Raw genomic sequence first — 71459 nt, 5'->3', positions numbered from 1 at the left:
TTTGATGGGATATTTGTTGCTTCAAATTTGCATGTTATACTTTTGAGTGTAAAATGTGAACAATAATGATAGGTTTGATACCTTGGAGAATTCTACACTTGAAGTTTGAAGTTGGAATCCTTTTGTGTTAAATTTTTGTGTGTTGATTAGTATACATAACTTTGATCTAACTTTAATTAAGTCCAACAAGGATATTGAAATGTGAAACACATTAAAATCACTAACAGAAACATGACAAACAATTTAACAGAGCAGCTAAAATCTTGTATGTTCAAAATTCAATTTGTTTACCAAAGAAAAAAAAAACTTGTTTAACTTTCCTCCTTGAAATACTGGGAGATATAATGTGTGGTAAAATTCCCATGCAGATTCTCTAAAGAAATCACTTAAAAATTTCATCTTATGTAACATCAAGTTAGAATCAACACATAATTTTACAAATGAAGCATCTTCTGGATGGTATTTCCAACTCTTTCACTGGTTATTTTAAAATAAATGAAATAATTAGTTCTTTACACATTTAAAATTTCTTATGACGAAGTTTTTCATTTTTTTAGAGATGATTTCTACCCTCCTAGTCACTAAAATAACCATGCATTTAAGAGTTTGAAAACTAATTTTTATTTTGAAAATTATTTTATAATAATATGTTTTCTTTGTGTAAACACCTGGAAGGTTATTTTTAAAATTATGTAATATGAAATAATGCTTTTAAAATAGCATATAGAATTTGAATTTGATTTAGTTCAATCTTACAAAACTCACTTCCAAGGGAAAGACCCATAAAAGAAGAAAATTGGGAGCATACTACTATTGTATTTACGGTGCATGAATCGTGAGATTTAATATGGCACCTCAAGGTGCCACCTAATGTCATAACACTAAGATAACCATACATTTATTACATGTTTTAAATCGTGGTTTAAATATGGCTAACTTTGATTTTTTTGAATAAAAAGTTGCGTATTAATTTTTTTTTTCTTTTTAAAGTTGCGTATTAATTTTTTTATTTTTTTTTTGTCAAGTAGTCTGATGGTTAAAAATTCATTTTTTTGAGATGAATAAGTGAGATGTTCGCATCTCCCTGCATATATAATGCAATGTCATACCAAATTAAGTTCACGGAAACAATTGCGAACTAATCTATTGATTGTTTATTTTATTCTGTTATATGTTTATTTTCCATAATAATTGATCATTATTATTTATTATAACATCCACTATTATTGCAATGTTTGATTTGATTTGATTTACTCGAAAAATAAGTGTCACGTGTTTGCATAAACTATTGATGAGATGTGTCTAATATGGACCAAATAAAATTTTTAAGAAATTTTAACAAAATGTTATATCTGTTCTTCAGTAAAAAAAAAGTAAAGGTCCATATTTTAACAATATTTTAAAGGTCTTACAAAATTTATCAATAAAAATTTAGTTGCAGTCTTGTTTTATGTGACTAACATCCTTCAGCAGCTTAAATGTGGAGAAATCTGTTCCGGTGAGCTTAAATCAGTTGGTAAGAACAATGTATAATATATGCAAGGTTTGGGAGTCGAACCTCGAATACAACAAAAAAAAATGGCGGACAAATCCACGTACCTAAAGATTCATTTTGGACTATTGAATCTTCTTAAATTGTTTCTCTGTATAATCCAAAAAGAAATTAAATTAAATAGAAAGAGAAAATAGAGAGGAGTTATCTCGAGTATTAAATTTTGTAAATGAATCTATACTATTATTATGCCGTATTCATGTTTATGTATGGCTGAATTCCGTGATATATCAAATGCAATGCACTAAAAAAAATAGTTATGTTGTTATTTGAATATGTGACGATAAGTCACAAATGTATCGAAATTTTAAAATATGTTTTGATTGTGGATTATGTTGGTCAAAATAATCTTTTTTTAATAAAGTAGTAAAAATAATCCTTACGTTAAAATATTTGGTTAATATTGGCATATTAATCTCTCAATATACTTACTTATTGTAATATCAGTTTCTATAAGTAATTATTTAAATGTCATATGAGGTTTATATACGAAAAAAAGTTAACGTCAATATTGAAAAACTATTTTAACACGTTAGAGACTATTTTGACTAATAAAATACACAATTACAAACTATCTTAGAATTTTGATATATCGTGTGATTAATGTGGTTATTCGTTAAGTAAAATGACAAAAAAAATGCAATGATTTTTTTTCTTCTTTTTTTACAGAAAAACATGCGATGATTTTCGGTAGCATTAGTTCGGTGAGCTATGGAGTAATTCGGTGAGAGTCTTACGTGTGAGTAAATTTTTTAAATAAGTGAGTAAATGCATTAATTGGGCACATTTAAGGAAAACCGTGTTTTTAATTACTCACTCCCATTACGAGCTATATAAATAGAGTCAGGTTCATAATCTTCCATTACTCATTACTCAGTCACATAAACTCAAACCCCGTACCACTAGAAGATTTAGTGTCACATCTCAGCCATTCCAAACTCCTGATTATGACTTCAACAAGTAATCTTTTCACTGCTTTGATGTTGCAGTAGTTTTTTTTATTTTATATCTCCCTATTTTGAATTCTATGTCTGATTTTATTTTTGGATGATTGCTCAAAACAGAAATCATACATTTGGAACCAATCATTAGGTTACATCCTTTGTTTTTTGTTTTAATGTCATTATTATCAACTTTAGATGATCGTTCTATAGGTCCGTCAGATTGTTCAAACCTCTCATATAAGTCAATCCAAGGTGGCTTTGAACATGGGCGGGGAGGGACGGCCGTCCATGGCACCACTTTTATAGGGGCACCAAAATTATATATTTCTTTTTAACCCACATTGATTAATTCTTTTTTCAGAGAACCTTATTTTTGAATGAATCTTTTGCGATAAAAAATGTAAGAAGAAAGACATTTGAATAATTAAAAAGGAACAAGTTTATTTATTCGCCCCGGGCACCAAAAGTCTTTAGGGTCGGCCCGAGTCAATCAAAAGACATTCTGATCCAAAAAGTACAATGATCGAGCCATAACTCTCCATAGATTTTGTGCAATCGAAAGCTACTATCATATAAATCCAAAAAACTTTTGAACAACGCAGGGCAAATAAAGCAATTAAGTCAAGCTTACATTGAGCATCTGTTTTTTCTTTCTGGATTTTTGGATGTGGATCCTCTACTGCCGCAACAGTTGCTTTTTTTTTTTTTTTTTTGTGGTGGCCGGATTCGAACCTCAAACCTTGCATATTTTATGCATTGTCTATACCAACTGAGTTAAGCTCACGAGGACAGTTGTCTCTACAACAACGTTAATTTCGACTATTAGATTAGTCGGATGACTAATAAACAAATAGATAACAAAAAGAGAAAAACTCCAAACAATTGTATGTATTTTCTTGTGGATCCTCTCTCTTAATAAGAAGTCTTTTTTATTTATTTATTTAATTGTTTATCTGTCATCTGATTAATCTGATCAATATCCATTGTTTATGCTGTTATTTTAGATTTTGTATCATTGTTGCATTTGGTGAATATAGAAAGTTTATTTACTTATTCAAATAGAGAAATGTATTAAAATTTGATTTAGGTTTTGTTTCTCTATCTTATATATATGCTTTCAATTTTGCATGGAATGTAATAGAGCTTGAAAAGATACTAAGAAAAGCACAACGTTGCTGGCTTGGAACTGCTGAAATATGTGAGATACTTCGCAATCACCAGAAGTTCAAGTTATCACAGAGTCCACCTTATAGGCCTCCTGGTATTTCTTATTTTTTCCGACTTAACTTGTTCTATTGCTCATTCATGTATGAAGTGATGATAGACCCTGGCGGAGCCAGAAAAAAATGTTAGGGTGGGCCACTAAAATTAACTATTGAAAAATTGTTTAAAGTTTTACAAATTAGACCTATAATTGAATTATTTAAATTTTTCGGGTGGACCACTACACCAATTTGCGGGAATTGGATCAACCGAAACCTAAAAAAGACATAAAATTGTATAAAATATTGCAAAATAGACTTATAAACGTTGATTTTTTAATTTTTCCGGGTGGGCCGTGGCCCACCCCAGCCCATGAAGGGCTCCGCCACTGTCTAAAGTAGAAAATTTTTGTGTTAGCTACAATTCGTACACATGCTTGGTACGAAGATGGAGTAATAATTTTGACATGTTCATTTTTTTCAGCCGGGTCACTATTATTATTTGATCGAAACACAGTCAAATTCTTTCGAAACGATGGCTACTGTTGGAAGAAGAAAAAAAGTGGCAAGATAGGAGAAGGTCATATAAAGTTGAAGGTGTGTTGTTCATTTTATTAGTTGTAAATGCTATATGTATCAAGATTGCTAATGTTGAGATAAAATAAACATATTAAGAAGTGCTTCCCCATTGTTTTGCCTTCTTTTATGAAACTTACATTTTAACGGTTGTATCAAACGAACTTATCTGAAAGTGGTTCTCCAGAAAAGAACAGTGAGGTTCCAGTCTCCTGTTTTTAATATCTGTATGTTGTCTGGTGCCATTTTTCTCCCTTAATTTGCATTTTACTTTGGTCTCTTATTGGTTCTATTGTTCAATGTAGGATGGTAGTGTTGCAGTCTTGCATTGCTTCTATGCTCGTGGTGAGGACAATGCAAACTTTCGGAGGAGAGTTTATCGGATGCTTGATGAGTGAGTTTTTGTAATCCCGTGTTTAGGATCAAGGGTTTTATATCATTGAATTTTTACAAAGAATATTCAGCATGGTTCTTACGTTGTTAATTGCTATTTTATCCAGATGTTTTTCATTTTTTTTTTTTAAGTTTAGAGAAAGTAATAGACTGAGTCTTAATTCAAGCCTGAACCTTGCAAGGTTGCACCATGTGTTCATGCCCTTTTTACATGGTTATAGTGATAAATAAAATAAAAAATCAACTTAAACATATTCTTTTGAATTGCAGGCAGTTCAAGGACATTGTCCTCGTGCATTACGGAGAGGTATGCATTTGTTTTTCTTTGCAGCATTTTTGTTTTTATCATAATTTTATTTATGCAGATGACATGATGCTACATTGGAACCAGAATTCTGGTTAATCTTAGTAATATCAAGCACAATTGTGTTGATTTTCTGTGCTATCTTTCTTTTAAGCATGTTTCCTATGAGCTGCGCATTAAATGGATTGTGAGCAATCACGAGTACTTGTTTTGCATATTTTGTGGTTCCATCTATGGGTCAACCATAATAGATGGATCTCCCAACCATATTGTGGTTCTTCAAATATGCTTGTTTTGCATATTTTAAATGGTTTTATATAATGCTTCACACTTTACAGGGCCGCAAGTCTGGCATATTCTCACATTTGCATGTAGTTCCGGTAACCCTGGGTGGTAGCAGCTCTCATAGTGGTTCAGTGCCTTCCTCTTCCAAAACAAGCTCACCAATATCTGATGTTCAAGTATCTTTGACATCAAATGCAAATGAAATTGATAAGCACAGAGCTTCTGAGTATGAGAATGTAGAGTTACAGAATCCTTCTCAAGTCTATTCTCATGCTCAATCAACCAACAGTTCCATACATCATTGTGCACCTCAGCTTGCACATGAAGCTACCGGTTAGTTGTGGAAAAGAATAGGAAATTTTGCCTGCTATGTCTGTCTATAATGCCAATTTTGTTTGGATTTTTAAACATGGGAATTTTTTTTTATTTAGGATTTTCTCAGTTAATGAGGAACCCCATTATTTCATCATGGAGATCGGACAATTATCAGAATGTTAATCAGGTGTGGTAATTGCAATTATCAACTATATTTTTAAACTTTGACACTCTGCCTTGATTTCCTTTATGAATCCTTGTTAAAGTGTACATATATTCCAAATTTTGGGAGTCCTATGCATCTTGTTGAGGTATTTGAAATTATGTTATTATGATATATATTATGTGAATATTTTTGTTATAGAGGGCATTTTAAATGAGAGGGTGAGAGGAGTACATAATAGCTATTAGATTAAATTAATGGTTAGAATTAATTCTGTTTTAAAGTGTGCTGACCCCATCAAATTTCTCTCGCCACCCATCATGTCTGTTTCCTCGAATTCTCTTTCTGTTCAATATTTGTGAGAAGCATTACAGATCCAACCCCACCCAGATCATATGAGTTTATTGCTACTTTTTCTAGATATTTATGATATCAGTCATGTTTATTCATCCAAAGTTGTAATCTTTTCATTAGGGGGAATTGTTTTCATTAAGGAACAAGCCACCGTAGTTGATTGCAAAAAGGGAATTTACAACAAAGATGTGATTCAACATGATCCAGCCACCACAATTGGGATAGGAGCGGTTGTACGATTAATAGACATAAGGGGAAAAAGGGGAATATAAAGAACCCATTTTTTAACATAATATAATTTAGGAGAAGTTTGAGATTGAACTAATGATAATTCTTAGTCACAATCACAGACTTTCATTCAAATGGAGAAAGGACTAGGAGATAAAAAGAAATATTAATGGGTTCCCTTGCTTGAGAGACCACTGATGGTGAATTTTGGATGGTGAATCGTGATTTGCAGACAGAGAAGAAGCAGAAGAAACTGAAGAGTCGTAGCCTCCTAGGCGTGTGGAGAGTTCAGTGGGGACCAGCACACTTTAAAACAGAATTAATCATAACCATTAATTTGATCTAATGGTTATTACGTGCTCCTATCACCCTCTCATTTAAAAAGCTCTTCATTAGAAATGTCATATATATATATATATATATATATATTATGATTATGAGGTTAACATGCTCTCATGCTTAAGATGACTAACGGATATATTTTCCTAAGGAAATGATGTCCTGTTATTTATATAGTTTTTCTTTCTTGCAGCTTGATGGTTTTGGACAGTGGATGAATAAGGAGACTGATGGAGATTGGGATAATTCTTTGATGGCTTCAAATTCCGGCAATAATTCGAATACATTTGATGTGGATAATCTTGATATGGATTATTTAGAACAACTACTTGGTATCGATGATGACTTTACTCTCGATTGGACATTTGATTGATTCTACTCTTATTAAATTAATGTTATTTTAACACCTTTTATTGTGCACATAAAATAAAGGAAAAAAAAATGTTTCGCCAACTTTGAAAGTAATTGGAATATTTTGATTTAGGCATGTAGATTCCTAAACTATTTGCAAAGTTTTAAATAGGTTAAACTAAAAAAAATTGTGATTGGATCCCTAAACTGTTTTTTTTTTTCTTTTTAATTAGGTCCTTATATTTAGAGACCTTTTAGTCAACGGTTGGTCAACTATGTCTGGTGTATCACATGTCACAAATCATTTTCTAAATTACCTTTGAAAACTCATGGACAATTTATCCAAACCAATAAAAAATTTCCATGCGTACTCCATTAGAATAATAACATTTATTATTTTATTTTGCAAAAATTTAGCATGTATTTTATTATTTGCATATTCACCCCATCTTAAATTAATGATTTTTTACAATTTAAACCATCACAATAATTAAATTTCTCCTCTAATCCAATCACTCTCCTTTTTTTTTATCAAATTTGAAATTTAATGCCAAAGATCATGCATTCATTCAAATTTAGTTGAACGACTTGCCAAAAATCATTAAAAATTAAAATTATCAATCGTGGGAATCGAACTTGAATGCACCCACTTATTTGAAATGTTTACCCAAACTATTTGACCAATACATTTTTTATGAATTAAATTGGAATGTAAAAATATGTTATTAGTGAGCAATTTTTTTTTTTTTGCAGTGACTTATAATTTAGCTTTAGTAAAAATAATAATAATCATTTTATATGTGTATATTTATGAAATAGTAAATCTTTCTTAAAAAATAATAATAAATTCATTCAATTGATTTTTTATATTGTAAATATCATTATTTTATATAAATTCATACTTTTATATAGATTCGATGAACTACAACATTGTTTCATTTGTGATCAACCGAATTTTGACTTATTTTAGGTACTATCTTTCATTTGGATCAGATAATTGTTTAAAGGTATTAATTTTTTTTTGCAGAGTCTTATAAGTTATAACCTAGCTTTAGTAAAAAAAAAAATCATTTTATGTGTATATTTATGAAATAGTAAATCTTTCTTAAAAAAAAATATGAATCATTCATTTGATTTTTTATATTTTAAATATCTTTCTTTTATATAAATTCATACTTTTATATAGATTCGATGAACTACAACAATGTTTCATTTGTGATCAACCAAATTATGATTTATTTTAGATAATATCTTTCATTTGAATCAGATAAATTGTTTAAAGGTATTAATTTTTTTTTGCAATGTCTTATAAGTTATAACTTAGCTTTAGTAAAAAAAAAGCTTATTTAATTCTTTGGTTTTATTTTGGTTTCACAATTAATAAAACTCACGTTTTAGTCCTTCACTTTTCCCACAGTTTTGCCTATTATTTTTTTAAATATAAATCGTTTGATCTTTTTTAATAAAGAAGGATTGTTAGATCATGCATGTCCACTGTATCTTACTGTGAACCAACAACATCTAGCATTATATCCCATACTTCATCTTCTTCCTTCCCCTCATTCATCACCTTCATAAAAAAAAAATCCAGAGAAAATCCAGATAACCACCATCAAAACCTCTTTTTCGAAACCACCATCAACACCGTTGTCTATATATCCATCATCTCAATCCCTCTCTCTCTCAATCGAACTCACGCACCCCAAATTCGAATTCGAATTCGACAATAAAAAATTGAAGCTGAGATTGATTTTTTATTGAGAAGTCAAAAATGAAAGAGAAGGAGGAGAATGCAATGAAGATGATAGAAGGGGAAATGGTATCCGATGGAGAAGAGAGAGCATGAGAGGTAAGGAATAGTTTAGGAAAAAAGGGTTTAAGGGGATAGAGAGTAGATCGGGATTGAGAGAGATAGATTGGGAAAAAAATCAATTTTTTTTAAGCATTGTCATTGAAAACTATTGTGATTATATCTATGATTCTGGAATTCTTCTGCTTAACAGTCCTTCTTGGTTTAGCAAAAACGATGCAAATCTATAGGAAGATGAATTGAGTTAAAAATTGGAATAATAAGGAATGAATGAATATGAATCAGAATAAGCAAAGAGATATTCTTGACGTGGGAGAAAAGATTAATGAGAATTAGAATCTTGTCCAAATATTATGTAAGAACATAAGAATCTTAAAAAAATTCCTTTAAATTTATCTATTTATTTTTTAAAATGTTGGATCTTCTTGTTGTTGATTGATGATTATGGATTTTGTTTTAATGGTATAATTGGGATAATAAAAAGGCAAATATTAAATATACTCATATAGTTTGTTATACTTTTTAAATGATAAAGGAAAAAAATCAGACACACATATCGTGTTTGTTACATTTGTTTTAATATTTAAATTTATTCTTATTTATTTGTTACATGTGTTGTTTGTATTAAAAATTAAGGGTATTTTTGGAAAGAAAAATCCTGCCCAAAAGTGCTGAAAGATATAGTTTTCTTTATATATAGTATAGATACTATATATAACTAGCGAAAAAACGGCCCCCTATGTTTTGATTTTTTGACAGTTTTGGACCCCCAATCCATTGTTGATTCGGTCAATGCTGACGTGACACCCTAAGTGAGGTGCCACTTGTCAAATATTATTTTTTTTGCCTTGGGGGTCCAAAACTGCTAAAAAATCAAAACATAGGGAACTGCTTTATATTTAAATTAGTTAGGGGTCCATAACCACAACTTTTGGAAAGATAGGGGTTCAAAAGTGCAATTAAGCCAATAAAATATTTTAAATGAACAGTAAAACCAATAGTATATACATATAAAGTAATGTTTTTATGCCACATGTTACCTTTGTAATGCCCTAAATTCTGGTAGAACCGTGCACTTGCGGTTTTATCCCATCAGTAATCGAATCTATATAAAAGTATGAATTTATAATATTAAAATATAAAAAAATCAATTGAATGAATTCATTTTTTTTTAAGAAATATTTACTATTTCATAAATATAAACATATAAAATGATTTTTTTTTTTTTACTAAAGCTAGGTTATAACTTATAAGACACTGCAAAAAAAATAAAAATTAATACCTTTGAACAATTTATATGATCAAAATGAAATATAGTACCTAAAATAAATCATAATTCGTTTGATCACAAATGAAACAATGTTGTAGTTCATCGAATCTATATAAAAGTATAAATTTATATAAAAGAATGATATTTAAAATATAAAAAATCAATTGAATGAATTCATTTTTTTTAAGAAAGATTTACTATTTCATAAATATACACATATAAAATGATTTTTTTTTACTAAAGCTAGGTTATAACTTATAAGACCTTGCAAAAAAAAAAAAATATTACCTTTAAACAATTTATCTGATCCAAATGAAAGATAGTACCTAAAATAAATCATAATTCAGTGGATCACAAATGAAACATTGTTGTAGGTCATCGAATCTATATAAAAGTATGAATTTATAAAAAAGAATGATATTTAAAATATAAAAAATCAATTGAATGAATTCATTTATCTTAAGAAAAATTTACTACTTCATAATTATACACATATAAAATGATTTTTTTTTTTACTAAAGCTAGGTTATAAAGGCACGGCAAATAAAAATAAAATAATTTTCTCACTAATAACATAATTTTGAATTCCAAATTATTTCATAAAAAATGTATTGATCAAGTGGTTCCAGAGTACATTTTAAATAGGTGGAAGCACCCAGGTTCGATTCCCAGGGGTGATAATTTTAATAAATGTTATTATTCTAATGTTGTACACCTAACAAAAACAGTATATGTACACTGCTCACTGCACTAGAAGTGCCATGAATAGACAAAATGTATCAACGCCAATGAGATCAAAATTACAACAACCCAACCAATGAATGAAAGGCAAAACACCACACTAGATTTTACGTGATGAGACATAGTATTTGTTTAATAAATGTTATTATTCTAATGGAGTACACCTAAAAAAAACAGTATATGTACACTGCTCACTGCACTAGAAGTGCCATGAATAGACAAAATGTATCAACGCCAATGAGATCAAAATTACAACAACCCAACCAATGAATGAAAGGCAAAACACCACACTAGATTTTACGTGATGAGACATAGTATTTGTTTTTATATTTTTGAACTTGCCAAAGGTGTTACAATGATCAATCAATTATACAGATGGAGGATGTCTGTACATTTTACATTAAAAAATGTTGGCTCAGCTGCAAAAAAAGTGGTTGTTTAGCCGTGCAAACTATCACCAGAAGATTTGCGGTACTGAGTAAGCTCTTCGTTCACACGAGCAAGAAGTCTTTCAGACTGTGACAACCTCTTGGTAAATCTGACGTTACCCAAATTTTGAGCTCCCTTATCCTGTAATCCACAAAATAAAATGCTCATAACTGAAAAGGAATGTTTCATTTTAGAATGATAAAGTAGACCCTACTAAAGATAGAAAATGCAAGTAGACCTTAGTCTTTGATGATTGTGGGACATGTTGAGAATTTCGTGTCCCAACTAGTGTTTTAACCATGTCATCCAATTCTGCAATCTTCCTAATCAGATTGGTCTTGTCCATCTACAACAATTGACAGGAAAAAGATCATAAACAGATTGATTTTTTTTTTAATTCTTATGTGGTAAAAACCAGATCATAGTGATGTGTTGCTCCCTAGTAGTACCTTCAGCATTCCATTTTGTGCAGAAAGCAACTGATCTCGCTCTTGGAGTAGTTGAACTGCAATCTGAGTAGCAAGCATATCTGCCTCTTTAGTTCTCAGGTTTGATATGCAGCTGAGTCACATATTAAATACGGTTAGAATAGAAATGAAATTTGAGTTCAATTTCAGAGTATTAAGTCGTTCTAAATCTTGAAATAGCATGGACGCAGATTTCAGAGAACATTAAAGAACCGAAAATTTGGAATGTAACTTAACACATAAGACATCTCTAATATGTTGAAATGTATAGTTGGAATTGGAAGAATCTCTTATTTGATCAATAACTCATCACTCCATGCTCGTGCTTGATTTAGGGCTTATTAATATATTTTGCCATTTAAAAAAGCAAAAAAAAACTCATAACGCCATTCTTTATGGTAAAAAAAAGGTCTATATCTTTTAAGATCACTCAACCGGTTTAATATGAACTTGAGTCAAATATGAAATATCATATACGTTACTCCATGGGAGGAGTTTAAACATGTTAAAGAACTTGTAAATCATGAGCTATTCCAAATTAAGAAAATTTATTAGAAAGCATAATCAAGCATGGATAACGGAGCAGTCAGACATGGTTTACAAGCATACTAACCTCTCTCTTTCTTCAATGAGATCATTAATATGTTGTCTAAGGTCAAGATTCTCTTTTTCCTAATGATAAAGAAATGGGAATTAAGTTAAACATCTTATAAAATTTACAGCACACTATAATTTTTAAGCATAGAGTACCTTTGCAAAGAACTTTTCTCTCTGATGATGAGCTTCCTCCACTAATTTCACGATTTGGTTTTGGTCTATCAAATTCTGGAACATACCAGAAGCAACAAAAATGCAAGGCAATGAGAAATCGCAACCATGAAATTTCACAATATAAAAATAAATCCGAACTTACCGCATAGTTGGTAATGTCCAATTTGACACCAAGAAGGTCCCGAATCACATCATGAGTCATGCTTTCAGTAGCAGCCAGCCTTGTTTGTAGCATGCAAACCTGATCCAATATAAATTTAGACATTTAGTCCATTATGTGTTTAATAATTACTGTGATGATAATTCTCAGCATTATTATAGATAGAATATATATGAACAGTAGTTTTGTTATTCTGACACCTTAAATTTTAACCCGGGCCTACACCTAAATTACTGGCTAAATCCGCTGTTAGACTATGAGCCACCACCACTAGTTTCAGAAGGTTGCTTAGAAAATCATGATGGTTTCTAATCAAATTAAAAAAAGGTTAAAACATTGTAAGCCAGATGTAAAATTCAGGTGTAGTGAAACATTTCCCTTTGAAGAAATATCCAACATAAAACAAATGGAGATTTAGGTTAGGATGAATGACAAATAAACCAGATTTGAGAAGTAGATTCTTGAGGCCATCGCTTTTATATTTTCATCATATATCAACTAAAGTCCTTCTATCCATCCTATGAAAATGATACTAATGTATCATATGAAAATGATACTAATATATATTCTCCTAGGATATTAAGTTCTACACATGGGATAGAGACTATAAAAGGTTAAATACCTCCTTTTGCCGGCTAGCTGCAAGTGCTTCTAGTTCTTGCACACGGAGCCTTGCCACTGACAATTCTTGATCTTTCTCCTGATTCATCTGCTGAACCAGATTTGAAATACATCTGAATGGTGAGCCGGAACCTCTAGTCCTTGTTGACATTTTCTCCATTTTCTCTAATGTTGGTGCCATGGATGTTGAATATGACATATCTGTTTTCACTTCACAGAACATTGACTCCAGGCACTTGTACTAATAAGAAGGATTGGGAAGCAAACGACGTCGCAAAGTAAGAATAACATGATGCATATTTTTGGTTTTTCAAATAAAAAATTGTTAATCAAACTTGATCTTAGCGTAATGTGAAAACTATTTAATAAAACCTGAACTTGTATTGGTGCATACCTTTTGCTGGTACTGCAATGTTTGGGCTTCAGCATGCAGTACAATTTCAGAGATGTATTCTTTGCACTTTTTAATCTTCCAAAATATAAACAAAATATTAGGCGAAAAAAACAAAAAATCCAAGTTAATTGATTTTTTTTTTTTAAAATAGAGGTAGAGAAGAATACCTCCTGATCTTTCTCTGCATTTTCATTTTCAAGAAGCTTTATCTGTATTTGTGCCTCATGAAGTTCCAGTACTTTGCTGGGTAGTTGCCTACATCAGGGGTTTTTATGTGATGGACAACAGAGAAATCAAATCAGAAATCAATTGCAATAACAATAACAACAGTAGAAAGCCCTTTTACAAATAAATTGGGCCTGTTGTTACATGAATTAAATTAGAAAATAGAAACCATACATAGAAAATAATTTTGGCAAACATGTGGTGTAAAAATTATTAGCACTAATCTAATTTTGAATCTCTACATTATTGGAATTATCAAGTTTTCATCAGAGTTAAATTATTTCATTGTTAACATTTGCATTTGGTCAAAATTAAACTATAATACAAATCAAGGAAAGGTAGCAGCTCCAACCTAGATTTCTTGTCTCCAGTTTGAACACTCATGCTTTCTGAATCTGAGTTTTGGGGTAAATTCTCAACTAACAGTATCCTCTCTTTCAATGCTTGGAGTTCCACTTTTAGTGAATCACTAATTGAACGATGTCTTTCTACCTCCTCATCCATTTCATACACCTAAGAGCAATGCAATATAGTAAGGAAAAAGCAAAGACATAAAAGATCTGTATGATTAACCTTTTGAGCCATTTCAAATGACAAGCCTGTATTGTACTGACATTGACATTGAACATGAAAAATATTGCCCGATTTCAGCTAACCTTTTTCTCTAAAACATTAATGGTAGATTCAAGTTCCTCAACAGAATGTTCCAAAATCTTGACCTCCTCTTCCTTTTGCTCAGCAAAGAGCTTACTAGACTCTGACTCCTACAATTGAGATTTCAGTTTCATAAAAGATGGTTCCAACAATAATAATAATTAGAAACAAGAAACAATCACAATAATCAACATAAAGATACCTGACGAGCTTCCATGGCAATAGCTTCCTTTTCATCAACCAAGGAATGAGTCATCTCAAGCTTCTTATTCAAGATATGAATTTCTTCATGAAGTTGGTCTCTCTCCATAATCACCTGATTTAGTTCATCCTCAATGTTTTGAAACAAGGAAAGTGATTGGTTTTCCAACGAAGCTGTCAAATTAGCAATTTCTTTTTCCAAGCCTTTAATCACCTCTTTATGCTCATCCAATTGCTCTTCAGCTTCAGTTTTGTTGGCATATAATTCTTTTAAAATATCCCTTAACTCCTCATTTTGATCGACGAATTTTTCAATTGATTCTTTAGCAAGCTCAAGCTCATAATTTGATCTAGTCAAGGCCTTTTCAGTGTCAGCAAGAGAAGCTTCAAGTTTTTTGTTTTGAACCAATAGATCGTCAAGCTGACTTGATTTAATCTCTAGCTCATACCGAGCTTGGCTTAGAGAAAATATCAACTTCTCAATCTGATCCTTAATTTCCTTACTGTTAGAAGTTGATTCCTGCAACAGTCTGAAGTCAAAAAGTAAACCCTCTAATAACTCTTGTTTCCTCTCTAACTCCTTTTTAAGAGCCATGTTTTCATAAAATACTCTAACATTGGGAAGATCTGGTTCCTCTTGCACGTTTTGGATTAACAGATGTCGGTGATCTATTGTCCCTATACCTTCATTAACTATACTAGGGACAGGTTCTGCAATACTTGAGCAAGTTTTTGGCAAATTATGCAATTCCCTTTGCCTGGCTGATTGCAAGTTATGGTCTACACTATAATTAGCAAATTGACTGACAAGCTCTGTTAAACAGCAACTGTACAGAGCAAAAGATTCAAAACCAACATCCACAGTCTGAGAGCAAATATCTTCTACTGATGACCTGAAGCTGTTCATAAAGTGTAGTATCTCCTCCCCCATCAGAAAAACATCAGAATATATTACCTTGAATTTCTTCTCCACATCGGTTTTCATTTGTAAAAAACACTCTTCTAGCATGGAAATTGTATTTGTCATCTCTATCAAACTGAAATTGATGTGGTCCTTCAGTAATTGATTCTCTTCCTCTGTATGGTGTAGTGAATATTTAAGCTTTTGAATCTCTTCTGCCATGCTTGCTCTCTCGATTGTCAAGTTTTCACCAGCCTGCTTCCACAGAGCAGTTAATTGTTTTGAATCTTCAAATGCCTTTGTCAAAGCATGTAGTGTAAGATCTGCTTCCTTCACTGCTGCATGAGCTTCCATAAACTTGGTTAAGAAGCGCTCATCAGGCTTAATATCCCTATAGTCAAACACCTGAATCATAGACATAGAACTAAAGAACATAAGAGACATGATTATGTTCCTGTCCAGTAAAAACCGGGATGATTGTACGTACCTCTGTGTCGCTCTCATAGCCAGCTTCATCTTTCTGCATCATCAACCATGAAGATGGAGCCACCTTTTCCAGTTCTGTCATTTATCATTGCATGATTTAGAATTTAAATTAAATTTCAGATGACTAAGTACAGATGGATGTGGCATATCAAAAAATGTTATTTATGGAAACATGGAAGTAGTAGTAACAAAATGATACCTTTCGGGTAAGAACATGATCCACCATCCAGATTTGTGAGAAGTGAAGACAAACAATTATAGAGTCTTTGGAAACCATCATATGTGTCATTTAATTCTCTCCTCAGGCAGAACCTTGCTGCTTCATTGTAGATTGGCCTTCTCATGAACTCTGCTGAATGTGATGAACTGGAAGCATCGTTTGATTGAATTATAACGCCTCTTTCAGAATTTAGATGCACCTGTTTTTCAGTTATTTCTCCAGTTGCGAGTCCAAGTGACTGGCTACCAGAAGCAACACTCTCAGTTTCAGTTGATAAATCAGAGACTGAAGAACTATCAGTGCTCAATTCATCAGCATCAATGAAATCTTCATCTGCCAATTGAAATCTTGACACATCTACGTCTTTGCTAATACAGTTCTCTATGATGTTCAATCTTTTATTCATTACAACAAGTTGCTCTTTAATCTGATGCAGGGTGTGATGTTGGTTTGCAAACACTTGGCAGTTGTCTGCATTTAATGTCAAGGAGTCAACTTTATAACCGTCAGAACTAATATGATGCATCTTTAAATCCCTTATTTCTTTCCTCATATCCTTTGTTTCTTTGACTATGTCTTGAATCAAATCCCTATAAGTTGAAAAAAGACCCAGGGCACCAGTTTGGAAACCTGCTGTCTGCATTTCTGTATCTACAAAACTGGTTTTTACAGCATTCTCCATCTCCAACACTTCTAATTTTATTAACTCAACTTGACCCATAAGATCATTTAGTATTGAATTATATCCAACATCTTGATTCTCAGAAGTAGTAAAACTTCCCAATCTGCCTTGCATATCTAGATTAGGGATGGAAATGTCTTCAGCATCAATATTCATGTGAGCGGCATCAAAACAATCAGAAAGCCATTTTGCTACAAGGAATGCAGCGTCGGCTTGTTTAACTGTTTTACAAAGTTGATCGTTTTTATATTTTAGTTCATTTTCCAGGGTCATTATTATATTGGCCTTCTCATTTAGCAGAACTCTTAATTGAAATGCCTCTTCAATGCCATTTTCATTGTCTAAATGTTCAAATGCACTTAAGGTTAGAGTTGCTTCCTTCAAGGAACTTATTTTCAACTCCATTTCCAATGCCATCTTTCGTGCATCCTCCAAGCTACTCTGTAGTTGATGAATTGTTTCCTCCTTCTCGATATACTTTTTAACAGCCATGCTAACATGTTCGCCAATCCAAGCATTGACCTTCGGAAATGAAGAAGAGATGTTTTGTACTTGGCCACAGGCATCTCTGAGAGATCTAGAGCCTTCAAGAAGGAAGGTTGTCAGTTCCAAGATTGCCTTTTCCCAGTCCAAACAAAGTGACTTCATTTCCTCTTCTTTTGCTGCAACTACATTTCTTAGCTTTGTATTTTCTTGATCAATCGAGTACAGCTTCCCTTCCAACTCTGATTGAATACTGGCAACCTCTTCCTGCAAATGAAGAATCGTGTTGGTTGTTTCCGTCTCAACTTCTTGACAGACACTTTCCATCTGCTGTTTTTGAGATAACTGTAATGCCCATTTCTCCTGATATTGGTCATTAAGTAACCTCACTTCTTTAAGATCCTTGCTCATTCTTTCCAATTTGGCTTCGCGCCCTGTGTTGTTTTTATATTCCCATGTAGAGGATGGCATCTCATCTCCAGAATCACTTCCCACAGATATTGTCTCGGCCTGACAATTTTAGCTGATTATGATAAACTTGATTATAAAAGAAGAAGAAAGCAACCATAAAAAAATATAAGAAAACCCTGAAGCACACAAATGTACTTCACTTCCCTAAAATTGATGACCACGAGTACATGTTAATCCATTAAATATATTTTGAATACAAATCAATATATTGTTCAGGAGGTGGATATATCTAACTATATTTGCATACATTTTTGGATAAACTCCGTTTTATATGCTTTCCAACTTTTATTGCAAATGACGAAATCATGAAATTGTGATTGCTTCTGGTAATACTGAAAACCAAGTACATAATAGATTGAAACTGACATGATATGCATACAAACGCATTTCTGTGAAAGGCGCTACCATATGTAAAACAGGTCAAGTATGTGATAATCTAAAAATTTGTTGGTATTGTTGCTCACCAAGGAACATTTATCGGTGGTCAGAAGTTCATCAGGATGCTCAAATGAAGAACGCGAAACCTGTGCGGATGAAAAGTTATTAAACATGACAGAACCAAGGCTCAACAATGTGTTCACAAGGACGGCAGAATTTCATTAGAAAAACTTACAGAATTAGACTGCACTTGATTGTTGTTCAAATACTTTCGAAGTTCTGCCTGTAATTTGCCGACTTCTCTGTAACAAACAACCCACAGGAAAAAGAAAGGGAGAAATGTGTCACCAGTGTAATGTAATAATAGTTTTTGGGAGAACAATAATAGTATCACTATCACCACAACCCATAGTCCCGTAATCTTGATATGGAAAAAGACAAATAAAGAAATTAAATTGGGTTTTAAATTCCCAAACAGTCACACATTAAGTTGTTCCCGTTCACAATTAAGTAAATGTTTTTTCTACTGCAACGAATTATCGAACGATAACAAACTTAAATTAAATACAGCGTCAGTAAATTGACATCAAAGCTGTAGCTTAGCATATGTTGTATCCCAGCGCTAGAAGCTTTGTTCGACAATATGAAATAATTAATGAACTGTTGAGAAATTTTCTTAGGACAGCATGAACTATAATATTATTATTAATAGAGGTGAGGATAATAATAATGGTATAAACCAACTGTCTACCTAAGCAATTTAGAATTCATTTTCTGGCAAACTTCTAATTCCTGTGTGGCATCAATTTCCTGAAAAATCCAAAGCACATAACAAGTGAAAATAGGAAACCTCGGTATGCATAACTAATATTGCACGAGTAATAAAAGAAGTTGACCTGATTTTCATTTTTCACGGAGAAAGTAACTTTTTCTTGGAGATGGACCAGGAGCTGCACAAGAAAAACAAAATAGAAAATATCCATAATTGCACTCAACTATATGAGATTTGAGTTTCATCTATCAGTATAGAGTATGACAAATTCTGGAATCAAGCCAACCTGATGGCGCAATTCAGAAAGCTCGGTCAACAATCTTTCCCGCTCTCCATGCTCATAGAAGTTTTGGAATCTGGTAGTAAGCACTAAAGCAAAATGAGTCATTCGCATCCAAGAAGTTATTAGAATTTAAGACATTAACGGACAATGCAACCTACTTTTGTAGTTGTTGCAAAAGTCTATCATTTTCCAAAACAAGTCTGGATGATTCTGAATTATTATCACTCTTCATTTTATGCAACTGAATCTCCTCTTTTAAAGCCCTATTTTCCTCCATGAGATACTTCTCAGCTGACAGTTGACCATCTACCAACAATTCAAGTTGTTTAATTTTCTCCTCACAGTGCCTCAACATAATTGATGTATGTTGAGCATCTTCTTCCTTTTGTCGAACCTACGGAGAATGTGATTCAAGTATTTTTAGCTCATGATATGGGAAAACATTATAACTTATTCACGTGACCAACCTATAAATATTTATGGATGCTTCTGAATAACAATTAATGCAAGGCTTAAAAAGGTGGAATTCTGATAAGTTTTTGACAAAAAAATGCATACCAAGCATTTCGTGTGATCAATTTCAACATTTAAATCCTGGATTGTAGTCTCGGCCATTTTTTCTCTCCTCAAGGCTCCAACCAAAGCAGCTTTCATGCGTTTGATCTGCCAGATATCACAGCTCTAACTATTAGTGAGACTTAACGCGATGATCATTATTATTGGATAAAAACCCTTTAAAATCTTATACAGTCCATTGTAAGGTAAAGTTCCCTAATAACTCACACAACCCGTAATACAAGACCCTTACCATTGTTGATATATGACGTACCTCTTTGTTTGGAGTAAGCAGTTTGTGATCTGTTGTGGCTCTTTCTCCCATAGAGTCATGTTCTTCTGACACTTCGCTCAACCTACAGCTATCAGAATTTGGCTCCAAAGTTGACACCAGTGGTGGAAAAAAATTATTCTTTGTCAGAAAGGATAGTTGACCCTGCTCCAGTTCAGAATATAAGTCAGTCATATGGTGTAGTATAGTGTTGGGGAAAACATCAACAATTTTGAAACTTTTGATCCAATACCTTCAATTGTTGGATTTGCCACTGCAGTGCACTTATGTCACCAGAAGCATCTTCATTCACTTTTGCCTTTTAATAGCAACAAGGGTAAAATTTAATTAATCTATACATTATGTCAATAGGTACTACGTAGCATGCATTGTGGTATGTAATTCTTCCCCAACCACCCAAAGAAAAAACAGGTATCATGCATTGATATAGGCTAGTACATTGTTTTGAATGAGCTTGGCTCGCTGGGCAAACTTCAGAGTGCTTAGTGTTTCGTTAGCAGAGCTGCATGGGAAGAATAATCAATATTAAGGATAGAAGAAACAAAAAAAGAATGGAAAGGACTGTTTTATATTTTCAAGCAGCGAATTATACACACCAAATGGATGGGCTAACATTTGCAATAATCATTGTTTTTGAGTTTCCACCTAGAGAATCCTGCACATAAATTTTTGGGGAGTATTGTTATGTTACTGTAGAGAATAATGAACTAGATGGTGCACAACATTCATCGCATTTTGTAGAACTTAGTGTATCTTACCTGAAGAAGAAATGTAAGCCTTGAATCTCTGTAGGGAACATGCCTAGGCTTCCCGTGGGCTAAGTCGACCAATGTCATTATGACCAAGCTAAGCACATGGAAAAACAAAATAACGAAATCAACAATTGAACATAACCACAAGTTCTTTCTACTGTTGGTGTATATGAATATTCAACCACAAAATATTGACAGAAAGAAAATCAATAAGTAGGTCCTTGATAGCTACCCGAGAGTTGATAATGATTTATTTATATTTGCAGCTTCTTTCAGGCGTTCACTGTCGGCTCCAGAGCTTTTCTGCCTGGATGAATGTGTAAGTTAGGACATATTAGGACTTAGGAAAAAGAAAAGCAACAGTATATAAAGATTCTGATCACAAAACTTGTAGTTACCTTTCAGAACCAGCCAGATCTACCAAATTTAACCTTGCAAACCTAAAATGAGTCGTAGAATCTTTCTCCCATCGGCTTTCAATAATGCAAGTGAAAACACTGTGAGATCGACTGCTCTCACAGTTCATATGAGTTGCAGCCACCTTTCTATTTGCAGTGCCCTGTTATATTTTGTAGGAGAATAACATCATGGCCAAACATGAGCAAGCTTCAAGCACCGATACATAAAATATAACGGTAAGTTCAAATTGCAAATATATTTGACCACAAAATCCCACCTGTTCTAAAAGCCTCAGAACATCATTGACTGTGACCACACTATGTTCTGTAAGGTTGTCAACATATACCCCCTTCTTCATATCCTCTCTGAGCTACAGAGAGAATATTGAATTTGAAATTTGTTAGACACACAGCAATAACAACTATTGCAATCAAAATAGATACAAGAAATTGTGGATTACTTGGAGATTTGTTGATGAAGGTTCTAGAAGATCAGTTATTTGCTCATTGTATATCTCCAAAAAGGAACATTTGCAAGTGTATTTCAATCTACAATCTTTCATGTTTTCTTCTTCCTACATAAAAGATAAAAATAGCAATAACAATGACTTGGAAACCGCATTAAATAAAATAAAATTGAAAAGAAATGCTATTAATATGGAAACATTTGTTCTGAGTATCACACCTCTTTAATCCTCATAAATAAATAGTCAAAAACTCTTGGTGTGATCCCACTATCTTCATCCAAACACCCTTGTGTTTCTTTGATCTCACCCATCATGGTATATGTTTTTCCGCTACCCGTCTGCAAAAATCAGCCACAACTTGAGCAACAAAAACACCAATACACAACAACTTATAGCCAAGAGCAAGACAAGAAATCCTTTACAGTGATATACCTGACCATAAGCAAACATACAACTGTTGTAACCAGACAAACAATTCTCCACCATGGGCACTCCGGCAACTCTGAAAAGATTTTCCTACACCAGTTCACAACCAAAATAAGAATTTGTTTCAACTTAAACCTTTCGTTCAACATGCCAATTTCCCGTACTGAAATTTCTTTATTTCATATTTCAAATTTCAAAATTGAACTCACTAAACCTTAATTATTTCCATCTGGCTAAAAATAGCAACTCCAAAAAACTCAAAAAATTTGCATGCAACAACATTAATACAGTAACAAAATAAAATTCCAGATTCGAGATGCACCTGTGATAAGGTTTCACAGGCTATATGATCAAATGTAAATCTTGTTTCAGGATGACCAAGCCAAACCATAGTTTGTGCACTTTCCTGTTTCAAACACCTTCCATTTCCTTGTGAAAGCTTCTCCATAGTACTCAATGGTCGTATCCTTATCAACACCTAATAAACACAAAACCCTAATTTAACACAAGCATAAACTACGATAGAAGAAAAAGAAGATAAAAACGTACCTGTACATTATGATCCATCCAAAACGAAGGATCATGTTTAAGTTCAAAATGCTGAACTTCCGTTGAAATTATGTCAGTTCCTTTCAGAAATCCTTTTCCTAAGCTCACTCTACTGCTTCCTCCTCCACCACCGAGTGAAACTCGTGAAGAATTTCTAGCTGGTGTGCTCTGAGCAGAGTTAGGTTCGGAATGAGGTTTTGGAATCCGAATGGAAGGAGTGTTCACGAACCGATCGGAGGAAGAACGAGCGTGTCGAAGAAGTTCAGGTTCATGATACTGAGATGGATCGGGTATGGAATTTAACGGTGTTCGAGGTGGTGGAAAGTTGATTGGGTTTTGAGATTCGAATTCGTTTTCGCTTGTTTCGATTTGAGGGTTTCTTCGATTTCGTGAAGCAGTAGTTGTTGTTGTTGTTGTTTCCTTCTGCATTTTGGAATTAATGCGGGTGGAGCTACTGGGAATCATTTTTAATGGTTCTTAGATTTGAAGAATGAGAAATATGAAAGAGTACTTGAAATGGTGGTGATGAAGGATGAGGACCAGGACCCGCTTCATTTCAAATTCCACTTTCATAAATTGTAATTGGGTCCCTCAGTCATTTCTTAATATTAATAACTTCACCCCCAAACTCATTTTAAATTTCAAACATCTTACACTTTTTAATTTTAACTCAACGGTCCCATTTGTTATTTTTGTTGTGGAGCCTCTCTTCTTCGCTAGCATGTTCTTTCATTATTATGAACAAAAATATAATTTTTAAATTCATTAAATAAGTGAATCTATATATTATATATTACATACATCACTTATTCAATGAATCTAAAAAATAGATTTTTATCTATAATGTCACTAAAGATATGTAGGTCCATTTGATTTGATTTATAAATTATATTGACAAACTTATCGATGATACATAAAAGTTTATTAATTAGCATAATCCGTTTTGCATGACCACAAAAATAAGATGATCAAAATTGGTCATATGTTGATATCTATTTTCAGCTTTTCAAATGCAAAAAGTGTCCTATATTTTAAACAAAGAGCAATGATAAGGACAATCGCTTAGTCACTTTCCATTGAACACTCAACCACATCACGACCTTTTACATACCATGTAACAGGAAACCGTCGTAGCCAAATTAAACTATTAAATCATTTTTTCACATATTTAAACCTTTAACATTGGTCAAATGTTCGCCCCCACTTCATATAATACTTTTACCGTGGTAAAATAATTCTTTTCCATGAAATAAAACTTGAAAATGAAAAGGCATTGGCGTCAGTTGCTCGAGAATAGCTCTTCTATCAGTTTTCCAACCATAAAAGAGTGTCGTTGGGCATCCTTTCAAAACCAACCGAGAATGCGGAAAATCATCCTCCAAGGTTCTTGAAATGATGAACATCTAGGTGCCATTAGAAAACTGTCAAAGTCAGAATCATATTTCACACATAAAATGAATGAATATGAAAAATTATTACACTGAATTGCAAGAGGTTACAATCTAGGTAGGGGTGGCAATGGATATCCAATGGGCAATGGGTAGGGTATTATAGTACCCTTCCCCATACTCACGTTTGTAAAAAATACCCGTACCCAAGTTCGTACCCTCGTGGACAACATCTTTAGTGTCCTTCCCCATACCCTATGGGCACCTAAGTCCCGCACCCATTACCTGCACTTTAACTATAAAAAGACAATCAAATATATCACAATTGAAAATAAAACTATGGTCCCAAATTTTTCAAATCAACTCATAAAATAGTTTGAATCATAATATTTAGCTAAATAAAAAAATATCCAAAATATCCCTCGAAAATAAAAGTAAAAACATTCAAAGTATGTCTCATAAGTCCTAACTCAACTGACAAAAATGCCGAAATTGTTAGGCCCTCCACTTTGTGTGTGTGAGTTTATGATGGCTTTGACATCTCTTCTATCTACCAAAAAAAAAACATTCAAAGTACATATAAAAAAATGCATACTAAAATAAACATCAAATTAAATAATTATGCACTAAAAATAAACAAAATATTTATTATATTATATATATATGTATATTCGGGTGATCCAACCAATGACTTTGGCGTCATCAACGTTGTAGATCCAGAGGCATGGTTATTCCAGAGATTTTAATATAGTCATATTTGTAGGCTTATGTACTTTGTTGTTTTATGATATTAACATGGATGTTGTGAGTTTGTTCACAAATTCATACTTTTTGTTTTTAGCGAATTTGTATTGCATCGATGTACTATATCAATTTGAATGAATGAATGTTCTTTGTTTTGTGTCAAAAAAAAAATATGCGGGTTGCGGGGCTGGGTAGTAAAGTGCCCTTACCCGCACCCATACCCGCTTAAATTTATGGGTAATTACCCGAACCCAAACTCATATCCAAGAAAACGGGGTTTTACCCTACCCATTGCGGGTGCCCATCGAACCGGATCCAATCGTCATCCCTAAATCTTGGAATGCATCCACCGATTGTATTTTGTGCTCGCATGGTTATTCTTAATCATTACAAAAACCTATATCTCAAATGATGAAAACATTCGACCTTTGCAAAGAATTCTTAGAAAGATGGAGAGAGAGGAAAATGGGGTTTTATGAAAAGTGATAATGGAGTTATAAAATTTAGGTAGACATATTTTCAATGTGCTCACTTGTAAAGGAATTACTTTTGAAATTGTGTTAACCAAATAGATTTGTAAAAAAGAAATATTAAAGTTGAAAAAATATTCTTTTCAATATAAAATTTGTCTTTACTCTCTATTATGATCTCCTTAGCTTGTGTCTCAGGATACAGTTAACACGGCTTTTTGTCAATTTATCAAAATGGTTGTTGGGTTGAGAAGAGAGGATTACAAGTAGATTTGTAAATGATATATTAATGAGTAATGTTATTTAAACATCAATTTGCTGGACAACTAAATGGACAATCACATTTTTACAAAGAAAAGTATGTATTGGCACAAATATCAAAGTAATATAGAGAGAAAGTAAAAATATAATGTGAGTATGAGAGAGAAGGTTGTTAGAAAATGATTGTACAAATATCATTTCTCTATATTAATTGTTTGGAATGTTGTTGTCGTTACTTTTGTTGGTCGCGGCCATGAACGATGGTTACGTGTGCGTCGGAATCAAGTGAGGAAGAAGATCGTCAAAAGGCTTTTCAGTGTGGATTTTTTTTAAGCTATGAAAAAAACATTTAAAATTGGAAAAAGTGGTTTTTTAGTAATAATCATCTTTGTGTTAATCTTAATGTGGATTGGTTGTGTCTCCCAAAATACTACGAGTATTTTAAGATGGAGAGTCTTAGTGCATATATATGTTGTCCAAGTTATAGCATAAAAAGATATCAATCTCACAAGGTCGGGGAACTATAGTTCTCTATGACTTTTTAGCTGAAAACTTGTTTGCAAGAAAATAAAATAAATCATTTGTCACAATGATAAAATAAAAAGTTAAAGGTTTGGGAAAATAGTTAAAAAAGACATAAAAGATTTCAAAGTTAAAAGCGTGGTTTAAACAAAGCTTAGGTTATGACAAAGTTTTACTACCATCTACGAAGCTATAACTTTTTATGGCTTCGTGGCAACCTGGTGGCTATTGGGAATATTGCACACTCAACCTTCCTGTTAAGCCTCTTAAGACTACCGGTCGGGGTACAATCACGTAATCTTAATATGCTATATTGTAAGGTTAGGTCATCAACATTTCCCACTGAAGTATTATTTTGTTGAGCTTTTGGCCTATGACAAGAGTTCTAGCAAAATCTTAGCGCCTAAAGCCTTTTGCAAGATCTAGTACTCGTGTAAATTAGTCTCTCTTGATCCTTTCACCTTTCGATGCATATGGATTAACTCATATCAAACAAACATGCTCCATCCCCATACCATATCGGTCTCGAGGAACTAGAGCATTAGAAGTTAAATCAGTTTGTTTGAAAGAAACGCGAAGCTATAACTTTATAAATAGCAAATGGTGTCATAACTGCACAATATATAAACCACGGGAAGGGTTTTAGCTCATGGTGAGTTGAACATCAGAGATGAAGATGAAATAAAATATATATATGAAAACGTAAAAAACTAAATTAATAGATTGAATAAAGCTTGTACAAGATTACAATCCTTGAAGAAGAGTGGTGAGCTAAAAGCATCACCAAGTAATCCTAATTTAATTCTCTAATAATTAGCACTCATGCTCATTTATGGGAAGAAAGGATGGAGTTCGAACTCTAAACCTGCTAACCCTAACTGGAACTTGGCCCCTTCAATTCACAATCAAATTTTCGGACCCTTGCCACCAACATGTGGTCCTTTTACAATACAAGGCCAACCACTACAAGTTGTACCCTTTTTGTCATTCTCTTGTGAGTTGTCCTTATCTTATCCCACCTACTCCAGGCACATTCCCCTGCATTCCTCGCACTTTAACCATTGGCGCTAACTCGTAATTCTTACTCCTTAAGCAATGGCCAATAGTGGTCACATGGGTTCGTACTAGTTGTACGACCCGGGTAGCGATCCAGTACATTGCATCTTTCCATATCTCTAGCGAAGCAATCCTAATCCACACTGCAACTTCCCAAATCTCCAACGCCAATCCTCATCTTGTATCATCAAACACTCACAACAAGCATTACTAGTTCAATTGATTAAATAACACTAAAAATATAAAATCCTAAATAGGCACCGGTTAGATGCTTTAGACAATGTATTCACTCAATTTCTTGTTCATTATAGGAGATAAGTGCAACGTAATAACCGACTAATTTTTTTGGCACAAAAAAAAAATAGTCTCCGATCACGACCGATTTTTAAGATATATTCTAAAATAGTGCGAGTTTCTTTTTATTTGTCTTCTCATGTCACATTACATATTGCTCACGCAAGCTTCTTCTCATCGTGGCAAAAGATTTGGTTATCGATGATTTTGTTTGTTAATCAGGTTCTCTTCTTTGCGTCAAACTCATCAATGACCCCTTATGAATTATCATGTCTACATAGTTTTAATCCAAGACATCAATGACCCCCTTGTAATACTCTTTGCATCAAACTCTTTAATTCTGATTTTCTTTTTTTTCTGTTTTGTGTTATTTAATTAGCTCGTTGACAATAAAAAAAAAAAGTTTTCCAGTTAAGATGGTTTGTAAAAAGTAGTAAAACGGTCAAAAAAATTCTAGATCCACCTATCCTTTATATTTGAGTTTTAAAAAAAAACATTTAAGCATTATATTAATCTCTCTAAGTATATATATATAGTTGACGAAAATTGAAGTCTTTACGGGAAACAACCACATAGGAAAATATTCGCATTAGTTGTAATTTCTTTATGAGATTAATCTTTACACGTTAAAAGTATTAACAATGATTAAGATTGTGATTTTCAGTGAGTTTAATTCAATTGAAAGAGACAATTTATAATATATAAGGATTGAAGTTTGAATTCCGAACAGCCGCACACAAGGTTGTGTGGGCTCCTGCCTACATAAAACTTTCATAATTTTTTTTTTTAATACTAGTATTGTTTGATTTAACCTAAGCAAAAATGTTAATAGATGTGAATAATGGCTTATCATTCATATAAAATATGAGTACTGCTTCTCTGTATGCAGATCTAGCAAGGTGATTGAGAAGAAATTAAACATGGGTAAATTTGGGGTATAAAACTGTTCAAAAAAAAAAAATGGTGGGTTAAAGTCACACAATTAACAAATGTGTGAGGTAAAAAATGCAATTAAGTCTAATTACTTATATATAGAGAGATGTTTTTATTGAGATTGAAAATGAGAGACCATTCAATATTAGTAAAATATGCTAAATCATAGAGAACAATTATGGAGTATATGCTTTCAAAAATAAAATGTGATATACAAGACAAACTTAATTTCATGTAATATTTTCGTTATTTATTTATTTTTTCATGATTTTAGTCCTTTATATTATAAAATGACAATATCGTATCATTTTTTATGAGATTTTTTTCAATGGAATATGATTTTTTAGGTTTGTATGATGAAGATTTGAGTTTGTTTATGAGTTTGATGACTTTTTTTTTTTTGAGTTTTTGATTTTTTTTTTTATATAGAAAAAAGATAACTATCTTGACATTTTATAACATAAAGGACTAAATAAAAAAATAAAAAAGATAAAAGACAAAAGTATGACTTAAAATTAAGTTATGAGACGAATTATGTAATTTTGTCTAATATATATTTAATGCTACAAATTATATATATACGGCACCCTCACTTTGCAACATTTATGGCTCCGCTGCTGACCCCGAACATCCTATTTATCACTTTAAAAGTGATTTTTTGTCACTAGACTATTGATAAAAATGATTAAGATCATACTAGAAAAAAAAAATAATGCTTTCAGTGAAACCTTAAAATGACATAAAATATAACAATTATTATTTTAAAATGACTAATAATTTATAACATGAAACAAAGGTGTTTTTTCTTTTTGGCGTGGAAGCATTATACGAGACATTTAAAATTTAAATTATTATTTAATGGTGACTCTTACACGATTAGAATGACAATATTTGTTGATACAATTTTATCAACATCTTGCATAGAGGTGAACGCATCACAACAGCATTTATTTCCTTCGCATCTACCATGATGACCAGAATTTGAACATATAATGCAACATTGGAAATTACTTTCCGGACATGCCGCATAATCTTGGCAAACTTTTCCTGCTAATCAAGATGTCATTAGACATTGTATGTGCATCACAAATTCACAATTATCAAAACAATAATTTTCATCAAAAATATTATATTGCAAAACTAGAGAAAGATTGTCCTTGCTGATTGAAGGTTCTACAATCTTTTCCAATATGAAACACTAAATTATTTGATAAAAAGTTTCGTATCCTGACCCAAAAAAAAAATGTTTCATATCATATGAATAATTTAATATAATTAATAGATTAAAAGACATATTATATATATTTTATAAAAAAAAGACATTATCTAATATGATGATATACAATCCAGAACAATTAGGAGATATCTCTGTATAATAAATAAACTTGGACTATGAATCTCAAAAGCATAAAACAAAACAAAAAAATTGTATTCTTTGAATTTGATAAATGAGAAAATATTATTAATAAAAATGACACTAATGATATTCTTATAACTATCAAGTTATGGTGTTACAAAGTCAAGCTAAACTGAAACAGATTGAGAGCGTAACTCGGAGGCTAAATGTATATAAAGTGAAATAACATTTTAAGAAAAACAATATATTGGATATTTTCCTGTAAGAAACCTTCAACATTTCAAAAGTAAAGAAAGCGCGTAAACTCATTTTTCTTTCAAATAATGATTTTTCTAGACGAAAATGATTTTTTATTTCAAACTTCATTTCACACATTATCATCCACCATAATTAAGGTATGAAGTTTGTTTGTTACCTGAAACCACGATCGAAGCAATGCATAAAATTGTTAAAATTAAAAAGAGACACTTAATATTGGTGGCCATTTCGCAGTATGATAGGTTGATTAACCACTCTACCGGCACCTTCTACGCCGGAGGCTTCACCGGTTCTCACCTCTGCTAAAAACTCATGTCTGAAACCTCTTATCGTTTTTGACATTTACAACAACATAATCAAACACCTCTTAGAACCTGAATCAATTTCTTTGATGGTCGCATTCACCTCCACCGTCTCAATATCAAGAACGATTCGCGATTCAATGTCTCCCAAGATAGCAGATCTGGTAATTTTCAGTTTTACAATTTTTTTTCTTTCAGTTTAGGTTTTTTATTTTGATTTGTTCTTGAGATTTTCAATTGATGCACTTCTTTTGGTAAGTTATTTTGATCAAAGTTTGAATTTTTATGTGATTTGTGTTTTATTGATTGAGTGTTTTAGTGTGTGGCAGATGTTCTGTTAGCTTTTTTTTTGTGTTTTCAAGTCACGGTTGAAGCTGATATTCTATGTTTGCTTGAAGTCTTTTTGTTTTCTATGTTTGTCGAGCCATCTATGGTGAATGTTCAAGTTATGGTTTTGTGTATTTCCCATTCTGATGTACTTTGAATCTATTAAATATGATAACAAGTTCATTTGTTTATGCGTACAACATATATTATTTCATGTGTCTGTTTCGTTCGACCGACACAACAGTAAAGAATATCAAGGTGAAAGTATTTAGATTTCTATTTGGAATTGTGCCTTTCGAACACTGGACGCTGATTCGTTTCAATCATATTATAATTTTGTCGTAGTCCGTATTGGTCCTAAATTCATCAGTTGCGGTGGATTGTGATCAGTTCAGATCGCAAATAAGCGTGTTCTTTGGCCGTATTGTTGGACACTTTTTTTAATGCATCCTTTCTCACTTCTTTTAACGTATCATTTTTGTTTATTGGTGCAAGTATAGTGTCATAGTGGATCTCATGATATATGTGCAGAGTGTCTAAAGAAGTATGTGTTAGTACTAATAGGTCCTCTTTGCTATTCACGTTGTAGTGATATCACTGGAAATTTTCTTTTGTGTATATCTTTATATTTCGTTTTAGTTTATAAATATTTTTTGTTTGTGTGCTGCATATATTATGCTCTAAAAATTTTGTTTGAAATGAAATAATAGGATTTGAAGTGTGACTCATGTTGCATTTGTGCGATTGTTAAGGTGAGCTGACTTTGTTTTTAATTGTCTTGACATGTATGCGAAGGGATTTAGATAGCATTTTTACATTCACAGACTTGATTTTAGAGGTAGTGTCTTACAATTCTATAGTTCTGCATAAATTTCAGACTCCAGTTTTGATCTTCGTCCTGTTTTTGAATTTCATATCTATCTTGCTATTTTCTCTTATTAGAATAGCAATACTACTTTGCTTAATTTAAAAGGTTTTTCTCTTTTGTTGAATAGCATTGTATCTTAGTCCATAAATTAGATTATATCTTTTATTTATGTACTATAGAGGTGGTGCTTATGCATATGCAAATTTAATTAGTTTTATCGGGAATAGCAACTATGCAATTCAAATGTTCTGTAACGATTTAGTTTACGTAGAGATGTTAATTTCCTCCACCATTTCTTTCATTTTTTTTTTTTTACTTTTGATTTATAAATTTTGTTAAATTTGACAGGTTTATTTTTTATTTATTTATGAAGTTTGTGCTGTGGTTTTTTTTCTTCTTATTTTAGGGATGGTGGAATAACCACACAACTTGACACCGCCTCTAAAACGTGGTCGTAATCGTTGTAACTGCTTCAAGGAAAACAGCTCCAACAAAGACCATTTGCATCTCTCTGGCACCGCAACTGAATCAGTCACCGATTCCGACTCAAGGTAAAATTATAATCAAAATTTCACTTTTGAAGATGTTATTGGAAAAAAAATAATCACTTTTTTGCTAGGAAAAGTATGTATTTTTAAAAAGATAACATGACCAATGGAGTAAACTCAATATGGAATGAAGAATTGATACATGGTTTAACTTCAAGTAGTTTTTGTGAGTACAGTTTGTGTAGTAATTTACTTTAAGCTTATGTGTTGTTCTGGTATGGTACTGAGTTGGTGAAATCATGCTGCTATACAATTTATTTGGTTTTTTACATTACAGATTATGACACTAATTTCTTTATGGTGTTTATGATGTTTATAATTTGACGAATCTCATCTTATTGGAATTGATATATATGTCGCTAAAGCTAATGAGTTATACCATTTTTTAACAATAAATTCAATTTAAGGGAAGACATAATCAAATTTAAGGACAAATTTAAAACATTTTTATTAGTGATATGATATCTTTTACTAATATTAGGTGCAGGAAGAATGACACATATGTTGTGAGGACTTGGTCATCCTTTTGAGTGTGTTTAAATCTATGGCGTTGGAGCAGACTCTAATGCAACCATGCTAAAATATATAGGTTCAAAAACACATGAACAATGATGGCTCATAAGGATTACAGTGAGCGGAAATTGTGGAATCCTTTATTTCTTGCTATTCAAAAATGGGATTGCAGCTGGCGTGGCAACGTAACAAAAGTTGTGTCGTAAGAGTTGGAGGGTGTCTGTTTATATGGTTTGATAATTGTGAAGTAGAATTTAAAATTCAAAGATGTCTATAAGTATTCTACTTTTTGTTCTCATTAAACATTATAAATGCATCGACACTTGGGTTTGACTTATATTTTCTTGACAGATTAATTGAATATTTACTTATGTTCTTTTTAAAGATTCTTTAGATCTGCAACTTGTTACCGAATTGCATAAGATTATCATTGAACTGCGAGTTAAATATAGAACATATTGCATGGAGTTTGATGCTCATTATGTAAGTATGCATTTATATTTTTCTTCCTTGAGTACGAATATAGTAATATGGCTGAATCTGTTTAATGGTTTCGTTTTATTTCAGGGTTATGTGAAAAGGATCGATGGTATATGTTTTTTGACAAAAGGATGACGTGTTCTTCGTGATTTCTATAACATTGATCTCGGTGCTTGGGTGATCATATTTTACATATATCTCACCCGTACGATGCACGGGTGTGTGATCTAAGGACATAAAATATTGAATCATTTTGTCTTCGATGTAATAGATCATATTGCAATATATCAGCTTCTCCAATGTTAATGTCCAGGGCGGTAGCACGGGGTAAAATTACTAGTTAAAGCTTAACCCCCCTGCATACTTTAACCCTAATTTTAACCTAACTTTTTCCCTCCCATTCCAACGCAATAAATTCGCAGATTTGACCTACTCACCCCTTTGTCACGCAATAAATGTCATTCATTTCAAATTTAATTGTTTGACCTTCTCATTTAAATGTCCTTAAAGCATTTCGAATTCTCACATTTAACCTTCTCACTCCTTTGTCATTCATTAAATGCATCTTTGCCATTCATATCAAATCTGAAAATTTTCTCCTCATTTAAATGCAATTGTTTGACCTTCTTATTTAAGATCAATCTTTTAAATTATCCTTTGCCACACAATAAATTCTAACATTTGACATTCTCACCAATTTGTCACGCAATAAATGTCGTTCATTTCAAAATTTGAATATTCCCTCATGATTTAAATGCAATTGTTTGACCTTCTCATTTAAGATAAATCTCTTAATTGCTCCTTTGCCATTCATTTCAAATTCGAAAATTTCCTCCCCGATTAAATGCATTTGTTTAACCTTCTCGTTTATGATCAATCTCTTAAATGCTCATTTGGCACACATTAAATGTTCCTTTGTCATTCATTTCAAATTTGAAAATTCTCTCATCATTTAAAGACAATCGTTTGAACTTCTCATTTAAGAGGAATAGTGCCTCTTAAATCAACATCAAAGTGTTTATTGTTTGACCTTCTCATTTAATAATCTTGCCTTTTTCAAACAAATTCGTCACACATACTGTTCAAACATGGCTGGTCGTCCAGTTCAAGCGTTGCTTTCCTATCATTGCCTAACTGATATAAATATTGTTTCTAGCTTTTACATATGTTTTGTCCTACACTCTTTCGAATCAAATTTGGTGAAAATCGGACTTGGGGGGAGATTTTTCGAATTTTGGATGTTTTGGAAAAGTGAAGTGTTTTGTCTCTGTTGCTGTCATATACACTTAAGTCACGCAGAACCTATAAGGTGCGGTAGTTAACTAACGCTGCTTCAGTTAACTAGCGCAGAGGTATACTTATCATTCCAGTTGAGTACGAGCAAAATATGCTGGAAGAAGAGCAGAATTCTAAAAAAAATTGGTCCAAGTTAGGTGGTCGAAACTAAAAGGACCAGTGTTGGAGAAAATATTGTAGGAAGTAGGAACTGTGTTGTAGAAAATATTGAAAAGAGACAACTAGTAACATTGATCCTTCTTTTTGCATTCACTTGTGGTGAAACGATTGAAAAAACGTCAAAGGGAGCTAGACTGCGTGGGTCTGTTCCTGCCAAATTCAATATCATAATGTTTAGTACTACTCCCTCCGTCCCTTAATAGATGACCTAGTTGACAATACTTTTCTACTAATTCACAAAGATAAATAATATCATGTAAGATGTTGTTGGATTCGTCTCGATGAATATTTTTAAAATATTAAATTTTTATAATATTTTTTAGTAGAGAATTAAATATATCAAAATAAAACATATGCATTGGTACGTGTGTCAGAGTCAAATTTACCAAATGGATGGAAATGTGGAATAGCTCCTCCTGCAATATTGCATATAGATTCCGAGCGGGCTCTAAAAACAAAACAAAAACATTGATAACTGATCACAAATATTCACTTTTGTTCAAATTTTCAACATGTGGATCCCACCTACCAAGTGCATCACAACCTGTGTCCAACGTTCATAAAGCTATTCAATTTCAACCCATGCTCGAGTAATTTACGCTCATTTCCATCCCAAAGTTACTCCCCTTTTCACCACCCTCCAAACCATACTTTCTTTCTTTCTTTCTTTCTTTGCTTTCTCTGCTTAATTTTCTAACTTGTCAATCATGCATCATCTTCTAACACCATTCACAATCTTCAAACTCATTCTACTAACTCTCCATCTACAACTACTACAAGCCATTCCCATTCACACACTCTCACCCTGCAAAACCTCATGTGGCACCATTCCCATAAACTACCCATTCTCTTTAGAAGATGGTTGTGGAGCACCACAGTTCAGAAACATGTTCAACTGCACAACCACTGAGTTATTCTTTCAAACTCCTTCTGGTTCTTACAAAGTTCAATCCATTGACTACAACAAAAAATCCATGGTACTCTACGACCCATCAATGTCCACATGCTCCATTCTTCAACCTCATCATGATTTTCTCATGACAGATATTCAATCTGCTATTATCCCTCCATCACAGGACACTGTTTTTGTTCTGTTAAATTGCTCTATAGATTCTCCTGTTCTTAACCATTACAAATACCTTTGCTTCAACTTTGAAGGACACACTTGTGATGAACTTTATGGTGGCTGCAATGCTTTTAGGGTATTTCATTTGATGACAAATAGCTCACCACCCTGTTGTTTCACAAGTTATAATACTATGAAGTTTATGAGTATGAACATTTTGGATTGTACACATTATACTAGTGTGTTTAATAGTGATAAATTGAGAGGTGTTGGTCCTTTGGATTGGGTTTATGGGATTAAACTTTCTTTTAGTGTGCCTGATACTGGATGTGAAAGTTGTGGACAATCTGGTGGGATTTGTGGGTTTGATACTGAAACTGAAGCTCTTCTTTGTCTCTGCTCAAGTTTCACTAATTCAACAAGGGGATGTGGTAAGCTACTTGGTTTCTTCTTTGGATTCTGAATCATTTGGTGCTAGTTAATATGAACAGGGTTGTATAGCACACTAGTTTGAGATTATGTAATTCTGTTTTGGTTATTTCAAAACTATTTTATAAAATAGATTATCAATTTTTATTTTTTAAAGAAATAATATGAATCATACAGCACTAACTGGTTTCAGAGTGAAATGTTAGTATATTAGATGCTAAAACTAAACTTAGATGCATTTTGTTTTCTTTCAAAATTGTTGGTGACAATGTTACTATCTTTTTTAGTTGAAAACAGTAGGAATACTAAGTTCTATTAGTTGTTAGATTAATATCTTCTTCTTTATCTACTCTTTCAACATCCTTAACTCTGAGATTGAACCAATTGAGCTACCAAACCCTGGTCATAACTGTTAGTTTCTGTATTCTATTTTGTATCTCAGCTGCTGGAACTGGAAGCATGATATCAGAAGGAGTGTACAATGCTCCTTGGACAAGGCACCAAGTGGTTTTGCTTGTTGTAGTTTTCCTTCACATGGTGATAGGGCTACTTTGAGATCAATTTTAAGTTTAGTTGTGCTCCACTCCTTTTGTTGGAGGGCAATGAAGAGAGCTCGTGTAGTTGTAGGTTTTGTGAATTGAGACTATTGGACACCGTACCTCTCTAGTGATATAAAGTAGCTAGTTCTGTTTTTACATGTTCACAATGAGCATGATGACAAATGGACTAATGTAATCGTTCAACTATTACTACATTTTAGTTTAACATAACAGAGAATGACAATCATAATTATGTTATATTGCCGTTCAAGCCAATTGTTCGATTTTATCTCTATAACAGACTTATACTTTTGTTGCCCTCATGTTGCCGATCTACAACATAATTAGAGTTTATGTTATCAGTCACAACTTTAATTGGTTGGTACAATAATAACTAGTAGATTACATTTTAGTTGACATTTTTTTCGTTGATATTGATGCATGAGAAATAATCTTCTTCTGCCGCCGTCCTTTGGGGTATCACATGCTGTAAGGATAAATGCTACGCTAACATGCACAGCCTAAGAGCATCTCAAATGATATGAGTACGCTAACATGTAATTTTAAAAGGAGAGTATTTTGCCAAATTTTTTATAGGAGTAGGACAACTTGGAGTTACTCTGTTCTCCCGAAGCGACTCATCCTTCACACTTCTCAATGTTTTTTCTTCTGTAAATGAAATATTAATATGTTTGGTAAGCTGTGGAACCTTTTTAAAGATTACACCATTTGAATAAAAAATTGTACAAGTTGTTTCAAGATGATGTGGTTCAATGGAATCCAAAAAATAATCTTTGGTGAAGTTCGCCATTGAAGATGGTCAACATGCACGTGCCAGAAACGGTCTAAAAAATAATCTTTAGTAGAATTCATCATTGAAGATACTCCTGTCAAAAAATAAAAAATCATTAAAGATACTCTAAATGCACATGTCAGAAACGTCACATAGGTGCTTGAAAATGATGTAGTTCAATGAGGTCATCTTTGGTTTGAAAATTTTTGAGTGTACATGTGTCACATACATACTTTTGGGTTCCATGAAGCTGTGAAGTAGCTTAATTTTCGATGATTGGTAGATCTTCAATATTGTACAACTAATAGATAGATTTGTTGCATAATATCCAACTAGTTGTGTGTGGTAAGAGTGTAATCAGTGAGAGAATTTTAGAATTTCACCACAGAACGGTTCATTTCTTAAATGGTGACTTTGACAAATACCCGTGTCTTATATATTATACTCAATAAGTGGTAAGGTTATCGAACAATTTTTTGCTACAACTATTGAAGGCTTCAAGAGAAAAATGAAAAGTGATTATGAAGCCAATACCTGTTTGGCAGTTTTTTTTTTTTTATCTAGGATTCTTACCAATGTCAGAGGACTCTACAAAACATTTATCAATCCCAGTATGGTGTTTATTTCCGAAGCAAAACGAACGGCTATGTGCAACCATGCTATCCGGTTTTTCTATAACATAATATTTTAATGATCAAGAGGATGTAATTTCAACATGGGGATGTAGCTCAAATGGTAGAGCGCTCGCTTTGCATGCGAGAGGCACGGGGTTCGATCCCCCGCATCTCCATTTTTTAATTTCAAATATTCCTTTTTTCGCTTATTACATATTTTTTTGACAGCATATTCTTTTTCTCTATTACAAAATATATATTTTTTCAAGCAATATATACTCAGAAATGTTCCCTTCCCGCCAATACGTTAGACTGAAACTAGGGTTTTCAGATTGCGGAAAGTATCTGTGAGCTGTGCGCAACACCACGAATTTCCATGGCGGAGATTACTCTCATCGCTCATCTTCTCAACCAAACCCTCAGCCCCGACGCCACCGCCGTTCACACCTCCACCTCCGAGCTCGACCGTCTCTCCGTCGCTCCTCACTTCCCTTTCCATCTCCTCTCCATTTCCGCCGGTAATTTTCCCAAATCTTCATCCTCCACCTCCGATTCATTTTTTCTCTAACTACTTTCAATTGATCTTATTCTCAATTCTCAACAGGAGGTGAAAATCAAGGTCAGAAAATCGCTGCTGCTACCTATCTCAAAAATCACACGCGACGCAATGTTGATAGCACCGGCGCCACACCTTCGAATGTTAGCAAGGAGTTTAAGGATCAGCTTATGCAAGCTTTGCTTCGAGTTGAATTTCCTGTTCTCAAGATTTTAGTTGAAGTGGTTGGTGTTTCTTTTTTTTTTTTTACTATCTCTAATTTTAGTTGGATTTGCTTTGATTTGTTTATTTATTTGTATTCTAAGATTTTTCGATGTGGCAGTTCCGAATCGTTGCTGCTGCTGATTTTGTGAAACATAGTTTATGGCCGGAACTTGTGCCGAATCTGCAATCTGCTATTCAGAATAGCCATCTTATCAATGGTTCAAACTCCACATGGAATACCATCAATGCACTTATTGTTCTTCATGCGCTTCTTAGACCCTTTCAGGTAATCGAAATTCACTGTTGGTGGCTTTGATAATTTGGAAATTTCTGTTAATCGATGTAATTTGTTCATGATGTGCTTTTTATGTGAACTGAGTGCTTGTCACTTATAATAAAACAATTTGTGTAAAATCTCTGTATATTATAGTAAGGAGAGTAAACCAAATAGAGGGTAGTCAGATTATTAGAGGCGGAGGGAGAACTAAAAAAACTACAAGAGAAACTATTAAGAAAGACTAGAGATCAATGAGTTGGAATGCAGTATGGTATATGAAAGAAAATTATGTCGTAATTTGATCCATGTAGCCGACCTCACTTAGTGGAATAAAGCTTGGTTGTTGTTGTTATTGTTGTCGTATTGTTAGTAGAGATCATAATGGGGTGCTTTACCTTTTTCTGAAGAAGAATGGGGGTGCTTTGCCTTATATCTTAATGCACTTTCTGCAGTATTTTTTGAATCCCAAAGTTCCGAAGGAGCCCGTACCACCACAATTGGAGCTCGTATCAAAAGAAATTCTCGTGCCCTTGCTTGGTGTATTTCATCAATTTGTTGGAAAGGTATATATATATTTTTTTGCTTTACTCGCTATTTCTCATGAAATTCACTTCTGATTGATTTTATGATGCATGAGTCAGGCCGTAGCTAACCATGACACAGCTGACAGAGAAATGGAGAAAGCCATCCTCACAATATGCAAATGCCTACATTTTGCAGTAAGTAATGGTTTGACATGTCTATAGTTGTCGTCTTGTTGATATACGTAGGTAATGGTTTGACATGTCTATATGCTAAAGCATCTAATCCAAACAACATTTTTTTTTTGAAACAGTTCTAATCCAAACAACATTATTCAGTTATTTTCTGGTTTTTTTCCTGATGTTGATCCACTTGTGGAATAGTTTTTGTTATTATTGTCTAATAACTCGGAATTGTTAATTTTTTGCTCATCACCTTCAATAGGCATTTCTGAAGTCTCAATGCAAATTCTTCCCAATTTTTTTGAATTTTTGCACACAAGCCATGTCAATATTACAGAGTTGCTTTTGAAAGATGATTTTTGAACTATGTAAACAGACTTACTACTGTTTGAATGTCTTTCTCGTTCAAAACTGAAGAGTATAGAAGAGAGCCTAGCTCAATAACACATAATAAACTATTTACTATTCTCTAACAAATTCCATATTGACATGCAAAGCTCAGCACAGTTCATTATGATATAACAACACATGCTTTCCTTAAATTATATGTGGATGAAATTGAGATGGAAGGCTGACCGTTTGTTTGTTGAGTAATTTAAGCTAATGTCCTTGAACGAAATATTTCTCATTTTGGTTAATTTTCTCTAATTTGATCTTCCAACAGTTTATACTTTTTTTTAGACTAGGAACTAGGAATAGCTATTAAAGTAAGTATAGATACGTGTCAGTTGCTGCTGCATTGCGAGAAGCAGGGCCGGCCCTGTGGCTGTGCAACAAGGCCCTTTGCACAGGGAATAAAAATTAAATGGGATCAGGGCCTAAATTTCTCTCAGATTAATTACTATAATTTTATTACTGCATTTGGTTGTGGAAGATGGTCAGCGCTTCTTTAATGTGCGTAAGACCAACACACCACTAGTGCATCGTTCTTCACTGCACGTTACAAAGTTATTCACTAGTTCATATTTATATCCAATTTCCCCCCCTTATTTACTCAACACCTCCGATGTGGGGCTTAAGGTATCCGGTATGTATTATGCATACATTGCAAATCTCTTCTTTTCTTTTCACTTTCGGTCTATCTTATTCTTTTTTTTTTCTACCCATCACTTTCGAACTACTTACTTTTTCCTCTTCTCTTAAAGTTGAATTACATTTTTAAAAATACTATCATTAGTGTATTATATTATAAATTACTAATTACTAATAATTAAATATAAAATATACTTATTTAACACTTGATTGACATTCAAATTGAGCTTTTATTTTTTGTTAACAAATTATGTTTGTCAACGTTAAATTTTATTAATGATATATTAATATTTTTCAACACTTGCTTTGTTGTTGATAATTTTTTTTTTCGGTAAATGTTGTTGATATTTTTTATTCATTGTGTACTGATTATCGATATAACGTACCGACTATGTATATACCATGTATTGAATACTTTAAGGGCTCCGTACCGCATATCCGAACAAGTAGATTACAAATGGCAGTAAATAATTCCTGAGGTCCTAAATTCTAATAATAATTCCGAGTGCTGAAAATTTAAAATTAGGACAGGGTCTCCAAAATTTTCGGGATGGCCTTGGTGAGAAGTTGTTTATTCTCGTGAAAAAGAAACCTTTCAGCTATTGTAACCTTTTATTTCACTTTTGGTATTTGGTTCATGATCGTATGCATAGTTTTCTCTCCTCCTTCTGAATTTACGGTCTTTATGTGCTAAATACATTTTATACCATTATTAATATGACGTTTTTGAATTTATTTCTAATCGGACATTCCTACTTACAGGTAAAGTCCTATATGCCATCAACTCTAGCTCCTCTACTGAATTCGCTTAGTAGGGATCTAATGAGCATTTTGAGTTGTCTGAGTTTTGATTGTACAGTCACTCAAGAAGATGTGTATTTGACTAGATGGAAGTCTGGAAAAAGAAGTCTACTTATTTTCTCTTCCCTCGTCACACGGCATAGGAAACATTCTGACAAGTAATAAAGTTTCTGAATATTTTAATTTTTCGGATATAAGCATGATATTGTATAATGAAATATATCCTCTATTTTCAGGTTGATGCCAGATATTATAAATTGTGCTCTAAACATAGTCAAATTTAGCAAACATACCAGCGTAAGATAATATTCTTAATTTTGTTCTTAATAATTGATTTGTTGTTGGCTTGAATAATGGTTATGCTTGTTATTTCCAGTACCTGGACTACCAAAATTCTAACGAATATACTTCCTTTAACTGGTGTCAGCTCACCATTTATATTTGCTAACCACTTGTATTAATTTTCCACACGGCTTGCGAATCTTCTGTTATCTATAACTTGATTCTAGACTTGTGCAGCCTTGATTTTGTAATTATATTTCTTATTTTTCGACATTTCAGAATCTGAACAGTCTCATTCCTTTTGCAGATACTTCCTTTCCTTTTAGAGAGGATTCTCTCCTTAGGTTTTGATGTAATTTCAAATGTGCTGGAGACTGGCCCTGTAAGTTATTTAAATTTTATTCAATTGCAATTTATTTGCAATTACAGTTTCTATTGTGAGGATGCTTTGAATTTTGTAATTTACATATTCTTCAGAATATGTCTTAAATACGTTATTTTTCAATTAACACAGGGATGGAGGTTAGTTTCTCCTCATTTTACAACTCTATTGGAATCTGCAATCTTTCCAGCATTGGTAATGAATGAGAAGGTCAGTTCTTATTTCGTAGAAATAACAGGGATGGACTTTTTTTCTCAAGAGACCTGTTCTCATTAATGTCTTATGGAAATGTAACATGTAGGACATGTCGGAGTGGGAAGAAGATGCTGATGAGTATATACGGAAGAATCTTCCTTCAGATATAGTATGAACATGATTTTTTTTGTTATTGTTTTACATAACTTGTTCTGATTTCTGACTGGAATTTTTTGTTCAGGATGAAATTTGTGGATGGAGGGAGGATTTATTCACTTCCAGAAAAAGTGCAGTTAACTTACTTGGTGTTATTTCAATGTCAAAGGTTACTTCTTGATAAAAATTTACTGAGCTATGCCCCTTGGTTATTACCGTAGTTGATGTGGTCATTAATTTTTGTAGGGGCCACCAATGGAGACTTCCATCGACAGTTTATCAGCCAAACGTAAAAAGGGTCAAAAGAACAAAAAAAGCAATCAGCGCCGTTCTATGGGGGAGTTATTGGTGCTTCCTTTTTTGTCTAAATTTCCCTTTCCTTCTGATTCCAACATGTCTAAAAAAAAAGTCCTAAATGAGTGAGTTTTTATGTATGCTTCACATGTATATGCCTACCTGATCAATTAATTGCAAAAAAAAAATAAAAATAAAAATAGATTTTTACATGGACTTACTTTTAAGATCTATTGCACATCCTATGTTGACCAATTACTTTGTTCATTTTTTACACATTCCTTGCTAGCAATGTAATTGTGAAATACTGAATAATTTTGCCTATTTGTTTTTGAATCATTTTAAATGAATTTCTTAGCCAAGTTTAGTCAATTGAATTTATATTCTCTGAATTTATACCCTCTTGAATGTAAATATTTCTCATAATATTGAAAGGAATGAAAACGTTCTAAATAGGAATGCAATCCTATCATAACTCCTAATGATACTAACAGATCATACTATATTAAATATAATAAATATCAATATCTCAACACTCCCCCTCAAGGTGGAGCATACATATCATATGCATCCATCTTGTCACATATGTAAGTTAGTAAAGATATCTGCAAGTTGATCCTTAGAATTGACAAATGAGGTTTTGATGACTCTAGAGAGAATCTTTTCCCTAATGAAATGACAGTCGACTTCTATATGCTTTGATCTCTCATGAAAAACCGGATTGGAGGAGAGGTGTAAAGCTGATTGATTATCACATACGAGTTCCATCTGACCAACCTTACAAAAACTTAATTCTTGCAGTAAATGTTTTAACCGCACAAGCTCACTTGTAGCATGAGCCATTGCTCGATACTCGGCCTCTGTACTTGATCGAGCAACGACTGTTTGCTTTTTGCTCTTCCATGAAATGAGATTTCCACCCACAAAAATACAATAACCAGAAGTAGACCGTCTATCACTTGCATCTCCTGCCCAATCGGCATCTGAATACCCAACGATATTAGTGTGGCCTCTATCAGTGAAAACAAGTCCTTTTCCAGGTGCTCTTTTAATGTACTTAAGAATTCGAACAACTGCATTCCAATGACTGTCACACGGAGAGTTAAGGAACTGACTTACTACGCTAACTGGAAAAGATATGCCAGGTCTCATTAGGGTAAGATAATTCAATTTTCCCACTAGTCTCCGGTATCTTCTTGGATCGGAATAAGGTTCCCCCTGGTCAGGAAGGAGCTTCACATTAGGATCCATAAGAGTGTCGGCTGGTTTGCAATCTATAAGGCATGTCTCCTCTAAAATATCAAGGGCATATTTTCTCTGAGAGATAGCAATGCCTGACTTTGATTGAGCCACCTCAATCCCAAGAAAGTAACGTAGAGGACCTAAGTCCTTAGTCTGAAAGTTTTGAAATAGGTGTTGTTTTAAGGCTTTGATACCTTCATAATCATTACCGGTAATCACAATATCATCAACATAAACTACAAGATAGATATATTGATTTGATGATGAACATTTAAGAAAGACAGAATGATCCAATTCGCAACGGGTCATCCCAAACTGCTGCAAAACTTTGCTAAATCAACCAAACCAAGCCCGAGGTGATTGTTTCAGGCCATATAAGGACTTCTGCAATTTGCACACCAGACTACGCCCCCTTCAGCAACAAACCCAGGAGGTTGCTCCATATAAATCTCTTCTTCCAGGTCACCATGCAAGAAAGCATTCTTGATATCCAACTGAAATAAAAGCCAACGTTTCATGGCAGCCATAGCTATAAAGAGGCGAACAGATGTCATCTTTGCAACTGGTGAGAAGATATCGCTGTAATCTTGACCATAGACCTGAGTATAGCCTTTAGCCACTAATCGAGCCTTTAATCGATCTTGTCCGTCAGGTCCCACTTTGACATTAAACACCCACGTGCAACCAACAACAGATTTTCCAGGAGGAGGTGGAACAAGCTCCCAAGTATGGTTGGATTCCAAAGCTACCATTTCATCAATCATGGCTTGTTTCCATCCTTGGTGAGATAATGCTTCATGAACTGTCTTAGGAATTGAGGCAGATGAAAGCGCAGAAACAAAAGCAAAGTAGGAAGGAGACAATCGGTCGTAACTCAAAAAGTTGTAAACAGGATGAGGATTAGAGGTTGACTTTTACCTTTATGAAGAGCAATAGGCAAGTCATTAGAAGGCTCGGGTGGGACCACAATAGGAGAGGAGATTGGAACAGTAGCCGAATCACTAGAATCAGTAGCAATAGTCTTTGTAGCTGAATCATTAGAATCAATAGGAGATGTTTCTGGAGCTTCAACATGTCGACGCTCATAAATATTACCGTAACGGCGGAACTCATGGTTACCTTGTAACTGTGGAGAACTTTGAGTAGAGACAGATGGCTCAAATATTGGGTGAAATAGAGGAATAGGTATTACCTGAGAATCGGTAACATCAGTTGTAGAACTAGATGTAGTGGGTGAAGCAAAGAATGGTGTATCCTCGAAGAAAGTAACATTTGCTGAAATATAAAACCGATGTGTAGATGGAGAATAACACCAATACCCCTTTTGGGTTCTAGAATAGCCCAAAAACACACATTTGACAGCTCGTGCATACAATTTATCGTGACTAGGAGTGAGATCATGAACAAAACATGTAGAGCCGAACACACGAAGTGGGACTCTGTACAAAGGGTCCTTAGGAAATAAAAGTGAGTGTGGAATCTCATTATCCAATACTGAGGATGGCATACGGTTTATCAAATAACAAGCAGTGAGAATAGCATCACCCCAAAGTTTAAAACGTGCATGGGCATTGATCAATAAGGTTCGAGCTGTATCAACTAAATGACGATGTTTTCTTTCGGCGACGCCATTTTGTTGTGGTGTGTGGGGACAACTGGATTGATGTATGATACCAAGAGAAGCCATGAAAGAGTTGAATGGTGCAGAAAAATATTCTTTTGCATTGTCACTCCGCAAAATTCGAATTCCTTTTCCAAATTGGTTCTTTATCTCTGAACAAAATGTCTGAAAGGCACCAAATAATTGTGAACGGTCCTTCAGGAAAGTGATCCAGGTGCATCTAGAAAAATCATCAATGAAAGTGACATGATATCTATATCCCAAAGTAGACAACACCCGACTAGGACCCCACACATCAGAATGAACAATATCAAAGGGAGACTTGGATCTTTTATTGGGACTGCTTGAGAAAGATGCTCTAACATGTTTGCCAAGTTGACATGACTCACAATCCAATGACTTCAAATGTGAAAATTGAGGAATCAACACCTTTAACTTATCTAAACTTGGATGACCCAAACAACAATGAATCATATCTGGAGATGCAGAAACACCACAAATAGTGGATGATTGACTATGATGGTAATAAAGACCCTGTGATACAGATCCTGTTCCAATTGTCTTTCCTGTATTACAATCTTGTATACAGAAAGACTTGGAAGAAAATGTTATGGAACAATTGAGAGAGTTTGATATCAAATTAAAAGGACAACCAGGTACAAATAACACATAATTCAATGATAGAGATGGCAGAGGTGAGGCCTGACCAATACCAGTAACTTGTGCCTTAGAACCATTAGCAAGGGTAATACTATGAGGTATATTTGGAGATGACAAGTTAGAGATAAGAGAGGGATTGCCGACTACATGTTTGGAAGCACCAAAATCTAAAATCCATGATCCAACGCAGTGAGAAAGACAAGCTGTAGAATTACCAAAAAGAGCCAAAGTGTCCGGAGATAAAATTGGTTGGACAACCATCATACCACTAAACCAAAAACCTTTGAATGACGTCCAAAGACAAATCTGCAGCAACCAAGATGAAACACAATAAAAGTGGCAGACTAAAGTGAGCAGAGAATGACCCACGAAGCCTGAAACGCAGATGATGACGGTGATGATTGAAAGCAGCGGGAAGGCAGCGCGTCGATTGATGTTTGATGGCGGAAAGCAGATCGGCGCTGTCTGATTCTAATTCCAGAGCGCGTGTCTATGTCGGTGGCTCCGACAACTGTCAGCGGTGGTTGTGCTCTCACAGCTGACTTGAGACCAAACAAACTAAGAAAAAAAAAACTAGGGTTAGCCTTGTCGGCAGAACCCAAAGAAAAACCTTGCTCTAGATACCATCTTGAATATGAATATTTCTCATAATATTGAAAGGAATGAAAACCGACTATTTATATACATGAGATCTGATCTAAATATGAATGCAATCCTATCATAACTCCTAATGATACTAACAGATCATACTATATTAAATATAATAAATATCAATATCTCAACATACCCATTTGATGCCTTTACATATCTTGCGGAGATCATGTCTTTTGTTTGTGTTTTTTAAAGTGTTCTTGATTGAAGGGGACATGTTTTTGTTGTGTATGTGTCCATTTACTGTTTAGTGCTTATTTCCTTTCATTTTCTGCTTTTCTTTAATGTTTCCTCCTGTACTTGTTGCCAGTATCATGTTATAAGCAGTCCCTTATTCCTGTATATATTAGTTTAGTTGATATTTTTATTAATAATTATATGGCACCTTATTCTCGTTGCATCATCATATATGGCAGTTACTTTGGGGTACTGATGGCATATGGCGGTCTGCAAGATGTGAGGACGTTTCACCTTTTGTTGAAAAAGGCTTAAGTTTTTCGAAGTTAAATTTTCAAAAGGATATTGTAAAACTCTCTTCTTTTACAGTTTTTGAAAGATCAAGAATCTGGATTTGTAACAATGCTCATTCGAACACGGATTTTACCACTGTATACCATAGCTGTTTCTGTACCACACCTCATTGCTAGTGCAAACTGGGTGCTTGGAGAACTAGGTTCCTGTCTACCAGAGGTAAGATACGCTCAATCTAGCTATCATAACTCAAGCAAGTTTGATTTCATACGGAGTTTCAATATTGTTTTCATGTATCTGTTGTGATATAATCATGAAAACTTGGTATCTAACCTTCTGTGTCCTTTCAGGAGATGAGTGCTGATGTATATTCTCAATTGCATATGGCATTGATTATGCCGGATAAGCAGGATACTTCTTGTTATCCTGTGCGGGTTTCTGCTGCTGGGGCAATAACTACACTACTTGATGTGAGCTTTTAGTTCCCTGATTTTGTCAATAGAACGTTGTTATTTCTTTTCCTTTTTCACTGACCTGATTCTGCTTCTCTTTTCAGAATGACTATAAGCCCCCTGATTTTCTACCCCTTCTCCAAGTAATAGTTAGCAACATTGGAAATGATGAGAGCGATAGCTCCATCTTATTTCAGCTTCTCACTTCCATCATGGAAGTTGGAGAGGAGAAAGTTTCAGTCCATATCCCACACATCATCCCATCTCTCGTGGGTTCAGTCTCAAAATGGCTAACGTCCAGTCTGGAGCCTTGGCCTCAGGTGTGTGTTGACCTTGTTTTTTTTTTTATTGATTTGGAATAATTTATATTTGATGTTTCATAAAAAGCACTTGTAGAACCCTCCTTTAAAAGCTAGCTGTCAAAGGGAAACAACTAATTCACTTAAACACTTCATCAAATATCTCATGCTACTTGACATGGGACTTAGCCACTCCGTAATACTCAAGTCCTTATTATAGCACCACCCTTGAGAGCCGATGTTGTGGCAACTACCCTCTTCGATGTTTCACTAAACCTTTTTTTGAGTCTGCTGATCTACAATGCTTCACTAGACAATGACAAGTGTCAACCAGCTCTGGTAATATTCGACAATCATTCAAGCACTTGGAGAACCCTCCTTTATAAGCCAGCTATCAAGGGAAAAGTTCCAAACCATTTGAATACTCCACTGAGCATCTCATGCTACCCAGTGTGGGACTTATGCACCCTGTAATACCCAATTCCATGTTTTATCTCTATCTGAATAAGTGGTTTCCAGTATAGTAGTTTGAACAATTTGATTAACATTACATTTTCCTTTTTTTATTTACACCTCCAAGTGCCTCAATGGCTCAATCCGCGTCAAATTCCAAAATAATGTAGAAGGTTGCCTCAGTGGTGACCTTGAGCACATTGTTTTTGGTGTCTTCAATGATGTATTTACCTTGCAATTTTGATCAGTTGCTTTGTTTGATGATTCCAGATTTCTTATTTATTTTTTATCATGCTGAAATTGTCACTAGCTTATTAAGTTGAGGTAACACAAGTACTACTTTTGATCTGAGTATGTAACTTCAATAGGTGGTTGAGCGTGGAATTGCTGCTCTGGCAGTTATGGGTCAGACATGGGAAGACTCTAGGCCTGAGGTATCTGATTCTGAATCAAATGATTTGCATGAAAAATGGGCTGTGGATCAGGCAGCAGTTGGCAAAGCTTTTGCTGCACTGTTGCAGCAGGTTTGGCTAACACCTTTATCCACACAGGTTAGTTTGGGCGCCTTGCTAAATTGAAATTTGATTTTCTTAAGAGTCCGGGAAGGAAAGCTGAGAAGATAGTTTGAATGGGTTTCTTGAAACAATACTTGTGAGGGGGAATTCATTCTCTTTTTGGAACTTTTCAAACGTCTTACAGCTGCCGTGACAATAAATTGCGTTAACTATATGCACTTCTAGTTTAGATCCTATTTTCTGTACATTCAAACTGTTTGTGCTGATTAGGCTTTTTGCTTTTAATATTAATTACTTGCCTTTAATTTAGACATACATTATAATCATACGAAATATATTCGATGTTAGTTTTTTTGAAGTGCTTTTCTGAATTTAATAAGGATGAACAAGACCAGAATTTTCCGAATTCATCATGCATAGAAGATTTGTCAACTTTGTTACGGTCTGTCATGCTATCTATTGATGGAAATCACTTGATTCAAGAGCTTAAAGTGTCAGAACTGCTGTCAGTTTGGTCTGCAATGATTGCAGAGTGGCATGCATGGGAAGAATCAGAGGATTTGTCAATTTTTGATGTGATTAAAGAAATTGTGAATTTAGATGGTTCATACAAGCTGAAAAACTTTCTTGTAAAAGAGATTCCACCCCCTCCAGCTCCACCTGTGCCTGAACGTTCAATTGTAGAAGGAATTGCCACGTTTGTTAGTGAGGCTATTAAGCAATATCCTTCTGCCACATATAGAGCTTGCTCATGTGTCCATGCATTACTACATTGTCCAACATACTCAATTGAAACTGAAGGTGTAAAGCAGTCATTGGCTATTGTTTTTAGTCGGGCAGCATTCTCTCGCTTTGTTGAAGTTCGAAGCGAACCCAATTCACTTTGGAAGCCTCTATTGCTTGCTATATCTTCATGCTATTTGTGTTATCCTGAAATTGTAGAAGGTATAATGGAAAAAGGTGAAGATGGGGGTATCACAATTTGGGCATCAGCATTGTGTGATGTATCCAGCAGCTCCTTTGAGGCTACTGGTCTGACAACAGAGTCCGAGATGAAGTTAATTGGTAAGTATTTACTTTCAGCTCTGACTATAATTCAAAAAATATTTAGGGCCTTTTTGAATGGGTTTTGGTTTTTAGTTTTTAAATTCTATTTTTGAAATTAATTAATTTTAAAAAACAGTTTTTAAAAAACAAATAAAAAAAAACTTGTTTGGTATTCTCGATTAGAGAACAGTTTTGGAGAATATAAAATAAAAAAACTTGTTTGATGATAGTTCTACCACTTCAAAACATACACGCAAGACAACACAAAGTTCCGTATTATTACGTTTATATGCCATTAATGAAAATGACCAATTCTCCGTGTTTTTGCGACTAACAAAATCAAGTGCAAAAAAGAGAAAACTGAAACTAGAAAATGTTTCAGGTGTTTTGGTTTTAAACTTTTAAAAACAATGAAATTAAATAGCTTCCAAAAACAATTTTACAAAATACCATAATCAAACAAGTTGTTAACTTTTTCAATTTCCAAAAAACTAAACTGTTTTTAAAAACTAAATCAAACAGTTTTACAAAATATTATCTTTTTCTAAATATTGGCTTGCTTAATTATTAGATATCTTGATTATATGCTTCCATTGATCGCCCTTCCACCTGCTCAATTTTATCCTCCAAATTCTCTTGTTAAGCAATTTAAACCTCTGATATTCTGGCTATAGTTGTTTGTGGTGAAACTAAATGTTTAAGTGCAAACTTATCTAGTCACATACACCTTGATTGGGGGCACTATATTCCATTGAATTCATGTCGACCGTACATAGTTGACATTTTAACTGTAAATTGTTTGAAGGTGCATCATCTCAAGTTCTAAAAGTTTGGTGGTACTGTGGTAGCACACTTTGTTGTTTATTCCTTACTAATACACACAGTCAGACAGTTTGTTGTTTTTAACAAACGTGTTTTTAATTTATTTATTGGGTGGATTTTAGTGATGACACTGGCGCGATTGATTGAGCAACTCCTGAAACAAGGGAAGTCGTGTGATGATTCAATTCAAAACTGCTTCACTTCATTAATGGAGGTATCCATTCAGTTGAAAGAATTACAAGATGAGAAAGGAGATGAAGAAGAGGATGAAGATGACGAGGATGAAGATGAGGATAGTGACGATGATGACTCCGAAGATTACGATGAGGTTAATCTTTACAGTTTCTTAATGTATATCAGTTTTTAGTGTTTTCATAGACTTATATCTCCTTTTGTCTACAAGGTTCTGTGATTAACATGTTCTCTTTCTTACTAAGTTTATTAATATTTAACAGTTCTTAATCATGCGGGTTTGTTTAAATTAGGACTCTGAGGTTGAAGAATATGAAGAAACGGAAGAAGAATTTCTTGACCGGTATGCTAAAGCTGCCGGGGCATTGGAAGATGGTTCAGTTATTATTGAAGAGGGGGAGGTCGAAGATCAAGAACTGGATATGGAATTAGGTAAGCCTTCTCCTATTTTTGTTATTTGGTACTTGCATCAATTTTATTAGTTGTATCTTGGTTCGGTGTAATTTGACTTAAGGTTGTTGAATCTCAGCGTTCAGAATAGTTTATTTTTTAGTATCATTTTCAGAAAATTAATGATGTTGAGAAAATGATTATGTTTGGATTTTCAGTTCCAGCTTTACTTGCTGTCTCCCAGGTTTAGTTTAGGGTTGCTTATTGACAACTTGATCATAGACTAAAAATGTGTGATTTAATCATCAATTGTTGTCATGATATGCCTACAGGTCAATTGCTTGACGTTGATGAGCAGAAAGTTGTATTGTCCTTGATAGACAAATACAATCATGTGCTTATACAAGGACAAGGTTTGCCGTCGCAGCTTGTCGTGAGTTTTCTGAATGCCTTCCCTGGGTGTGGTTTATATTTCCAGCAAAACTGAAGTTTGTTTTAATGTTTGCTGTCGGTGTTGTGTGTAAATTAGATTATTCACTCGAAAGATCAGGGTTTTAAATGTTTGTTCAAAGGAGCAGGTATTGTTATTTTTATTTTTTGGGGGGAGTATGGATTGGTTGGTTGCAATTCTCATTGATATGTATATTTATTTATTTATTCAATTGGGGAAAAGAGAAGGGTACTGTGTACCATGTATTTCAGCTTTGAGAGCTGAGGCATCATGTCACGAGCTAAAGTGTATTGTATAACAATTTTTCTGATGAGTTAAAGGTTCTGTGTGGCGACTCATCAGCTACTTCCGTGGCTGCCTCTACCTTGTAAATTCTTTCTTTTTTGCTGGAAGAGCAATAGCAATAACGCAGCCAACACAAAAAAAAAAAAAAAAAAAGGATTTTTAGTGTCCAATTAAAAAGGTGTTTCATGCTAATGCACACCTTCATAAAAATGACTAATGTGTTCTAGCAAAACCCGGTGTTGTTACAACACACCCATTGACTTTTGTGGATGTGTGTTTTTGCATGAAACACCTTTGGCATTTTAATGGTTATTTTTTTGACAATATCATAATCATTAATCAACATCACTCATTTAGTTTCATATTTAAACTTTCATTATATTGGAATGAAGATACATTCACATCCATGGAGAAATCGGAACCAATAAAATTGAAATGAGATTACAAATAAAAAGAAGAAAACTTCATATTTTGAAGATAGCTCCATAGCATTTTATTTAGAGTGGTGTTTTTATCTTTCAACAAATATGCAAGTTTTTGACCGTATGAGGTAACAAAACAGCCACGTGACATGAGCAAGGCAAGTCTAAGACAGACATAAACAAGAGCCTGGTCCTGTCATCGTTGGCTGCGGGTAAATGATGAAGACAAAGGTATTTTGAGTAAAAAAGAGCAGGAGAAGATCTATATTAATCGTTGGATATATCAAATGATTTATATTAATCGTTGAGAGAGTGGTGTAGACAATTTGATGGAGAAGATCTATATCCATTTATCCTTTATATTTGACTTTTTATATTAATCTCTCCGAGTATACGTAGTTGACCAAAATTGAATTATTTGTAGGAAATAACTGCATAGGCTAATACACGAATTAATTGTAATTCATTTATGAGATTAATATTTACACGTAAAAAATATTAATAATGATTAAGATTATAAGTCATCGTGAGTTTAACTCAATTGATATAGATAATGCATAATATATGAAGGTCGGGGTTCGAACCTCAAAAATCTAATTTATTCACCTTTAAAGGTGAATTTCTTAGCATTAGACTACTTGACAAAAATGATTAAGATCATCGTAATAATAATGCAGAGGCATTGACCAAAGGTAGCACATGATTGATGTTCTACCATTGAGGACTAAATGCACTTTCAACGCACAGCTTACTAAGGAGAGATTAGAGAGCAAGTGATGCAGAAGATATTATGCAGTTGTGTATGGCTACACACTAACATTCTACAAACATGGGAAGCTGAACAAGCTCCCATGTCTGATTTGTCTTCTTAGTCTGGTCTCCATAATTGGTAAGAAGTGCATAGGCTGCCAAGTATTCCTACCAAATTTGTTTCATGATTGACTGTGCTCTCTATCACGTACAATACAATAATCATGTACTCCAACTAAATCTTCAGGTTGATGGTCAATTTTAGTATCAAATCATTGTTCGACTTATGGTTCAGGCACTACCCGCACCAATAAGTTAGTTTTTACATATTTTTTTAGTTAAAAAAATAAAATAAAAAAATTGAACCAAACCAACCCAATGAAAAACAAGTAGGTTTGATTTGGTTAAATCGGGTTGACGATTAAGAATTTATTTAAAATATCTAACCAATTAACTTTTTCTTTCAAAAACTATATATATTTTCTTTTAACAATTGATAAATTAAATATGAATTTTTATCATTTTTGCACTTAAAAATTCAAAAACTAGCAGCAGCAGCTACTTCGCACCAACCACACATCGACAACTGTACTGCTTTATGCAGAACTTTCTGCGATAAATTACCACTGCCGCCGCCTAACAAACAGAGACACCTCAGAAAAATTAGGACCTCTCAAACAGACAACGGCCTCACCAAAACCCTGAACACTAAGACTGAGACCAGGCAAGCCACACACCGCTGCAATTTGACGGCACCGCAGCACCGGAAATTTTTTTAAAAACAGAAGCAAGATCCCTATCTGGACAGCCCAGATACGCGTACCGAAAACTACTTCCAGAGCCTCATAAAACTAATATCACGTCACTTTTAAGTACATTCCAAAGATAATATCTTCTGCAGTCTGTACATTCCGAACCATCACAGATCACTTTACAAGCTAGAATAGTTTTAATGATGCACAACTAATTCAAGCAGCTTGTCAAATTAGCTCAAAAAATTAAACAGAAGCATCTATGTCAAATTAGCTCAAAAAATTAGTTTAACCCTTCCTTCCCTTGCTCTGCACAAAGCCACAAGAGAACAAATTTCACCACCTTCATTATCCAGCTCTTAGTATCATCATCTCTCCCTGTATGGAACAAAAAATTAATTTAAATCCTTTGAATTTGTGAGTTTAGGTAACAGTTAATGTTGGTAGGTTATTTGTTATTTTTTTGGTATTTGTTGAATGTGGGAATTGAACTCAAATCTTGATCGTATTTGTTAGAGGTAAGAATCAAACTTGTTAAAGTAAGAAAGTAAATGGTTATCAATGATTTTTTTTAGAGGAGCGGTCATCAATGAATTGTTGATTAAAATATGAGTTTGTTACTTTCAATACAATTTGATCAACTTGCAATAACGGTATTAACGGCTAAAACTGTCAACTAACTAACTGCCACATAATTGGATCACTGACACTAAATTGATACAAAGCTCAAGTGTTTAACCCAATACATTGAATTGTATTCACAACACTCTCCTTCAATCCAATGTATATAAGTGTATAATGCTTAGCATCATTCTCTTTGAATGGGTCGATTCTTAATGCCTAGGTAAAAATGTCAGCAATCTCTATATCCGCCTATAGTCAGCAATCTCTAAAGCAGAACATACCAATACCAATACAATAAAAGCAACTAGGCACCACCTCCAAATTCTGCTGCAAACTACCAACATACCAACGACACATCCAACATACCATCTAGACCAGTCCTATAAAAGACAAACGAATACAAGCACAGATGCATATAGTGACTTAAACCTGACTCCTCCTAGTATAAATCATGCTAAACAGTACTATTCACAAAGTTGCAATGTATGCAAACAAAGAAGCAATACAGTGGCCCCCTCCACTACAAAATGCCACTCTGAGAAAACTACAGACCAAAACCGCGAAACAATCGAGATTCACACAGCTTATGCAGGAAATTTTTTTGCAGAAACATTACCACCACTCGCTTCCGAAACACAACACTTACAAGATAAGAAAAAAGCCACACCGTGAATATGTGACACGCACAAAAACTAGCAGCGGCCTACTACATCGCACCAACCACACATCGACAACCATACTGCATTATGCAGAACTTTCTGCGATAAATTACCACTGCCGCCGCTACCTAACAAACAGAGACACCTCAGAAAAATTGGGACCTCTCAAACAGACAACAGCCTCACCAAAACAGTGAACACTAAGACTGAGACCGCTGCATTTTGACAGCACCACAGCACCGGAAAAAAATTTAAAAACAAAAGCAAGATCCCTAACTACCACAAACTACCTTCCAGAGCCTCATAAAACTAATACTTTATTAAACGTTCCTAGAGCCTTAAACTTCGTTTTGATCTTGCTCATCATTTGGGGCCAACTCACCTAAATATTTTTCAATAAAAAAAAAAAAAAAAACAAATGCCCTAAAGTTTGAGATATAGCTGTGAATCCAATTTCATCAAGGAAAAATCTAACTTCCAATTTGTATATGTTCTAAACATAAAATATTTTAAATATAAAAAAATTGGAATCAAGAAGACTAAATAGTAAAGAACGGTGGTGGTTTTTTTGTATGTATATATATATTTTGAAAGTGTTTCTTTTGTAAAGTAGTTATTATTGTTAAGAGTTATTTTAAGAATGTTATCGGGACAACAAGACATAATATGAAGAAGACAAAATGAAGTGGAACTCAAATTGAAATGAAATTACCATACCCCTTGAAACAAAAGGCTATAAATACACATCTAGCAACATACACACAGCTCATGAGGTATTATTCATATGGTTCGATAAGACATGTATCCTATTGTAATAAAGTGAAAAGATGTAAGCAATGATAAAATTTAAAAATCCACTCACCACCCTCATTATCCAGCTCTAGGGTATCATCTCTCCCTGTATGGAACAAAAAATTACTTTAAATCTTTTGAATTTATGAGAGTTTAGGTAGCAGTAAAAAAGAATAATAAGACCTGAATATTATTGATGAACTAAATAGTAATGTTAGTATACAAATGATTGAAGATTTAATCCCTACTATACAATGACTTTTAAAAGTAATAAAATAGAAGAAATTACATCTTCCTGTACAACTCCTCAAACATCTCAAACACGAATACAGCAAACTGAATGATGTGACGCCTTAAAGCCTCAAAAACAGACTGATCATGCCTGGACAGGTCCTCAAGTCTAACAAGTGTATCCGCGGGTATTTTTGCTTTCACTTTTGCTATATAAATAGCATGCGAAAGTCCTCCATATGCATCGATTAGACCATTGGATAATGCTTCCTTGCCAGTCCAAATCCTTCTCTCAGCAATCTGTTTGGTGTGATATGCGCTTAATGATCTTGATAATGCGACGTTATCTAGAAAAGATTTGTATGAGTTTTCAATACCCTTCATGTGCCGCTCTGTTTCAAGTGGCAACCAGCGTCAGTGATCGGCTTCATGGACTCCAGCAAATAAGCCTCTTGAAAAAAATTCTTTGTTTTTATTATTCAACAGTGCATAGACGTTTCGAAAGTTGGCACGACTTAGAAACACACCAATACTACCTGTTAAGCTGAGTTCATTGGCAACAATAACATTCCCTGCCATTGCTACCATGTAACCACCACTATAACCATGATCATATATTGAACAAATGACAGGTATTTTCCTTGAAACATGCCTAATTTCCCTCCACAAAAGATCAGAGGTATACATGTCTCCGCCATGACTATCAACTCTGATAATCAAAGCCTTAAAAGTATTGGATGACCGAACTTGACGAATCTTTGTAATAATATTATCATCGGCTGGTATCAAGTATGAGGGATTTATACCTCCCGATACTCGGATAATAGCAATCCTTTCTTCTCCTTCGACTAGTCCAACAGTCCATTTTCGAACGCGAGAATATTGCTTCAAATCAACCAAATCACCAAATTTTCTACTAAGACTCGATATAAGCTCATCAGGTTCACATAAACCTGTTATCAGCCCAGCAACTACCCAATTCCTCAAATCAAATTGGTCACCAGATTGAAGAAAATCAAGCAAAAATTCCAATGATAATCCTCTTAAGGAAGAGAATTTACCAAGCCAGTGACAAATAACATCTGAAACAATTGCATCATCCGACTCAATCTTCTCTGCTGAACCCGGAGTGTCTTGTTTATACTTACCCATGGCTATCACCTCAGTTTCAACATACAAACTATAATCAATTAAATCTTGTTGAGCACTGCCACTATCACTTTCTAATCCTGAAGGACCACCACTACCATTTTCCGGCTTTGGCGGAGGTAAATATAGTTCATTGCAAAAGCAACCAATGTAAAGCCTTCTATAAATGGTCGTTGGAACAAAGGCGATGGCCAACTTGTCTGATTTTCTAAAATTGGTAATGTCAACACCAATTTCCTGTGCCATACCCCAACGACACTCAAAATCAATGTGTATGCGAATAAAGAGAGCAGAAACACGAGGATCGTGGGATGCCTTTCTTAGGTTCTCGCTAAACTCAATTAAAGACAGGAATACCTTAGACTCCGTCTTAGACTCCATTGAGGATTTGCTCACCGGACCGGATCTGCTCACGGCACCATCAACTAGCACACCTTTCAAATCTATAACAAGTACGCTTCCATTCTTCACACGCTCCGAAGGAAGTGCGAAACGAGTCTTAGGCTTTGTTTGCGAGTTTTGAGGGGAAGGAAAAGAAAGGCTAAGGAGGGGAAGGGAAGGAAAGGGAGGGAAGGGAGAGAGGAGGGAAAACCTTCCCCTTGTTTGGGAGTTAAAAAGCCAGTAAGGAAATGAGATGGAGGGCTTATGTTATAATTTTACTATTTTACCTTTTTTCCTCTTAAAATCAATACATTGTTATACTTCGTAATTTAACTTCTAATTTATTCAAAACAACATATCTCATGAAAAACAAATTATTACGATCTATTTTTAAAAAACAACTTATTCAAAACAACTTATTTATATAAAAAAAAAAAAAAACTTATTGCAATCACTTTTTAAAAACAACTTATTTATACAAAACAACTTATTACGGCCTCTTTTTAAAAAACATCTTATCTTATGAAAAACAAATTATTACGATCTTTTTTTAAAAAACAACTTATTCAAAACAGCTTATTTATACAAAACAGCTTATTATGACCTCTTTTAAAAAAAACAGCTTATTCAAAACAACTTAATACAATCTCTTTTTCAAAAACAACTTATCCAAAACATCTTATGTATACAAAATAGATTATTACGACCTCTTTTCAAAAAACAACTTATTCAAAACAGCTTATTTATACAAAATACCTTATTACAATCTCTTTTTCAAACACAACTTATTCAAAACAGCTTATTTATGCAAAACAGCTTAATACGATCTCTTTTTCAAAAACAACTTATTCAAAACAGCTTATTACGACCTCATTTTCAAAAACCACTTATTCAAAACAACTTATTTATACAAAACAACTTATTACGACCTCATTTTCAAAAATTGCTTATTCAAAACAACTTATTTATACAAAACAGCTTAATATGACCTCATTTTCAAAAACAGCTCATTCAAAACAGCTTATTTATACAAAACAGCTTAATACAACCTCATTTTAAAAAACCGCTTATTCAAAACAACTTATTTATACAAAACAACTTATTACGACCTCATTTTCAAAAATCGCTTATTCAAAACAACTTATTTATACAAAACCGCTTATTACGACCTCATTTTCAAAAACCTCTTATTCAAAACAACTTATTTATGCAAAACAACTTATAACGTCCTCTTTTCAAAAAATAACTTATTCAAAACTGCTTATTACGATCTCTTTTTTAAAAACAACTTATTTATGCAAAACAACTTATTACGACCTCTTTTTCAAAAACAACTTATGTTTTGTATCAATAAGTTGTTTTGAATAAGCTGTTTTTTGAAAAGAGGTCATAATAATTTGTTTTGCATAAATAAGCAGTTTTGAATAAGTTTTTTTTGCATAAATAAGCTGTTTTTTGAAAAGAGGTGATAATAAGCTGTTATGGATAAATAAGCTGTTTTGAAAATGAGGTCGTAATAAGCTGTTTTGTATAAATAAGCTATTTTGCATAAGCTGTTTTTGAAAAAGATATCTGATTAAGCTGTTTTGTATAAATAAGCTGTTTTGAATAAGCTGTTTTTGAAAAAGTGATCGTATTAAGCTGTTTTGCATAAATAAGTTGTTTTGAATAAGCTGTTTTTGAAAAAGTGATCATAATAAGCTGTTTTATATCAATAAGCTGTTTTGAATAAGTTGTTTTTGAAAAAGAGATCGTATTAAGCTGTTTTGCATAAATAAGTTGTTTTGAATAAGCTGTTTTTAAAAATGAGGTCGTCATAAGCTGTTTTGTATAAATAAGTTGTTTTGAATAAGCAGTTTTTGAAAATGAGGTCGTAATAAGCTGTTTTGTATCAATAAGCTGTTTTGAATAAGATGTTTTTGAAAATGAGATCGTATTAATCTGTTTGGTATAAATAAGTTGTTTTGAATAAGCGGTTTTTGAAAACTGTTTTGCTTAAATAAGCTGTTTTGAATAAGCTGTTTTTGAAAATGAGGTCGTAATAAGCTGTTTTGTATAAATAAGATGTTTTTGAAAATGAGATCGTATTAATCTGTTTGGTATAAATAAGTTGTTTTGAATAAGCGGTTTTTGAAAATGAGGTCGTAATAAGCTGTTTTGTATAAATAAATTGTCAAGCGGATGGTAGTTTCAGTGAGCAGAGCATCTTGCATGTGATCCTTCCTTAGCAATAAAATCTACACGCATATTTTGTTCTCTAAAAACATGCATCAATGTTGTATTTTCATTTTCATGTAAAACATCTCTAATGTGGAGGATGTCAGCAATCTAATGTGCAACATATGATCACGACCAACAATAATCAGGTCAATCGGTTCCAAACAATCACTTTCACAAATAATGTTGACATAGCCTTTTTTTACTACAAAAATCAAGACCTATCTGGATAGCGCGTAACTCAGCTAATAACGCATCACCTTCAGCTTCATAGTGAGAAAAATCAGCTATCCAATCTCCATCATGGTTGTGAACAACACCACCAACACCTAAACAACCAAACTATTCTAAAAAGCTACCATCATCAATATTGAGTTTGAGTGTATCTTTCAGAAGGGGATTCAATGAGCTAAGAGATGCACTGAGTGTGAGTCCAAACCATAATATATATTTCACATAATAATACATAAAATATATTTTTATAAGTGTGTTACTTACCCGTGCTTGGCACGGGCTCCATATTAGTTTAATATAAAATGAACAAGTTCCAAGACAAAGTTACTATATTTAACTTCTTAACAATTTGCACATGATAGAAAAACTCTTATATAAAAACATCAAAACATAAATCACTTTACATTTAACTCAAATTTATCCGGAATCAATTTTATAAAATCAATTCACTCAAAATCAAACACACTTTTAAATATTCTCAAAAATGATTATAGAGAGCACCTAAAACTATTTTGGTGGTTTACTCTTTCAAAATGTGTGATAGGAATGAATAATTGTGGTGAAAGACATGAGTGGTATCTAGTAACAAATGCAAAAACTTCATTAGACAAACATGAGCTTTATTATCATGTTTTTTTGGTAAATTGGAGCAAACAAAGAGGTTAGAAAAAAGGAAGAGAAAGTGTTGAATTCCCATCCCCACAGCACAAAAAGGTGGTAGCAAAAAAGTTCTTTTTGTACACACTGCGAATCTGCGATGATGGTGATCATGATGCCTCCTACCTGCTGCAATTCATTCTCATACACCATCACCACTCTCTCTTCTCCCTTTTCACTCACGCTTACTCTCTCTTCTGCAAATCCAACAACAACATGACAACAAACTTCTGAAACATCACAACAAACCAACCAAAACCCAACAACAACATGGAGATGGATAACAATAAGTGTGGATGTTGGTCTGTAGCTGTCAAAAGCTTGAAGCCAGATGGTCTTCAGGGCCATAGAGAATGGGTGGTTAGTAAAATATATGGCTTTGGGTTAGTAAATTGATGTCATATAGAAATTGTGTAGGACATGGTGGAGATTAGCATGTAACGTTGCACTTTGTTTATTGCAGGCTGAATTTGATTTTCTTGGACAGCTTCACCATCCTAACCTTGTGAAACTTATTGGTTACTGCATTGAAGATGATCAGCGGCTTCTTGTTTACGAGTTTATGACTCGTGGAAGTCTAGAAAATCATCTTTTCAGAAGTGAGTTTTCTCTTTAACTTGTGATATAAGAATTATATGGAATGTCTGTCTTATGTTATAAAGATTTCTAAGATTCTAGCACAAATCATTTCCTTTTTTGCTCAAAGAATAAACCAAAACCACTGAATTGTTACAAAGTGGTCTGGTTTGTTTAGTGTATAACTTTATGCAACAAGCTTTGAGTAAGTCTTTCTTGATATAGCAAAGTCGTTAAGATCCTGCAATGGTGTCAGAGCCTTCACAACTTCGTCCATGTTAGGACGGCTTTTAGGTTCTCTACTAAGGCAACTATAAGCTAACTGAGCAATTTTCTGCACTGCTTTTAAAGAATAATTTAGTTCCAAGCGAGGATCAACAAGTTGGTACAGTTTTCGCTTGTCAGCTAAATATGGTCTAGCCCATGAAACAAGATTTTGCTCCCCACTCGGACGCTTCTTGTCCATCGATCTTCTTCCTGTTAAAATCTTGAGTAACAAAACTCCGAAGCTATAAACATCGCTGTTAGAAGTTAAGTGTCCTGGTGAAAATACAAACAGAAAATTACATAACCGGTTAGTCCTCGTAGGTCTTGCAAAGGTTTCTACTGCATTTTATGGTGCCTGGATGGATTATTGATGTATAAAATCAAATTCAGTATGTTACATTGTTCAACTTAAGAGACTAAATTTATATTTCAGAAATCTGAAGGACTAAACTCACAACTCTTACAATTTTAAGGACTACAATGTTAATTTATTTTTTTCTTGTCCTTTCAAGCTGTTTACTCCTACATTTTTACCTGTCATGACATATTCTGGAGCAGCATAAACATAAGTTCCAACTCTGGTTGAAACATGTGTCTTGTCTCCTTGAGGTCCTGCTTTTGCTAGACCGAAATCTAAAAGCTTTGCGATATACTCCTATAAAACACTACACATTAGAAGCTAACCAAAAAAAAGAGAAAAAGATAGAGAAAGCTTTCTTCCTAAAAGACCCGATATCGCTTATTATAGCACATACCGTATCAAGCAGAATGTTTGATGTTTTGAAATCTCTATAGATGACTGGTTCTGGACCATTATGGAGGAAAGCCAATCCTTTAGCAGCCCCAAGTGCAATCTTCACCCTGTTGGACCATGGAAGAGGTACAGTTCCTTCAAAAATTAGGCAGCATCAGCATTCTTATTGTGAGACAAAGAGGAAAGAAAGCAAAACAGAACAGTAAGTTGCAATCATTTCATGTCTGTTATCAACAAACCATCGTTTTTTTATGTCAACCTATCTTTTGTCTTAAAAATGGCTTGATGTCACCATGGCAACTCTAATGCATTGACCCGTGGTTTTCTAATATGGGCAACTCTTTGTGACACAACGTTGTTTTTCTTAACTTTTTTTACACATGATTTTATAATTAAAAAAAATCAGATTTTCCTTTTTCACTTTCTAGTCTACTTAATGAAAATAACATAAAATTGGGTGAAAAATCATTTTTTTTTGACAAAAAAAATTGGGTGAAAAATTATGTTACTTTTGTTATGGAATAGGATAGGATGCCCATTATGTTGAATTATTGCCTAACATATCCTTTATTATAAAAGCTAGAGTTGTCTAGCTATCATGTTTGCCCTAATCTCTAGCTATTTTCCCTCCTAACCTGGAGTTTAATCTCAGCCGTTGATTCATATACATTGCTGTTTTAATCTCAACCGTTGATTCAAATTCATTTCCTCTCTCATACAGATAGGTCATAATGACCAATGAAAACATATTTAATGCTAATAAAACCACCATAACTCTTAACGATTGTCATCTCCCACCATTATCATCTCCTACCATTGAGATTGCTATCCGAGATAGAGTGATAGGAAGATATGTGTTTCAGGGTGAAATTTCCCTCAAATTTTACCACTAAAGTTAAATGTTCGTTCTTCACAGTGCATGTACAAAGACAGGTTTGTTTCACTTTATGATTTAATATTTTTTGTTGTTGTTGAAATCATGATTGCAGTTGTTCTTCCTTTTTTTAGTACACTGTCTGACTTCTAGGATGTCGGAGAACTACCACCATTTTTCGTCGCACAATATTTCTACGAGCTACCGGAGCAATGGCACTTGCTAGATGGTGATGGGAATACTCACAGTGTCATGTTCAACAAATCAGTTAGTCGGCCGTTGTTGACAGATGGTTGGAGTGCGTTGCGATTATTCTACGAATTTAGTGGCAGTAAGATTATTGCTTTCCAGTACCTTGGTGGAAGTAGATTTCAAATTTTTGTTTTTGCTCATAACATTACTCCAGTTGATTATCCACCGTATCATTCCATGAGTGAGGCGCCATCATGTTATTGTACCTTTGAAATTCCTATCGCTGGATATAGATCGACAAAATCACCGAAGGTTGTTTATTTATTTTTAATGCTATTAAATTAGATGTTCATATATGCTATTTTAACTAGGTATATTTTTGTATGTTAATCTGAATTTTTTGTTTTTATTAGGAACTACCCGATACTTTTGGCAAATTCCTTAGAGTGAAGCATCACGATTACGTCATGTTGTGCGGACCTTATGACAACATCATTCCTGTGAGACTCAAATATACAGATGATCCCGTACCAAATGTCATGTTCGGAAGAGGTTGGACGAGTTTTTGTGCTGCCAATGGTATTGACGGCGGAGACGTCTTGATTTTCAAGTGCAAGTGCGTCATGGACAAAAAATATGTTATCATATCCAAGCGTTGATAAACGCATGACTGGAGTTTTTTATTAATAATAGTATAAGTTAGCAAAGGATAGTTTAATTTCTTCTTTGAAAGAAAGAGTAATTTACTTTTTATTTTCAACTATTATCAGCTTTGCATCAATAAAATTGATTTATAAATTTGATTGTTGTCATATTGTAAATATACTCCATAGATGTTGGAAATTCTATTTGAAATTTACAGTTAGGCTATAACTCTCTGAAAATACATATTACTCGAAACGAATTTCTATTCGACGGCTAAGGATTTGTAGCTGCTGTCACTTTTTAGTTTTAGTTTCTGAAGTCTAAATTTTTTCAAATACATGCAATGTCCATGAATTATTTCCTATAATTTTACAAAGCAATACGCAGTTAAGGCTTATAATTGCTGGTATTAATAGGAATTAATACAAATAAAAGCACAATGGTTATTTACATAAAAAAACTTTCTATAAAGAGTTGTCTTCTCCTTATAACTTTGTGCAAAATTTTCGATTCAAAGGCATAAGACTCTCCAAAATCCGTGCAGTAATTGCATTTAATTGTTTTAATTGCTTTTATTCACTATGCAGCAATCCACGGTACAAGTGACTATGTCCATGAATTATTTCCTATAATTTTACAAAGCAATACGCATTTAAGGCGTATAATCGCTGCAATTAATAGGAATTAATACAAATAAAAACACAATGGTCATTTATGTAAAAAACTTTCTATAAAGAGTTGTCTTCTCCCTATAACTTTGTGCAAATTCTTATAATTGCTGCAATTAATAGGAATTAATATAAATAAAAGCACAATGGTCATTTATGTAAAAAAACTTTCTATAAAGAGTTTTCTTTGATTCGATTTTTAATATACTAATTATCACGTGTTGTTAATGGCAATTGAGAATGTAGTTATAGGCTTGAAAACGTCTTTAATGGCAATTGAAAACTTTTAAGTTGCATATTTTCGTATAGGAATTGTTTTAAATTGCTTTTATGCATTATGCACTAATTACTCTAACAGTCATTACCGGTTAAAGAGCAATTATGACGTACTTATTTCAAAAATAAACATGTATCAAAGTTGATTCGATTTTTAACAGTAGTTGTGACGTACTGTTAATGGCAATTGTGAACGTAGTTAATGGCTTGAAAACGTCGTTAATGGCAATTGAAAACTTTTATAGAAGGCATGTTTTCGTATAAGAAATGTTTTAAATTGCTTTTATGCATTAAGCACTAATTACTCTACCAATTATTACCAAGGTATAATTCCTTTGCTATTAAAAGCACTAATAAATAGTTATAATGGCAATTATCATATCCGTATAAAAAGCATATCATTTGAATCAACCTAATAATCGACCATTATTGGTAATTATGGCTAATCGAATTTATTGCTAATCGAAAGCACTAATAATGAACAAATTATTTGCTCATTATTATTGCTAATCGAAATTTCTGTTAACCAATTACAAATCAATTACACTAATTGATCAATAATGAACAAATTTCACCGTGACCGTAGCAAGGTAGTTGCGAGCAATTACACTAATTGCTCAATAATGAACAAATTTTAGGAAACTCAATACTGAACAAATTTTACAAAACTCAATAATTGCTTTTATGGCTGCAAAAAACATGAATTCCTACCAATAGAAGACTATGGTCATTTACATTAAAAACACGCGAGTAAAAATACCTAGCTATAATTCCTTTATTGTTAAAAGCACTGATAATCAGTTATAATGGCAATTATGATATCCGTATAAAAAGCGTATGCATTAGCAGATATTGAGATCATGCTGCAAAGTTCTGGAAAGAGTTTGAAAGATTATCCTCCAATGCCACGTGCAGATCGTGCATTAGTTCCTGATGTACAAGATGTGCTCATAAATGAAGAGTTGAATTATGATAGAAAGGCTTTAGGCAAAGAACATGAAAGATTGATGTCTTCTATGACATCAGAGCAACGTAATGTGTATGATACAATAATGACGAGGGTAAGCCAAAACAAGCCTGGGGTATTTTTCCTCTATGGTTACGGTGGCATAGGTAAAACCTTTTTATGGAGGGCTATGGGAGCTGCATTGAGATCACAAGGTGAAATCATTATAATAGTTAATTCAAGTGGCATAGCAGCATTACTCATACATGGAGGCAGAACCGCACACTCAAGATTTGGCATTCCTATTCTTATCCACGAAGCTTCAACATGTCCAATAGACTCTGATTCACCTTTAGCTAAGTTAATAATCAAGGCAAAACTCATTATATGGGATGAAGCTCCTATGATGCACCGATATTGCTTCGAAGCGGTTGATCGATCATTTCGCGATGTGATGAGAGATGTTGACAAGAGATTCAAGCACATTCCGTTTGGCGGAAAAGTTGTTTTTGGATGAGACTTCCGACAGATTCTCCTTGTTGTGCCGAAAGCCACCAGGCAAGAAATAAAAAATGCCACAATTAATTCTTCACGTATATGGAATTATTGTGAAGTTCTCACCCTTACAAAAAATATGATACTACTTAGTGGATCATCAGACACTGATATTGAAGAAAGAAGATTGTTCTCTGCTTGGGTTTTTGTAATTGGTGATGGGAACGTTGGGCTCATAAATGACGTGGATATATCGCTTCAGATTCCTCCGGAATTACTTATACATAGTTCAGGCAATCATGTTCAATCCATTGTTGATAGCACTTATCCAAACCTGTTAGATGGTATGACTGATATATCATATTTTTAGGACAAAGCAATACTTGCTCCAACAAACTCAATAGTGGATCATATCAACGATTACATGTTAGATTTGATCATTGGTGAAGAGAAAACACATTTGAGCTATGATACTCCATTGACACAGAATGGTAATTGTGATGTTGTTGATGATGTCCACACTCTAGAATTTCTCAACACAATAAATGCTTTCGGACTCCCACATCACAAGATAAGATTGAAGGTTGGAATTGCAATTATGCTTTTGAGAAATATTGATCTAAAGCTAGGACTATGCAATGGAACAAGGTTAACCATAACCATAATGGGAAAATTTGTTCTTGAAGCAAAGGTTATATATGGAAGTAACATCGGCGAAAAAGTTTTCATACCCAGGTTATCTCTTCAACCGTCTGATATTAAAATTCCTTTCAAATTTTAGAGAAGACAATTTTCAATCTCTGTTTCATTTGCCATGACAATCAACAGGAGTCAAAGGCAATCACTAAAAAATGTTGGAATTTATTTGTCGAGTCCTGTGTTCTCACATGGTCAGTTGTACGTTGCAATTTCCAGAGTCACGTCAAAACAAGATTTGAAAATACTAATCGTTGATGGAGATGGAGAGAGCACTGATACAACCTCAAATATTGTTTATCATGAATTCTTTCGTAATGTATCTTAATGGTTAATGTTCAAACCTTTTTGTTATATTTACTACCATTTCATTTTGTTATGTATGTTATAAAACTTCTATCAGCTATCTATGGTTACATTATTACAGTTGATTCGATTAACTTCTACGTGGTATGACCCGTGCGGTAGCACAGGTCAATGGTCTAGTGTTATGTATAGATGCTACCCGTAAATTGAATGAATTCTGCTCTTTACCCAAATGAAATTGCTCGCCCCCAAAGTAAATTCCGAAACTGCCCCTGCGTGAGTTAACCCACGCACCTTATATTTCTGCATGACTTAAGTCATGCTGAAAAAATCACATAAATGATCAAAAAATATGTAATGCACATACGTAAAATATGTCGGGAGTCCAAAAAACTGTGTAATTATCAAAAATACATTGGGGGAGTCCGAAAGCAACAACAGACTAATGATCAGGACCATAAAAAAAAACCGGGACATCACATCTTCACCCAAAATTCGAAGAAATTGAGTATATGAGTCACCTCTATATATTGGTCATATAGCTTATTCATAGTGGATGTCAGGACTGATCATGCACATTGGTCACCAACTGAGAAGCTTAAGTTTAACAAGTAAAACAGAAAATGACTCTAGAGCTTTGTGGCAGAAGAACTTCCGGGGAACAAATTTTAATAATCACCGATCCTAACAACATTTTATCAATTGCAAAATTGTGTACCTAGAATTTAATTTTCTCCTGTTCTCATCAACAGATAGTGAAACCTCCTTCCCTTTCTCTAGAGTTCCCTCAAATTCCCCTCTCATACCCTCAAAAACACCATAGTGTAAAACCTACACAAAAATAAAAGAAAAATAACTCCATGAATAAATAAAATATCAGTCTTCGTGAGCTTAGTTCAGTTGGTAAGAACAAAGCATAATATATGTAAGATCAGGGTTCGAATCCCGACCACCACCACAAAAAAAAAAAAATATATATATATATATCATAGTTAACGAACCTTAAAGACAGAATTTAACAACAAAAATACATAATTTAAAAATAAGAAAAAAACATTTGATATTCAAATCATGAATGATTAAGAATCCAGTGTGTGCCGGCTGACCACCACCTTGAGGATAGAAAATAGTCCGATCCAATATCAAAAAACATGCCTCCCATCATCTCCCTTTACAACATTTTTCTCATAGTTAAAAATCCAAAATACAATAAAATAATAATAAATAATAAAAATAAAATTAAAACAAGTTACTTACTTTAAAGTGAGAGACAAGTGTAGCAGTAGAATGAAGCTTCCACATGTCATCATAGTAATCCAGCTTTGTGGGACTCTTGTCCTTCTCCACCACCACCCTACTCAATTCCAGAAGCAAAACGAAAAAACAGCATATTAACACGTGGGATGCCAACATAACACATGTGAGTTACTTTCATGTTACGTAATCATTGGTTCCTTTTGACTTGGTCCAACCGCCATTACAAACTAAACTACTTCCTCAGACGTTACTATTATATTTTGTTAGTATATAGTATTACGTTTTATTATTATATTATTTTTTATCTTACTTTTTTAGTATATATCCAATAATGTTTTTTTAAGGGCAATAAAGTCTTTAAATTAAATAGCATATAAATCTTTATTGATTTCTTTTTAATGATAATTTCAATTTCTGTTTAACAAATCTCCAACTTAATTTTTCACTCCTATCAATTTTATAAGATTTTTTTTTTAAGGTTCCCAATTTCACTACATATCAAGGATAGGTTGTTATTTTTTTGTAGGAAGTTTCTTAGTTATTTGTTTGGAAGTGTTTTATTTTCGTATCATATCTTATAAGATTTGTTTTTTTTTTAGGTTCAGAATTTTGCTATATATAGATATGAAGCAAGTGTTAATTTGTTTCAATCACACTTAACTATTCCTTTGTTCTCTCTTCCCATCGATCGTTATCTCAACAGATTTTAATGATTCCTAGGGTTGATCATGGCTTCCTTAAGAGTTAAGAAAGAGATCAATAAACCTAAAAGCCGTAAAAACCAGAAACCTATAAGCCTCGTAAAAACTCTTCCAAACGATTTGTTGGTTAATAACGTGGCGAAGGTTGCTTCACGTTCGATGATTGATCTTTGCAAAATCAAATTAAGCTGCAAAGAGTTTCTTAATGCTTCAGAAGACGATTACGTTTATCAACATGCAGCTATGGATAAGTTTGCATTGGTTTCCATGGTTCACCGATGAAAAAGAAACCTCGTTCTTTAGCCGTTGTAGAGAAAGCGGTAACTTGGAGATTATTTATCGTGAAGGAATGGTGCAATATTTCAGTACTTTGATGGTGGATTTAGGTTTGAAGAATTTGAAGAAGACTGCACTAGAGGGTCATCATGAAGCCAAATATGTTTATTCTATGCTTTTGATGGCTAATTGTGATGATGATGAAGGAAGAAAACTTGGGTTTGATCTCTTTGATGAGTTAAAGAATTCCACGGGCATTACTATTGTGGGGTGTAGAAAGAGGGTGAAATCTGTTAGAACAATCACTATGTTATATGCGCAGTGGAAAGTGCTTATGGAAATAAGCTGTTTTGGAAGAGATGAAGAACTAACAAATAATGATGAAAAATACTCAGAGAGAAAATTTTATTCACACTCTTACACTTACACACTTGTTCTTCTCTCAGATTCATCACACTTACACACTTACACTTCTTATTTACAACACATGAGTGAGTATATATACAACTAGATGTTGTAACAAACTCCTCTAACTAACTACCTTGGTTAACACGCTAACCAAGTTTGTTACTAGACTCAACTTCTGAAGACATCATAATCTGCACATCAGAAGTTGTCTTCAGAAGCTTCACTTCAGAAGCACTCTGCACTTCAGTAGCACTCTGCACTTCAGAAGTTGCACTCCAGCTTCTGAACAACAGTTATTGATTAATATTCTAATACTCCCCCTTAATCATAACTGTTGAATATTAAAGACACCTACTTTCTTTCTCAGGAACTCAAATATGTCAAGCTTCACTGCTTTTGTAAAACTATCAGTTAGGTCTCCACACCAATCACTATCTGAATAACCTATGAGCTCATTCACTTCACTCTTGGCTCCATAAGGAAATAACAGACCTATTATGATAGTTTCTTCATCACTAAGTTTCTGAACATAAACTCCAAACTCAACTGAACACTTCTTAAAGCCTATTTGGATTAGAACTTGATCAATTTTCTTGTTCCATGCTCTAGGAGCCTGCTTTAATCCATATAATGCTTTATGCAGTTTGTACACCATGTTTTCTTTCCCATCAATCTCAAATCCTGGTGGTTGTGACACAAACACTAACTCTTCCAGTGGACCATTTAGAAATGCTGACTT

General features: G+C 33.6%; 5 protein-coding genes, 1 long non-coding RNA gene and 2 other non-coding genes across 13 annotated transcripts; 5 read left to right on the top strand and 3 right to left on the bottom strand.

The window, feature by feature from the left end:
• Window positions 1-10843: 10843 nt before the first annotated feature.
• Window positions 10844-23425, bottom strand: LOC11431014 (kinesin-like protein KIN-12C). Of its 3 annotated transcripts, none has more exons than XM_024782045.2 (34): window positions 22865-23425; window positions 22638-22793; window positions 22322-22405; window positions 22108-22227; window positions 21884-21997; window positions 21701-21793; window positions 21423-21583; window positions 21257-21331; window positions 21031-21118; window positions 20869-20927; window positions 20711-20774; window positions 20505-20570; window positions 20234-20416; window positions 19984-20088; window positions 19584-19819; window positions 19429-19498; window positions 19267-19320; window positions 19122-19180; window positions 18606-18672; window positions 18457-18516; window positions 16336-18031; window positions 16138-16211; window positions 14751-16055; window positions 14551-14658; window positions 14247-14407; window positions 13837-13924; window positions 13670-13744; window positions 13277-13516; window positions 12637-12735; window positions 12474-12548; window positions 12337-12395; window positions 11706-11817; window positions 11495-11602; window positions 10844-11397 (listed from the first exon to the last, which is right to left on the bottom strand). In XM_024782045.2, the coding sequence occupies exons 1-34, from the start codon at window positions 23327-23329 to the stop codon at window positions 11266-11268; spliced, it is 6711 nt and encodes a 2236-aa protein (XP_024637813.2). In that variant the 5' UTR covers window positions 23330-23425; the 3' UTR covers window positions 10844-11265. The 3 variants fall into 3 exon arrangements, with proteins under 3 accessions (XP_024637813.2, XP_039689275.1, XP_039689276.1); XM_039833341.1 differs by having other exon boundaries at window positions 20255-20416; XM_039833342.1 differs by lacking the exons at window positions 22108-22227; window positions 22322-22405; window positions 22638-22793; window positions 22865-23425 and having other exon boundaries at window positions 21701-21788.
• Window positions 23426-30157: 6732 nt separating this feature from the next.
• On the top strand, window positions 30158-34839 carry LOC112421180 (uncharacterized). The gene is made up of 4 exons (XR_003011309.2): window positions 30158-30613; window positions 32051-32195; window positions 32674-33188; window positions 33273-34839. It is a non-coding gene; the product is annotated as an uncharacterized lncRNA (long non-coding RNA).
• Window positions 34840-35134: 295 nt separating this feature from the next.
• On the top strand, window positions 35135-36980 carry LOC11439386 (uncharacterized). The gene is made up of 2 exons (XM_003609802.4): window positions 35135-36137; window positions 36578-36980. Exons 1-2 carry the CDS (start codon window positions 35348-35350, stop codon window positions 36688-36690), a joined length of 903 nt encoding a protein of 300 aa, XP_003609850.1. The 5' UTR covers window positions 35135-35347; the 3' UTR covers window positions 36691-36980.
• Window positions 36981-38184: 1204 nt separating this feature from the next.
• On the top strand, window positions 38185-38257 carry TRNAA-UGC (transfer RNA alanine (anticodon UGC)). The gene has a single exon. It is a non-coding gene; the product is annotated as a tRNA-Ala (tRNA).
• Window positions 38258-38353: 96 nt separating this feature from the next.
• On the top strand, window positions 38354-52602 carry LOC11425381 (importin beta-like SAD2 homolog). The gene is made up of 21 exons (XM_039833115.1): window positions 38354-38599; window positions 38686-38861; window positions 38960-39127; window positions 39571-39681; window positions 39760-39837; window positions 41617-41813; window positions 41892-41952; window positions 42245-42319; window positions 42452-42529; window positions 42621-42683; window positions 42756-42839; window positions 42917-43089; window positions 47555-47594; window positions 47685-47828; window positions 47960-48079; window positions 48166-48381; window positions 49182-49364; window positions 49709-50393; window positions 51320-51525; window positions 51683-51821; window positions 52112-52602. Exons 1-21 carry the CDS (start codon window positions 38458-38460, stop codon window positions 52264-52266), a joined length of 3294 nt encoding a protein of 1097 aa, XP_039689049.1. The 5' UTR covers window positions 38354-38457; the 3' UTR covers window positions 52267-52602.
• Window positions 52603-54507: 1905 nt separating this feature from the next.
• Window positions 54508-57208, bottom strand: LOC11422902 (uncharacterized). The gene is made up of 3 exons (XR_005645647.1): window positions 56804-57208; window positions 56585-56620; window positions 54508-54817 (listed from the first exon to the last, which is right to left on the bottom strand). It is a non-coding gene; the product is annotated as an uncharacterized protein (transcript).
• Window positions 57209-57277: 69 nt separating this feature from the next.
• Window positions 57278-58275, bottom strand: LOC120575787 (serine protease SPPA, chloroplastic). The gene is made up of 2 exons (XM_039832826.1): window positions 57331-58275; window positions 57278-57289 (listed from the first exon to the last, which is right to left on the bottom strand). Exons 1-2 carry the CDS (start codon window positions 58273-58275, stop codon window positions 57278-57280), a joined length of 957 nt encoding a protein of 318 aa, XP_039688760.1.
• Window positions 58276-61254: 2979 nt separating this feature from the next.
• Window positions 61255-64833, top strand: LOC11421867 (uncharacterized). Of its 4 annotated transcripts, none has more exons than XR_003011165.2 (5): window positions 61255-61743; window positions 61847-61982; window positions 63022-63913; window positions 63989-64358; window positions 64460-64833. XR_003011165.2 is itself a non-coding variant. In XM_024781496.2 (2 exons), exons 1-2 carry the CDS (start codon window positions 64107-64109, stop codon window positions 64703-64705), a joined length of 498 nt encoding a protein of 165 aa, XP_024637264.1. In that variant the 5' UTR covers window positions 61989-64106; the 3' UTR covers window positions 64706-64830. The 4 variants fall into 4 exon arrangements, 1 of the variants encoding a protein (XP_024637264.1); XR_003011166.2 differs by having other exon boundaries at window positions 63022-63182; window positions 63702-64358; window positions 64460-64831; XR_003011163.2 differs by having other exon boundaries at window positions 63022-64358.
• The last annotated feature ends 6626 nt before the right edge of the window (window positions 64834-71459 follow it).

This window comes from Medicago truncatula, chromosome 4, assembly GCF_003473485.1.
Source record: "Medicago truncatula cultivar Jemalong A17 chromosome 4, MtrunA17r5.0-ANR, whole genome shotgun sequence".
Taxonomy (NCBI): domain Eukaryota; kingdom Viridiplantae; phylum Streptophyta; class Magnoliopsida; order Fabales; family Fabaceae; genus Medicago; species Medicago truncatula.
Note: the sequence above shows the minus strand (reverse complement) of the source record. Positions and strands in the feature narration are given on the sequence as shown.

Bases quoted from the DNA above. Each gene is read 5' to 3' on its own strand.
- LOC11439386 (XM_003609802.4), top strand. From the start codon at position 35,348: ATGCATCATCTTCTAACACCATTCACAATCTTCAAACTCATTCTACTA. The intron at 36,138-36,577 runs GTAAGCTACTTG...TTTGTATCTCAG, and splicing joins TAATTCAACAAGGGGATGTG to CTGCTGGAACTGGAAGCATG.
- LOC11431014 (XM_024782045.2), bottom strand. From the start codon at position 23,329: ATGATTCCCAGTAGCTCCACCCGCATTAATTCCAAAATGCAGAAGGAA. The intron at 22,406-22,637 runs GTGCATCTCGAA...GAACTGGTGTAG, and splicing joins CCTGTGAAACCTTATCACAG to GAAAATCTTTTCAGAGTTGC. The intron at 21,584-21,700 runs GTGGGATTTTGT...AAAATATAACAG, and splicing joins TTCTGAGGCTTTTAGAACAG to GGCACTGCAAATAGAAAGGT.
- LOC120575787 (XM_039832826.1), bottom strand. From the start codon at position 58,275: ATGGAGTCTAAGACGGAGTCTAAGGTATTCCTGTCTTTAATTGAGTTT.
- LOC11421867 (XM_024781496.2), top strand. From the start codon at position 64,107: ATGTTCAACAAATCAGTTAGTCGGCCGTTGTTGACAGATGGTTGGAGT. The intron at 64,359-64,459 runs GTTGTTTATTTA...TGTTTTTATTAG, and splicing joins GATCGACAAAATCACCGAAG to GAACTACCCGATACTTTTGG.
- LOC11425381 (XM_039833115.1), top strand. From the start codon at position 38,458: ATGGCGGAGATTACTCTCATCGCTCATCTTCTCAACCAAACCCTCAGC. The intron at 43,090-47,554 runs GTGAGTTTTTAT...CATATATGGCAG, and splicing joins AAAAAAAAAGTCCTAAATGA to TTACTTTGGGGTACTGATGG. The intron at 50,394-51,319 runs GTAAGTATTTAC...GGTGGATTTTAG, and splicing joins GTCCGAGATGAAGTTAATTG to TGATGACACTGGCGCGATTG.